Source organism: Dendropsophus ebraccatus, chromosome 14 (genome assembly GCF_027789765.1).
Source record: "Dendropsophus ebraccatus isolate aDenEbr1 chromosome 14, aDenEbr1.pat, whole genome shotgun sequence".
NCBI lineage: Eukaryota > Metazoa > Chordata > Amphibia > Anura > Hylidae > Dendropsophus > Dendropsophus ebraccatus.
The window spans coordinates 64,855,744-64,920,626 of record NC_091467.1 but is presented as its reverse complement, the minus strand read 5'-3'; the positions used below and the strand labels follow the sequence as shown (position 1 = coordinate 64,920,626).

General features: G+C 46.6%; 3 protein-coding genes across 4 annotated transcripts in view; all 3 read left to right on the top strand.

Moving 5' to 3' along the window:
* LOC138772980 (ketosamine-3-kinase-like) overlaps positions 1–2,642 on the top strand; it is an 8,806-nt gene extending 6,164 nt beyond the window's left edge. Inside the window, exons 5-7 of the mRNA XM_069953826.1 lie at positions 329–405; positions 518–640; positions 2,076–2,642. Coding sequence (XP_069809927.1) covers positions 329–405; positions 518–640; positions 2,076–2,327 — 452 coding nt within the window. The 3' untranslated portion in view covers positions 2,328–2,642. The remainder of the gene's footprint in view (positions 1–328; positions 406–517; positions 641–2,075) is intronic.
* Positions 2,643–10,595: 7,953 nt separating this feature from the next.
* RAB40B (RAB40B, member RAS oncogene family) lies at positions 10,596–44,285 on the top strand. 2 transcript variants are annotated; one of them, XM_069951465.1, is made up of 7 exons: positions 10,596–10,694; positions 13,975–14,231; positions 35,550–35,610; positions 39,066–39,126; positions 41,556–41,633; positions 42,181–42,403; positions 43,183–44,285. In XM_069951465.1, exons 2-7 carry the CDS (start codon positions 14,090–14,092, stop codon positions 43,452–43,454), a joined length of 837 nt encoding a protein of 278 aa, XP_069807566.1. In that variant the 5' UTR covers positions 10,596–10,694; positions 13,975–14,089; the 3' UTR covers positions 43,455–44,285. The 2 variants fall into 2 exon arrangements, with proteins under 2 accessions (XP_069807566.1, XP_069807564.1); XM_069951463.1 differs by having other exon boundaries at positions 10,608–10,709.
* Positions 44,286–49,851: 5,566 nt separating this feature from the next.
* WDR45B (WD repeat domain 45B) lies at positions 49,852–57,152 on the top strand. Its single transcript, XM_069954070.1, has 10 exons — positions 49,852–50,059; positions 51,348–51,422; positions 51,912–52,013; positions 52,274–52,361; positions 52,714–52,808; positions 53,079–53,269; positions 53,747–53,832; positions 53,912–54,013; positions 54,964–55,085; positions 55,781–57,152. The coding sequence occupies exons 1-10, from the start codon at positions 49,993–49,995 to the stop codon at positions 55,885–55,887; spliced, it is 1,035 nt and encodes a 344-aa protein (XP_069810171.1). The 5' UTR covers positions 49,852–49,992; the 3' UTR covers positions 55,888–57,152.
* The last annotated feature ends 7,731 nt before the right edge of the window (positions 57,153–64,883 follow it).

The following is a 64,883-nucleotide window of genomic DNA, read 5'->3' as shown; positions in this document are numbered from 1 at the left end:
TGGTGGGGTTACTGTGTACATACATTACTGATCCTGGGTTACATCCTGTACTATACTCCAGAGCTGCACTCACTATTCTGCTGGTGGGGTTACTGTGTACATACATTACTGATCCTGGGTTACATCCTGTATTATACTCCAGAGCTGCACTCACTATTCTGCTGGTGGGGTCACTGTGTACATACATTACTGATCCTGAGTTCCATCCTGTATTATACTCCAGAGCTGCACTCACTGTTCTGCTGGTGCGGTCACTGTGTACATACAGAGCAGAGAGCTGCGTAGTGTGGTTTCAGTGTGTACATACACATATCTATCCTCTCTTCAGGAGGATGTCCCGAGAGCCTGCGGCCAGTGGAGAGGTTTGGCTTTCACACTAGCACATGTTGCGGCTACATCCCACAGGTGAGCAGAATTCATTCCGGAAATTTCTTAAATTATTGTGACATTTTAAAGTGATATTATATAAAAAGAAAAATACTTTTTACGAGCTTGCTTGTTCTGGCTGTATGTTCAGGAGAACAGCTGGCAGGAGGACTGGGTCACCTTCTTTACATCTCAGCGTCTGCAGCCGCAGCTCCGGCTGATTGAGAGGGACTATGGTGACCGGACGCTTCTGGGACTGTGGTCTGAGCTGCAGGTAGGAAATATCTCCTGATAGTGAGGGGGTGGTTGGGGCTCCCCCCTATATTATGGTTAGGGTTCAATAGTTTCAAAGGACAACTTGTATTTCCTCCTTTGTCCAGTGGTGGCACTGTAGAGAAACTTAACACTTGTCCTCTTGTTCCCTTACAGTTTTCAGGTGATCGCTGGGGTTTCCAGTAGAGATGAGAAAATCTCAAGTACACACCAGTTTGTCCGAGCCTGAACGTGCAGCATTTGATTACCGGTGGCTGAAGAAGTTGGATGCCACCCTAGGCAGCCTTGGAAAACAAAGATACAGCCTATGGCCTATGGCATCCTTAGGGCTGCATCCAACTTCTTCAGCCGCCCGTAATCAAATGCTGCACGTTCAGGCTCGGACAAACCCAGGTATACCGGAGGTTCGCTATCTGTAGTTTCCAGCAGTTTGGTCAGTTTCCTATGACCGGCTCAGACATTGCGGAAAACTATGGGAAATTTTAAGTTTTTATTAGGCCACACCCCTTTCTGCGTGATATCCAAAATTATTCTGTGTTTGCAGCCCAGCCAGGCATGTGGACACTGATGTGGATGTCTGAATATGTGTGGGGACAATCGTGTGAATGTATGTATGTGGATATTGATATTGTAGATGAATACGTGTGGACACTGATGGGGATGTCAATATACAAAATGACACTGATGTGGATGCCTGTATATGTGTGGACATGGATGTGGGTGTCTATCTGTATATGTGTGGACATTAATGTGGATGTCTGTTTAGGAGAACAGGTGGCACTGCTGTAGATCTATATGTGTGGACATTGATGTGGATGTCTGTATATGTGTGGACATGGATGTGGGAGTCTGTATATGTGTCTGTATATGTGTCGGCACTGCAGTAGATGTACTGTATATATGTGGACATTGATGTGGATGTCTGTATATGTGTGGACATGAATGTGGGTGTCTATCTGTATATATGTGGACATTGATGTGGATGTCTGTCAGTACATGTGTGGCCACTGCTGTAGATGTATATATGTGTGGCCACTGCTGTAGATGTATATATGTGTGGCCACTGCTGTAGATGTATATATGTGTGGCCACTGCTGTAGATGTATATATGTGTGGCCACTGCTGTAGATGTATATATGTGTGGCCACTGCTGTAGATGTATATATGTGTGGCCACTGCTGTAGATGTATATATGTGTGGCCACTGCTGTAGATGTATATATGTGTGGCCACTGCTGTAGATGTATATATGTGTGGCCACTGCTGTAGATGTATATATGTGTGGCCACTGCTGTAGATGTATATGTGTGTGGCCACTGCTGTAGATGTATATGTGTGTGGCCACTGCTGTAGATGTATATATGTGTGGCCACTGCTGTAGATATATATGTGTGGACGTCTGGTTTGGCTAATATGTGTCTTTTTATCCCTTCTCAGATGAAGGTCCAGAACGCCTTCAGAGATACTGTGATTGTTCCGTCTCTCTTACACGGGGATCTATGGGAGGCCAATGTGGCTGAGGACGACCATGGACCTGTTCTCTTTGACCCTGGCTCCTTCTACGGACACTCTGAGTATGACTTGTCGATTGGTGACATGTTTGGGGATCACTGTGGCGACTTTTACCAGGCATATCACAGGAAAATCCCCAAGTCCCCCAGCTTTGACCTCCGGCGACCACTCTACTAGCTCTTCCACTCTCTTAATAACTGGAACCACTTTGGTACCATGTTCAGGAGAAGCACCTTGGAGCTTATGAGACACCTCCTCCAGATCTTGTGAGGATGAAGAACAGGGACGTATTTAGATCCTATGCCTAAGATTACAGGACGCACAAAGATAAAACCAAATACAGTGAAATTCCTATAATCTGGCATCATTGGTGTCTGATAGCTGCTGGATTATCAGATGGGTATAGGAAAGTAGAGGAGGAGTTTTCCAGGATGAGGGCTCCATGGTGGCTGTGGCGGGATGCCTTCATGTGGTGAACACCGAGGTCACAACATTCTGGATTTTACATAGCTGCCTATAAGAGCGGACTACACAGTTTTAATGAATGAGGGGGTATGTGGGGGAGGGGGTACGTGAGGGACATACATCGGTCATCTCCAAAATAAAATGGAAATATTAAGTAATCGTGTAATCTATATTGTGGCAGTATAAGGACATCCTCCATCTTCTATTACAGTACATGCTGGACTGAGACAAGCACAGTGCTGGGCAATGCTGGCTGACCACCGAGACTGTTGTTAGGCAATGCTCCCTAGCAACCGCCCTGTCAAACATGATCTTGGTTTCCACTGCGCTGATGGAGACAGTAGTCACACCACCACACTCACCATCTCTGGATGTGGCATTTATAAGACATTCCTCATCTTGGTGGAGGCACCCTTTAAGGAATGGAGTGGGGGTCTATTCAATGAGATTTTCAGACGAACAGATCTGTAGATACTTATTACAGACACTAGGTGGCAGCATAATCACAAGAAGACACAACATGAGTGATCGGAGCCCTGCAGCTCATTGCTTATACCTACTCCATTATACGGTAGATGAAGACGAACACAGTGTGCCTAACTCCCTAGTGGTAGTAAGGAGGAAGATGATGGGGGGAGTAGTGACTAATATGGAGAGCAATTTTCCCCCATTTCGGTTTTTATTATGTCCTATATAACATTAATATCTGAGCATTTGGGGTCTCACCTCTAAGAACTAGCAAAGTAAAGGGGCCACAACGTTCCTGTTTACACAGGTACTGCGCCTCCACCATACAAGTGGTTGTGCCAGGTACTGCAGCTCATCCCATTCATCTGTACCATACCTCTGGGGTATTAGAGGTGGGGCTACCCATCATTCTCCCATCAAAAGTATAAAACTTCTATACTCTAACCTTTATTAGTTTAGGCCCCAGATGTCCCCTACAGTACTCCACATTGCTTCATAGCCCCCTGCAGTACTCCACATGCCCCCATCAGAGCTTCAGATGGTTCCTACAACCATTCAAGTGAATGCTCCCTATAGTTCTTTAGATGCCCTATCAGTGTTTCATATGCCACAAACAGTACCTTGGGTGCTTCACCATTGCTTCAAATGCCCCTGCAGTACTTCATATGCCCCATCCGTACTTCATATGCCCTATCAATGCTTTAAATGCCCCTGCAGTACCTCATATGCCCCATCAGTGCTTCAGATGCCCCTGCAGTAATTCAGATGCCCCATCAGTGCTTCATATGCCCCTGCAGTACTTCATATGCCCCTTCAGTGCTTCAGATGCTCCTGCAGTACTTCATATACCCCATCTGTACTTCATATGCCCTATCAATGCTTTAAATGCCCCTGCATTACCTTATATGCCCCATCAGTGCTTCAGATGCCCCTGCAGTAATTCATATGCCCCATCAGTGCTTCAGATGCCCCTGCAGTACTTCAGATGCCCCTGCAGTGCTTCAGATGCCACCTATGGTGTGATTCTCTTCTGTGGAGGCCCCTTATACATTTGCCCCCTTAGGACACATGACACTCGGCGGGTGACTCTGTTCAGGATGCCCCCACACTAGATTTTGTGATCTCGTGGTGACAAACCCTCAGCTGTGAAAAGTAGGAGGTCAGGGCAGGTATGCACAGAGAATGTCCCAATTCACTGACAGCAAACATGAGTCCTGACAATGAGTGAGATCCCAGGGGGTGATGGATCTGGATGTTCCTGTCACATTCCTTGTGATATTCGGAGGAGAGGATTCCAAGCTATTCTCTATATAGAGGTGACAACTGCCACTCCAATTATTGCTGAGAGTCATGAGAGGAGACGCCAGGAATGTCACAGCTGACGGTCACCTTGTGTGAGACCCCCGAGACCTGGGAGGGGGCAAATATACAGCCAGTGCTGACAGGGATGATGTATCAAAGCCTGTCATGTGTGATACTGTCTGATAAACTACTGTATCTAAGCCTATCGTGTGTGATACTGTCTGATAAACTATTGTCATGTGTGATGCTGTCTGATAAATTACTGTATCTAAGCCTATCATGTGTGATACTGTCTGATAAACTACTGTATCTAAGCCTATCGTGTGTGATACTGTCTGATAAACTATTGTCCTGTGTGATACTGTCTGATAAACTACTGTATCTAAACCTATCATGTGTGATATTGTCTGATAAACTATTGTCATGTGTGATACTGTCTGATAAACTAATGTATCTAAGCCTATCCTGTGTGATACTGTCTGATAAACTATTGTCCTGTGTGATACTGTCTGATAAACTACTGTATCTAAGCCTATTCTGTGTGATACTGTCTGATAAACTATTGTCCTTTGTGATACTGTCTGATAAACTACTGTATCTAAGCCTATCATGTGTGATACTGTCTGATAAATTACTGTATCTAAGCCTATCACATGTAATACTGTCAGCTTTATCCGTGTATCAAAGCCTGTTATGTGATACTGTCTTTGGTATCTCAGCTTATCACGTGATACTGTCTGCTTTAACCCTGTATCTAAGTGTGTGAGTCTGTCTGATAAACTGCTGTATCTAAGTCAATCATGTGTGATACTGTCTGCTGAGCTGTATATCTACGATTTGTAATACTTTATGCTGTGCCTCTGTATCTAAGCCTATTGGATCATGTCCGATAAGCTGCTGTATCTAATTTTATCATGTGGGATCCTGTCTGCTGAACCTGTGTATCCAAGCCTATTATGATACCGACTACTGTAACTTGTATCTAATCTTATATTATGTGATACTTTCTGCTATGCTGTTGTATCTAAGCCTATAATATGTGATACTGTCTGCTCAACCTGTGTAGCTAAGCCTATCATCTTTGATACTGTCTTCTGAGGTATCTATGTCTGTCATGTCCAATAATATGATACACTGAGCTGGTGTATCTAAGCCTATCATGTGTACCACTGCCTGCTGAGATTATGTATCTAAACTTATCATGTGTGATTCTGTCTGTTGAGATGATGTGTCTAATCTATTGTGCTTGATACTGTCTACTGCCCCTGTGTATCTAAGCCTATTACATGTGATACTCCCAGGTTTGCCCAGTACTACACTCCCCATCATGTACTGTTAGAATTAATTACACTAAAGGTTACTATGCTGAGACACAATACTTTAGGGGCGGGGCTGTGACAACCTCCCCGGCTGTAGTTGTCAATGAATGTTCCTCGAGTCTGTGATATTGGATGTTGGCTTTCTGGGCATTCTGGGAGTTGTAGTTTTGTGATAGCTGGAGAGCCCCAGGTTTCAGACCACCTCTCTATAATGTGTGGAGTAATGTATAGGTGTAGTTGGAGTTACCCTTTAAGCATCCATATCTCGCTCTCCACAGTGTAGATTGGTATGCAGCATGAGGTCAGACGGTATTTCGGGGTCACTGGAGGTCGCTTATAACATTCCATCCCTCCATAAATACTTGATGGTTGACTGACACGATCATGTGACGGATTTAAAGGAGCAATGTCTTAAAATTAGCATGGCTGCTGACGCCCCGGCTTAGTGGCCCACATCTACAGCAGCCAGAAATGTGCCGTCACCTGTCCACCCAGCCAAAAATCTGCAAAAAAAGAATATTTGTTTCAGCGGAGATCAGAAATATCCAGAGGATCTGTGAGGGGTCTGCGGGGGTCTGTGACCGCACAACATGTGCCGCCTCTGACTAATCGCTGCCTATTACCAGACGCTATTTATTCCAGCCTAAAAATAATGTGCCGATATATGTGGGAAGATAAGAATAGATGGATGGGATAGAGGACAAGACAAAAGAATTCCAATAATCTGGCACCTGCCAGAGATCCTGTATATCAGGGGTATATACAGGAGGAGTATATAGCGGAGGGATCAGGGGGTACAGGAGGAGTATATAGCGCAGGGATCAGGGGGTACAGGAGGAGTATATAGCGGAGGGATCAGGGGGTACAGGAGGAGTATATAGCGGAGGGATCAGGGGTACAGGAGGAGTATATAGCGGAGGAATAAGGGGGTACAGGAGGTGTATACGGCTGAGGGATCAGGGGGGACAGGAACAGTATATAGCGGAGGGATCAGGGGTACAGGGGATGTGTATAGCGGAGGGATCAGGGGGGACAGGAGGAGTATATAGCGGAGGGATCAGGGGGTACAGGAGGAGTATATAGCGCCAGGATAAGGGGGTACAGGAGGAGTATATAGCCGAGCGATTAGGGGGTACAGGAGGAGTATATAGCCTAGGGATTAGGGGGTAAAGGAGGAGTATAAAACGCAGGGATCAGGGATACAGGAGGAGTATATAGCCAAGGGTTCAGGGGGTACAGGAGGAGTATATAGAGAAGGGATCAGGGGTACAGGAGACATATATAGTGGAGGAATCAGGGGTACAGGAGAAATATATAGCAGAGGGTTCAGGGGGTACAGAAGGAGTATATAGCAGAGGGATCAGGGGGTACAGGAGGAGTATATAGCGGAGGTATCAGGGGGTACAGAAGGAGTATATAGCAGAGGGATCAGGGGGTACAGGAGGAGTATATAGCGGAGGGATCAGGGGTTATAGGAGACATATATAGAGGAGCGATGAGAAATACAGGAAACAGATAGTAGAAGGATCAGGGGGTACAGGATCAGGGGGTACAGCATATCTATATATCAGAGTGATCAGGGGGTATGGGATGTGTGCAGCGGGCATTTTGTGGCTGCGCTGGCTGTTGTAGTACCAAACAAGGCACATGTCACGGTGGCCAGTATGTGGTATGTTTGCCCACCCCTGGATACACTGACACACAACTTTTTGTAATAGAACTGGTGCAGGAGCAGTATTAAACACCCAGGCACTTAAACAGTTAAAGGCTTTACTGAAGAAAACTTTTAGTGCAGTACAGGTAGAAGTAGATTAGACCTTGACTTGTAGTAGTTGCAGTTTTAGGGAGTCTGCGGGCTACAGACTGGGGACCTATTCAGACACAAGATACTTAGCTGGGGCCATTAGAAGACTATGGGAATGAACATTCGCCTGAGCTATCCTGTAGGCACTGAGTGACACACGATCAGGGATTACAGGCCCACCTAGTGGGAGAGGGGTACCCCTTAGGTACCTAGACTCAGCCTTTGAACTTAGCTTAATTACTGGCTTGTACAATACCTCAATATGTTTATAGCCTTCACAGGGAGAAGATACAGCATCCCAGCATGAATAGGTTTTAGTCACGGTTTTCACCGCAGTCGCTCCATGAGGTGCTCTCGCCAGAAATGGCTTGGGTGTTGGCAAACATAAAGAGTAAAAAATAGTCCTGGGACAGGGTCCTGGCTTCAGGCCAGGGCCTGGAAGAAACTCCTTATTAGGCTCTCTGCAATAATCAATTATCACTACTTGACAGAATCGAAACCATTGACAAATAGCTTCTCCCACTTTATATAAGGCTCTTTGTGGGGGAATCTAATTGGACAAGGGGATAGCGACCGCATAACCTCAGTGATAGGTCAATAACCTCTGAGGTAGCTAGCTCAGGGATTGGTCAAGGCAAAGAACCAGCAAAGAGTGTCAAGAGTCATACAAACAATGGAGACATCAGTGTAGTTTACCTTCAGCTGTGCAAACATAACGTGCAAATCACAGTGACACCTGGTGGTGGAAGCAGCATTCTACGGGCTCCAGCCCCAGAGCCTATAACACATGGTACCGACCTATACGTGCTGCAATAGCAGTGGACATCCACTCTGGCTGTTGGAGACATGTATAGCAGAGGGATCAGGGGCATGGTTGGAGTATATATCGGAGGGATACGGGAGACACAAATAGCGGAAGGGTCAGCATTAGAAGGGACATATATAGTGGAGGGATCAGGGGTACATTATCGGTATATAGCGGAGGGATCAGGAAGTACAGGACGAGTATATAGGGAAGGGATCGGGGTTACAGGAGACATATATAGTGGAGGGATCAGGGGGTACAGGAGGGGTATATAGCGTGAGGATCAGGGGGTACAGGATATCTATATAGCAGAGGGATCAGGGGTTAGAGGAGACATATAGCGGAGGGATCAGGGGTACAGGCGACATAGATAGCGGAGGAATAAGGGGTACAGGACACATATATAGTGGAGGGATCAGGGGTACAGGACATATATATAGCGGAGGGATCAGTAGTACAGGACACATAGATAGCGGAGGGATCGGGGGTACAGGAGACATATATAGCGGAGGGATCGGGGGTACAGGACATATATATAGCGGAGGGATCAGGGGTACAGGACACATATATATAGCGGAGGGATCGGGGTACAGGACACATATATAGCGGAGGGATCGGGGTACAGGACACATATATATAGCGGAGGGATCAGTAGTACAGGACACATAGATAGCGGAGGGATCGGGGGTACAGGACACATATATAGCGGAAGGAATCGGGGGTACAGGAAATATATATAGCGGAGGGATCAGGGGTACAGGACACATATATATAGCGGAGGGATCGGGGTACAGGACACATATATAGCGGAGGGATTAGGGGTACAGGACACATATAGCTGAGGGATCAGGGGTACAGGACACATATATAGCGGAGGGATCAGGGGTACAGAACACATATATAGCGGAGGGATTAGCGGTAGAGGAGACATATATAGTGAAGGGATCAGGGGTACAGGACACATATATATAGCGGAGGGATCAGGGGTACAGGACACATATAGCGGAGGGATTAGCGGTAGAGGAGACATATATAGTGAAGGGATCAGGGGTACAGGACACATATATAGCGGAGGGATTAGCGGTAGAGGAGACATATATAGTGAAGGGATCAGGGGTACAGGACACATACTGTATATAGCGGAGGGATCAGGGGTACAGGACACATATATAGCGGAGGGATCAGGGGTACAGGACACATATATAGAGGAGGGATTAGCGGTAGAGGAGACATATATAGTGAAGGGATCAGGGGTACAGGACACATACTGTATATAGCGGAGGGATTAGGGGTACAGGACACACATATATAGCGGAGGGATTAGGGGTACAGGACACACATATATAGCGGAGGGATCAGATGGCACAGGACACATATAGCGGAGGGATTAGGGGTACAGGACACATATATAGCGGAGGGATCAGGGGTACAGGACACATATATAGCGGAGGGATTAGGGGGTACAGGACACATATATAGCGGAGGGATTAGCGGTAGAGGAGACATATATAGCGGAGGGATCAGGGGTACAGGACACATATATAGCGGAGGGATCGGGGGTACAGGACACATATATAGCGGAGGGATTAGGGGTACAGGACATATATATAGCGGAGGGATCAGATGGTACAGGACACATATATAGCGGAGGGATCGGGGGTACAGGACACATATATAGCGGAGGGATCAGGGGTACAGGACACATATATAGCAGAGGGATTAGCGGTAGAGGAGACATACAGTATATAGTGAAGGGATCAGAGGTACAGGACACATGTATAGCGGAGGGATCGGGGGTACAGGACACATATATAGCGGAGGGATTAGCGGTAGAGGAGACATATATAGTGGAGGGATTGGGGGTACATTATAGGTATATAGTAGAGGGATCAGGGGGGTGTACAGTGGAAGGATAGGGGGTACAGGACACATATATATAGCAATATATATAGAGGAATTATAGAGGAATTAGGGGGTATATAGCGTGTGTGTGTACAGGATACAGTATCTCCTAGTTATAGGATGTAGAACTGATGTATATGATAATAATAAGCTTATGTATCACTGACAGCAAACACATTCCATCTACTGCGCATGAGCAGAGTGCAACACGCGTTTGTAAACAACGGAAACCACTCCCAGCCCCCGCCCATTCCTTTCCCTGGACACGCCCACCTTTCCCCTTACCTGGAGGCGAAACGGAGTGTGGGAGAAGACTCCGCCCCCGCAGTTATTGATGGCTTCATTACCCAGTAAGAGATGACTGATCCCATAGCAACTGTCATCCGGGCCAATCAGAGGCGAGAAGGCGGGACGGGAGCTGTCAGGCAGAGAAGTCTTCTCCACGTCTGGCAGAACGTCTTGTGCTGGAGACGGGAGAGGTAGGAGCCGCGTCGGTACGTGACGGTGTGCACTGTGCCTACAGGATGGCGCGGTCTGTTCTGCCCCTGTGTGCGGTTGGGTGTGCGCCCTGTAGCTGTATACAGTATAGGGGGTGCAGGTGCTGGATATGGCGCCGGCGCTACTGACATGGAGTGTGCTGGAGTAGTGGAGGTGTGTGTGTGTATGTATGATGGTGTAGTGCTGTGTGTATGATGGTGTAGTGCTGTGTGTGTGTATGTATGATGGTGTAGTGCTGTGTGTATGATGGTGTAGTGCTGTGTGTATGATGGTGTAGTGCTGTGTGTATGATGGTGTAGTGCTGTGTGTGTGTGTATGATGGTGTAGTGCTGTGTGTATGATGGTGTAGTGCTGTGTGTATGATGGTGTAGTGCTGTGTGTATGATGGTGTAGTGCTGTGTGTGTGTATGACGGTGTAGTGCTGTGTGTGTATGACGGTGTAGTGCTGTGTATGATGTAGTGCTGTGTGTATGATGGTGTAGTGCTGTGTATGATGTAGTGCTGTGTGTGTGTGTGTATGATGGTGTAGTGCTGTGTGTATGTATGATGTAGTGCTGTGTGTGTATGATGGTGTAGTGGTGTAGTGCTGTGTGTATGATGGTGTAGTGCTGTGTGTGTGTGTGTGTGTGTGTGTATGATGGTGTAGTGCTGTGTGTGTGTGTATGATGGTGTAGTGCTGTGTGTGTATGTATGATGGTGTAGTGCTGTGTGTGTATGATGGTGTAGTGGTGTAGTGCTGTGTGTATGATGGTGTAGTGCTGTGTGTGTGTGTGTGTGTGTGTGTATGATGGTGTAGTGCTGTGTGTGTGTGTATGATGGTGTAGTGCTGTTTATGATGTAGTGCTGTGTGTGTGTGTATGATGGTGTAGTGCTGTGTGTGTGTATGATGGTGTAGTGCTGTGTGTGTGTGTGTGTATGTGATGGTGTAGTGCTGTGTGTGTATGTATGATGGTGTAGTGCTGTGTGTGTATGATGGTGTAGTGCTGTGTGTGTGTATATGATGGTGTAGTGCTGTGTGTGTGTGTATGTGATGGTGTAGTGCTGTGTGTGTATGTATGTATGATGGTGTAGTGCTGTGTGTGTGTGTGTGTATGATGGTGTAGTGCTGTGTGTGTATGATGGTGTAGTGCTGTGTGTGTGTGTATGATGGTGTAGTGCTGTGTGTGTGTGTATGATGGTGTAGTGCTGTGTGTGTATATGATGGTGTAGTGCTGTGTGTGTATGATGGTGTAGTGCTGTGTGTGTATATGATGGTGTAGTGCTGTGTGTGTATGATGGTGTAGTGCTGTGTGTATGTATGATGGTGTAGTGCTGTGTGTGTATATGATGGTGTAGTGCTGTGTGTATGTATGATGGTGTAGTGCTGTGTGTGTGTATGATGGTGTAGTGCTGTGTGTGTGTATGATGGTGTAGTGCTGTGTGTGTGTATGATGGTGTAGTGCTGTGTGTGTGTATGATGGTGTAGTGCTGTGTGTGTATATGATGGTGTAGTGCTGTGTGTATGATGGTGTAGTGCTGTGTGTATGATGGTGTAGTGCTGTGTGTGTGTGTATGATGGTGTAGTGCTGTGTGTGTGTATATGATGGTGTAGTGCTGTGTGTGTATGATGGTGTAGTGCTGTGTGTGTGTGTATATGATGGTGTAGTGCTGTGTGTGTGTGTATATGATGGTGTAGTGCTGTGTGTGTGTATATGATGGTGTAGTGCTGTGTGTGTGTGTGTATATGATGGTGTAGTGCTGTGTGTGTGTATGATGGTGTAGTGCTGTGTGTGTGTAGTGCTGTGTATGTATGATGGTGTAGTGCTGTGTGTGTGTGTATGATGGTGTAGTGCTGTGTGTGTGTGTATGATGGCGTAGTGCTGTGTGTGTCTGTATATGACGGTGTAGTGCTGTGTGTGTGTGTATGATGGTGTAGTGCTGTGTGTGTGTATATGATGGTGTAGTGCTGTGTGTGTGTGTATATGATGGTGTAGTGCTGTGTGTGTGTGTATATGATGGTGTAGTGCTGTGTGTGTGTATATGATGGTGTAGTGCTGTGTGTGTGTGTGTGTGTGTATATGATGGTGTAGTGCTGTGTGTGTGTGTATATGATGGTGTAGTGCTGTGTGTGTGTATGATGGTGTAGTGCTGTGTGTGTGTAGTGCTGTGTATGTATGATGGTGTAGTGCTGTGTGTGTGTGTATGATGGTGTAGTGCTGTGTGTGTGTGTATGATGGCGTAGTGCTGTGTGTGTCTGTATATGACGGTGTAGTGCTGTGTGTGTGTGTATGATGATGTAGTGCTGTTTGTATATGATGGTGTAGTGCTGTGTGTTTTTATATATATTTTTTTGTATGATGGTGTAGTGCTGTGTGTGTATGATGATGTAGTGCTGTGTGTGTGTGTGTATGATGATGTAGTGCTGTGTGTGTATGATGGTGTAGTGCTGTGTGTGTGTGTGTGTGTGTATGATGATGTAGTGCTGTGTGTGTGTGTATGATGGTGTAGTGCTGTGTGTGTATGATGATGTAGTGCTGTGTGTGTGTATGATGATGTAGTGCTGTGTGTGTGTATGATGATGTAGTGCTGTGTGTGTGTGTATGATGGTGTAGTGCTGTGTGTGTATGATGATGTAGTGCTGTGTGTGTGTATATGATGGTGTAGTGCTGTGTGTATGATGGTGTAGTGCTGTGTGTATGATGATGTAGTGCTGTGTGTGTGTGTATGATGATGTAGTGCTGTGTGTGTGTGTATGATGGTGTAGTGCTGTGTGTGTATGATGGTGTAGTGCTGTGTGTGTATGATGGTGTAGTGCTGTGTGTATGATGGTGTAGTGCTGTGTGTATATGATGGTGTAGTGCTGTGTGTGTGTATGATGGTGTAGTGCTGTGTGTGTGTATGATGGTGTAGTGCTGTGTGGGTGTATATGATGGTGTAGTGCTGTGTGTGTTTTTATATATCTCTTTGTATGATGGTGTAGTGTTACTGTGTGTGATGGAAAAGTGGAGGTGTGTGTGTGTCTGATGGTGTATTTGTATGGTGGTGTAGTGATTCTGTGTGGCATAGTGCTTATGTGTGTGATGGTGTGGTGAAGCTGTATGATAGTGTAGAGCTGCTGTGTGTGAGTTTTGTAGTGGTGCTGTGTGATGGAGCAGTGGATGTGTGTGTGTGATGGTGTAGCGGAGCTGTGTGATGGTGTAGAGTTACTGTGTGATGAAGTAGCGGTGCTGTGTTTGCTATACTGCTCTCGTGCCTCATGTCTTCTTCTGTTCCTGTTCTTAGTCTTTCCTCTGTGTACCGGGGATGTGTCTCCCACCTGCTGCCTCTGTGGGACCCCAGATCTGCTTGATGATGGGCTGAGGGGCCCCGACACCTGTGGAGCCCCTCAGGAAGGAGAATGACCCACAGAGCAAGCCCGGCCAAAGCCTATGACTTCCTGCTGAAGTTTCTGCTTGTGGGGGACAGTGATGTGGGGAAAGGGGAGATCCTGGCCAGTCTACAGGATGGCGCCACCGAGTCACCATATGGCTACAATATGGGTGAGTGCTATACATGACATCCCATGCTCTATCATCTATAGGAGCAGTATTATAGTAGTTATATTCTTGTATATAGGAGCAGTATTATAGTAGTTATATTCTTGTATATAGGAGCAGTATTATAGTAGTTATATTTTTGTATATAGGAGCAGTATTATAGTAGTTATATTCTTGTATATAGGAGGCAGTATTATAGTAGTTATATTCCTGTATATAGGAGCAGTGTTATAGTAGTTATATTCCTGTATATAGGAGCAGTGTTATAGTAGTTATATTCTTGTATATAGGGGCAGTATTATAGTAGTAATATTCTTGTATATAAGAGCAGTATTATAGTAGTTATATTCCTGTATATAGGAGCAGTGTTATAGTAGTTATATTCTTGTATATAGGGAGCAGTATTATAGTAGTTATATTCTTGTATATAGGAGCAGTATTATAGTAGTTATATTCCTGTATATAGGAGCAGTATTATAGTAGTTATATTCTTGTATATAGGAGGCAGTATTATAGTAGTTATATTCCTGTATATAGGAGCAGTGTTATAGTAGTTATATTCCTGTATATAGGAGCAGTGTTATAGTAGTTATATTCTTGTATATAGGGGCAGTATTATAGTAGTAATATTCTTGTATATAAGAGCAGTATTATAGTAGTTATATTCCTGTATATAGGAGCAGTATTATAGTAGTAATCTTGTATATAGGAGCAGTATTATAGTAGTTATATTCTTGTATATAGGGGCAGTATTATAGTAGTTATATTCCTGTATATAGGGGGCAGTGTTATAGTAGTTATATTCTTGTATATAGGGAGCAGTATTATAGTAGTTATATTCTTGTATATAGGAGGCAGTATTATAGTAGTTATATCCCTGTATATAGGGGGCAGTATTATAGTAGTTATATTCTTATACATAGGAGGCAGTATTATAGTAGTTATATTAGTAGTAGTTATATATAGTATTATAGTATATAGCTTCTTATATTTATAGGGGCGTATATTATTAGGTGTATTTTAATACCTTTCGGGGCAGTAATATAATACACTGTATGAATAAATGGAGGTTAGGGTATTAATATAATGTGAAGGTTTTCGGTCACGTTCTCTTGTGACTCAGTTCTCTCTGCGGTGATGTTACTTAGCACAGGGGTGGATGGAATCTGGTGACCTCATTAGGTTTCCCTGTCCCATCTCTCTTGCACTTTTATTATAGTTGGGGTTATTATGATGGACAGGTCGGGGCCCCTCCTAGGGTTGTGCTGTCGGGGGATCATTGCCGTCTCTCCAGGCTGCGGGGAGTTAATGTGATGCAGTGAGTTAATCCCCATTACCTGTAATGCCGCTATAATACAGGTTTTGCTATAGATACAGATGACTATTACTCTCTTCACATTCCTCGGCTCACACCACACTCTCACCAGTGATTGCAAAACTACAACCCCCATCATGTGTGACCCTGGTGCCTCATGTCTGACTCTCAGGATCTCTTGGCTGTGGTACCGTTCCCACAAGGGATGCTGGTGACACCCTGAACCGTCAGCGTGAGGTGTGGTGACAGGTAACCTAATTCCTGTCTGAGCCGGAGGACTACTCCCCCTCTGGATATCACACATTGCACTGATGCCTTCCGCATTACCAGACTCTATAATGCCAGATTAAAGGACTCGTCTATAACCATTTTCTGGGTTCATTCTGGACCTTGCGTCTGATCCTATAAAACAATGGGTGCGTGGGGGGGGATCTCCTCCATCCTTCTCCTCATCCTCCTCATCATGCTCGTGGCCTCCTAAAACAGTAGGATTATGGATCTCCGTACTTGAGCACCGGTGTGTCCGGTGACCTAGTTCTGCATCGGCCGAGCTCAGGACGCCGTGTTCTCTGGTGTCTGGCTGTCTGATCCGGGCCCCTGAGCCGCTCACCCGCAGCCCCTGTTGTGTGGAGGAGGAAGCCCTGTCCTTTTTCCTGTTGTGATGGATCTGGATTGGGAGGGAGGGCTGCTTTAAGGGTTATCGTTATGGGGGTCTCTGTGCCCGTCTTTGTTATGGGGGTCTCTGTGCCCGTCTTTGTTATGGGGGTCTCTGTGCCTGTTATAGGGGTCTCTGTGCCTGTTATGGGGGTCTCTGTGCCTGTTATGGGGGTCTCTGTGCCTTTTATAGGGGTCTCTGTGCCTGTTATGGGGGTCTCTGTGCCCGTCTTTGTTATGGGGGTCTCTGTGCCTGTTATAGGGGTCTCTGTGCCTGTTATGGGGGTCTCTGTGCCCGCCCCTTCTATTGGGAGGGGGGGGATCTTCACCTGTCCCTGTTATGGGAGCTTTGTTCTGGTGGAGTTGTCTCTCCTCTAATAATGTATCAGGATGATGGGGGTTATAGTGCACAGCTCCTCTCAGTGTCCTATAGGTGACGCTCTCCTCTAAGGACATGGTCTCTGTGTTCCCGTCCAGCCAGAGCTCAGACCCCATGGTCTCCGATCGGAGCAGGATCAGCGTCGCTCATGACTCCTTCCCCTATACAACCTGCCATACCGGTTCCAGGAGCTGACATCTCCAGACATCATGACGTCACCTCCCCAGTCTCCTCTCTGCTGACTTTTACTTGCCGTGACATGCAGCCGCCATGTCCGTGGGAATTAACAGGATTGTGAATATTTTATGAGATTTCCCGCTGCCCTGTAAATCACAACGGCCTGTCAGAATTAAAGGGGATCTCCAGGATTAGATAATCCGGGGTAAGGAGATGAGCACGTCAGGGCCGGGTTAGGAGTGGGCCCCCAGATGCTGATCCTGGGCAGCGCTTCTTTGGCTTTATTAGCTGGTTTACTGCACAATAGATTAGTCTTGTCTGATCCCTATAGACATCAGGGCCCAGATTTGTTGCCCATAGCAACCAGTCACAGCTCGGCTCTCATTTTACCTCAGAAGTTTGAGAAGTGAAAGCTGAGCGGTGATTGGTTGCTATGTACAATAATACATGGCCGATAAATGCACGGCCTACAGGATTGATTAGCCATGTCTGTTCACGAAAGACTCCATCCCTATAGGCTAATTATTGTATACTGCAATGTATATATATTTACATGCACAATGATAGGCGCTGCCCTCCAACAGTATGTGCTTACATTTATACTCCCTGCAGGATGGATTAGCCATGTCTGCCCTCTGTAATGGTCCTTTTACACGGAACGATTTATTGTTTGTTTTTGCACGATAACGATCGAATTCGAACAATAATCGTACGTGTAAATGCAGCGAACGATCAAGCGACGAGCGAGAAATCGTTCATTTTGATTATTCAACATGTTGTTTTGATCTTTCAACATGTTCTCAAATTATCGTTGGTCGTTCGCAAAAAATTCGCAGATTGTTCCGTGTAAACATTCTTTCAATGATTTCACCTATGTGTCAGATAGGCATAAGCGATCGCAAATTGATCGCATAACGATTTTTTTGTACGATGTATCGTTCCGTGTAAACGTTGATCGTTGTAAAGAAAACATCGTTCATTCTAAATCGTTAATCGTGCGATTGGGCGAATTATCGCTCCGTGTAAAAGTACCATTACTCCTACATTGATTGATTGATTACTTGGGCATGTTAGTAGGGTTCATACTGCAGGATTGGCTACCTATGTCTGCTCTGTATTATTCAACTACTTTCTGGCCTCATATTGGTTCCCCACGTGGGATTGATTACCCAGGTGTGGTCTCTATCAGCATTCTATGTACACTCTATGAGGCCATGAGGGATTGATTAACCAGGTCTGCTATGTCAGCATTCTATAAGGTCTGCTCTCTGTCAGCATTCTATCTACACTCCATGCGGGATTGATTACTCAGGTCTTCTCTCTATCAGCATTCTATTTACCTTCAATGTGGGATTGATTACACAGGTCTATCAGTCTGCAGTATACATACAGGTCCATTGGCTGCATCAATTTGTAGAAGACATACAAGTCCCCCTATATATACCCCGCTTATAGAGAACAGACCGGATCAATGGATCGTGCAGGGAGCATATTAAAGCAAGTGTCCTTCCTGCAGCTGTAATCTAGGAGGATGGTGTACGGACATCAAACCTTATCATATAACCCTATGGGCTCACGTTCTCCTCATTCACGTCTAATCATCCAGTTATGAAGAATCCCTTTAAATTTAGAATCCGTTTCTTTAGGCTCATATGTATATATTCTAACTAGCTGGATTAACATATTCATATCAGGTTGTAGTAAAGAATACCGCTCATCCCCCATATCCTGGTTATATGTCGGCCTGTCACATGACTCCCATGATCCTCCAGGTGTGCAGCAGACAAGCCCAGGACCAGACAGGATCGCACATCCTTTCTCCTGAGTCATCTAGGTTTCAGGTTTTTCTAGTCCTGTTAATGACTCGGCCTTCGGGTCTTTCCCTCTAATATCTTGATCTTTACGCTCATGAATTCTCTTTATGCTGCGTTTACACGCAACTATTATCGTGCGAATTCGCACAATAACGGTCGAATTCGAACGATAATCGTACGTGTAAACGCAGCGAGCGATCAACGATTGATCTTTCAACAGGTTCTCAAATCGTCGTTGATCTTTCGCAAAAAATTCGCAGATCGTTCCATGTGAACAGTCGTTTGCCGATTTAACTAATGTGTGAGATAGGCTTTAAGCGATCGCAAAACGAATTTCCGTACGATATATCGTACCGTCTAAACGCTGATCGTTATGAAAAAAAAAAAAGTTACTCCGACAACGTTAATCGTACTATCGGGCGAATTATCGTTCCGTGTAAACGTAGCATTAGTTTATGAGATCATTGTACGTCTCCGCTGATGTCACAGTGTCACCAATAAAGCTGCAAACCATGAGAAAAGCTCCTGGGCGACTCGCTGTCAACTACAAGTGTCAGCATAGCCACTCAGGTGCAGTGTTTTACCTGCACTGATACACTGTTACAAATGAGCAGCACAGAATAGAGATTCGTGTCATTGTTGTGACATTGCGGCCATATGCGGGGACAGTCGCCAGCCGCCTCTACAGAAGCTTTATGTGGTTGACAACAGGAATGTGGAAATAGGAAATGGAAGGAGGATGAGAGACTCCACGAATAAACAGGAGACGGGAAGCGGGCGATTAAGGAGAAGGAAACGGGAAGCTCTGAGTGATACAGGGCTTATAAATATTACCTCCGGCCCTTTAAGTCATATCTTGTGTTCTTTGAAGTGTGCCCCCTATATAAGTAGATGGCAATCTGCCCAGACTCCCTCTTATACAGTAGAAGTAGTGCCTAATGCCATCTTGGGTTATACAGGGTTAATTCACTAGTTACCAGTTACTCAATGGGAAGGTAGGTCACGGATTTTTAAAGGTTATCTGGGATTATAAAAACATGGCTTCTTCCCTCCAAAACAGTTCCACCTGTTCCTTTCCTTGTATCTGGTATTTCAGATAAGTTGTATTAAAGAAAGTGGGACCGAGCAGCAGTACTACACACAATCTGTAGACAGCTGTGGCGCTGTTTTAGAAAAAAGCCAACTTTTTGACATGCTTTGCATTGATGTAAATGGTGGTTCTTATTGCCTGCTGTGTATGTGGCCCTAGAGCCCTCTGTGGTGTGTCCAACCCTAGTAATAGATACTGAGTAGGCACACAGTGGCTTTTCTATATTGCCCCATTACCTCCTAGCTCCCAACGTTTTGGATTGGTTTTCATAGGTGTCTAAGGTAGTTCTTATTGTCTGCAGTCTACATGGTCCTAGATTCTCCAATCTGTGTCCCAACCTAATAAATATTGGTTTGGCCCATAATGAAAACCTCCATTGTTGCAGAAGATACCAGCTTCCAAAGTTTCAGATTGGTTTTCATAGATGTCTATGGCTCTCAATTTTTGGAATTGTTTTCTGTTGAGATTTATAAAGCTTTTGCCACTAGAAGTATTTTTTCCCCAGGAGCAGTACTTCTACCATCCGTGATCTGTTTTTAACCCTACCCTGTGACTGCCCAGCTTGTCCAGTCTTATCCCTTAGTGACATGACCTTGTACCCAATTTTCCATATAAACTCTCACTCCATGCAATGTGGTGTCCATTGACCTCTATGAAAGCCCAATGGTTTGGTGCTTCTTCATAATGATGACAAATAGAGATGCTTTCACCCCTGGATGACATAGAATGGCGCTTAGTGGGTACAAGACGTAAGTTGGCCATAGACCTTGAAGTTTGTTGAGTCAACCAGATAGGTTTTTACATGAGTGCCCCCAAAAACTATATAATTGTTGACATATCCAGCCCATAAAATGTTTATTTTTTCAGAACTACCTTATGGCTTATTGTCGGCATAGGAAGCCATAAATATGTTCTACAATAGCAAGGTTGTGTAACACAACCGTAGCTCACATACCACCTAGAGAACCACAAGTCTCATAGATTCTGGATGGTCATTGTTAGACGTGTTGTTACAGAGTATACTCGGCTTTAGCATAATCCCAGTCATTGTTGGTTCTAGGCGTGACCTGGTGTCGTTTGGGTTGGAATTCCTTTGGTCTGTGGCCGGAGTTTTCTCTCTCTTCATCTTATGTAATGTAAACTCGGCATGGCGGATTGATCATGTGTACGCAGGGCGGGTTGACTCTGCACTTTTATCCCTGTGGTTGTAGTAATCGCTGTATGTGGTTGGCAGATAATTGCGGCCTCGACTCTCTCTGTTCCGTAAAGCAAAACCAGAACTTCTGTCTGCATTTCAAGGCCGCCTTCAAAACCAATTGTTGAGGATTGGACTTTTATAACCTGCTTGCCAGTGACTGTGTGGTATATCTGTGATACGCTGAAGCACCCATGCATAACCTATGGATTATGTTAATAGATACAGGCTTGGGGCATGGGAGATGTTGACTTGTCTATGCTTGGGGCATGAAAAATGTTAATGTTCTCATGCTCTGTGCATCAAAGTTGTGGACTTGTTTGTGCTTTGGACGTGGATCAGGATGTGGATAAGGTAACAATCGGCCATGGCAGATGTGTATACCTTCCGCTTGAGCAATGGAAGTAGTTGATGTGCTTCCATTACTAGTTATCCAAGCTGTTGACCCACCCAGGCCATTAAAACCATTGATGGGCCCTGCACAGGCCATGGAATCTGTTGATGTTCTCCCCCTTTGCCCATGGGAGATATTGATGTGCTTCCCCCCCCCCCCCCCACAGCTCATGGAAGCTTTTGAGGTACCCACCCCCCAGGCAATAGAAATAGGCTATTGACGTGTGCCAGGCTAAGGAAGCTGTATACGCCTCCATGCTCCATAGAAGCTGTTAATGTGCCCCCCAGTCCATCAAAGCTGTTGATGTGCCCCCTCCCTCCCCAGCTATGGAAGCTGTATACGTCTCCACGCTCAGTCCATGGAAGCAGTTGACGTGTCCTGTCCCCCACCCCCCATCCCGGCCATGGAAGGTGATGACGTGCCATCTCCCCCCCCCCCCCCCCCCCCCTCCCCCCAGGCCATGGTGGCTGTATACGCCTCTGAGCTTAGTCCATGGAAGCTGTTAACGTGCCCCCCTGGCCATGGAAGCTGTTCACATGCTCCAGGCTTGGGAAGCTGTATACGCCTCCATGCTCAGTCCATGGAGTAAGTTGACGTGCCCCCCCCCCCCCCTGGCCATGGAAGGTGATGACGTGCCATCTCCCCCCAGGCCATGGTGGCTGTATACGCCTCTGCGCTTAGTCCATGGAAGCTGTTGACATGCCCCCCCCCCCCCCGGCCATGGAAGCTGTATACTCCTCCATGCTCAGTCCATGGAAGCTGTTGACATGGCCCCCCCCCCCTGGCCATGGAAGCTGTATACTCCTCCATGCTCAGTCCATGGAAGCTGTTGACGTGCCCCCCCCTAGGCCATGGAAGCTGTTCACATGCTCCAGGCTTGGGAAGCTGTATACGCCTCCATGCTCAGTCCATGAAAGCTGTTGACACATGCTCTGAATGCAGCTGTTCATGCCAACAACATTTAAGATCAATACATGATATATAAAGCAATACATCTACAGTATATGTACCTACATGTTATACGTAGTTAACGTGCTAATGTGTTAACCCTTGGTGGTGAGATCGGTGTTTCTGCTGCTTGGAATGATATGTAATGTGTGTCAGATCCTGGCACCGTCCGCCACCTCCCATGTACGGAGCCCTTGGCACGAGCAGATGCTTTTGGACAGGTTAGATAATCCAGATCTTGAATAGCAGCAGTGTGTTTACGCTTCACTATCAGTCCGGGGCGCTCGGATCACATTCCTCTTTGTCTGCACTGGTGTGATATATCTTAAGAGCAACATAGTGGCCGAGCCTTGATGTCTGAAGTGTAGAGTGCAAAATGCTGGGGATTGTAGTGCTTTCAGGTTGTTGACAGGTTTCGTGGATTGTGAGGACAAGTCACGAGGACCATCACAACGAATTCAGTGTAGTTACACAGCTGATCAGGAAATTTGCCTTATATACCTTTTAGTTAAAGTAACAATATCCAGTTTTGTGTTGATGTTTATCGTATCAGTGGAGTAAAATGTCTCCCTATGGGGTAAAGGCTGGTTGACTGTGCGCCCACTGGAAGTAACACACACCCATCTGTAGACGTGCTGGTAAGGGTGCCCCCAACTCCCATGCAGCTACTAGAGCTGCTCCAATCTTTCAGCACTCTGAAACCGGCTTCATTCCATCGGTAGACTCATCATAACAGTCACAGTCCCATTGTTGAGATCCTGAAATTGGTGCACCCTGATCTGTAGGCATGCTGAAACCAGTGTGTAATTTTGCTGGGAATGGTGCTCCCAGTTGTGGACATGCTGGAACCAATGCGCTTTCATCTATAGGCGTGATGGAACTGGTGCACTTCCACCTCTAGACATGATGGAACAGTGACACTTCCTTCTGTAGGCACACTGGATCCGGGGCACCCCATCTGTAGGCATAGTGGCATAGTTGTACCCCCATCTATAGGCATGCTGGACCTAGTGCACCCCTATCTCTAGGCATGCTGGAACTGGTGCTCTTCCATCTTTAGACACACTAGAACAGTGACATTTCCCTCTGTAGGCACACTAGATCTGGGGCACCCCAGTCTGTAGGTAGTGTGGTCCTGGTGCACCCCTATATATAGACATGCTGGAATCTCTGTGCTACCATTTATGTTGAAATTGCCCTCTAGGCACACTGTAGCTGGTACATGCCGGTCATGTTACTAACGCCCCCCACCATTACCTGTCACCCTGTGAATATACTGCCTGCGCTTTGTCAACATATCAGAGCCTTTCCCCTTTAAGCCACAGCAGCTGCCAGGAAAGTAATTTCAGAAATTGCACGTTCCGTACCGCTCGCCCACCTACCACTGTTCCCTCCACATTGGCACAAAGAGAGATTTCTGAGGAGCGAGAGCTCACACGGAATAATTAGATGGTCTTCACCACCACCGAGCTGTCACTCCGCTTTCAGCTTCCACCGCCAAGGAATATTCCGCTGTCTTATTAATGTAATCATGTGGGGGAGGGCTTAAAGGGGCGGCACTGATCGTCTTACTAAAGGATGTTCATTTAATGCGAGGGTGAGCTTTGTCGCCAGTTTTTGGGGTTTGCCGTGATTTTTTTGAGCACCCCCTTCCCTTAGTGCTTTTTAGTATTGGCTTCTGTGCCTGCAGCGCTCACCATTGTGTAACAGTCATTGTTCTCCGCTATACGTCTATGGCTTCTTACCGTAGAATAGGGGCGGGGGTCTTGCCATGGCAATAAAGGGCCCTCATTGTATACAAAAATGCATAAACAGTGGGGGGTGGTATAGAGTGTAAGACAAAACAAATGCTGTTCCCGCAGGCCCACGTGTCTCTCTGATGTTTTGCGTTCCCGGACTGATAATATCCTTGTATTTGGAGAGAGGATGAAACCTACTTGTCCTCCTTTATTACGGATATATTGTACGGGCTGATTCCGACAATCTGTAATGCATAGGACCAGCTTTATTCCAGATTATTGGAAATCTATACTCTATATGTCAACATTCACTGACAGCAAGAAGAGGTCTGGAGACTATAAAGGGATTGAAGATCTCTTAGGTATTTGGATTAAAATAAAGATTGCATCTGACTTTATCTTTTCCACGTGGTCCCTTTAAGTAAAGTAAGCGGCACGCCATCCCAGGATGCACTTGTGCGGTGTTATTTACATGGAAATAGTTCCCTAAGATAGAACTTGGTGCGGCGCCAAGAGGGATAAAGTAAATTCCAGGCGAAGCGGAGGAAGCGCACCCAGTGTAGCCCTGTGCCCAGGCAGCGAGCGTCCAGCGCTGCCCCTATTCCCATGTGTCACCTGTGCCCCTCAGTAACTGGTCTGATCACTGTGTAGAACATAGGGCATTGTGGGTGTCATGAGGGGTTGTTTGTGGTGTTATGGTCCTGTGTAGGCACCCTGGAACTGGTGCTTTCCATGTGTAGGCACACTGGGACTGTTGTGCCCCATGTGAGGACATGCTGGGACTGGTGCGCTCTGTGTAGGCATGGTGGGACTGGTGCACCTTGTGTATGGGCATGCTGGGACTGGTACACCCCATGTGTACCTTGGAACCAGTGCTTTCCATATGTAGGCACCAGGGGCGTAGCTAGGGGTTCAGCCTAGGGGGGGCGAGCAAGTCTGAGTGGGCCCCCAACCGATTATGTTACCCAAAGGGAACCTCACTTAACAACAATGCTTTCTAAATAATAAAGGGTATATTCTGCTCCATTACTCGTAGTGAATTAAGATTAAGAGCAGTGTTAGAGGCTTCTACATTTACATATATAGACACATAAAATGAAAGAGGTTCTTCAGGATAAGAAAAACATGATTGCTCTCTTCTAGAAAAAAAAGCCTCACCCCCTGTTTTCCACATGTCCAGGTCGGCCTTCCCCTGTTCTGTGTGCAGCAGCAGCAGTCATAGGCGGCCGTCCGGCTCCTATGCTGTTCAGCAAGTGACTGACCTGGTGCGAGCGCGGGAGACGGAACCCAGAGGGACAGCGCGTCGCCGGAGGTGATTGACAGGTGGGCGGGCCAGGGCAGCGCACGTACCAGCAGTGGTGCGCTGAGGCCATACGCAATCTCAGTGCACCCGATCAGCTTAAGACGGCGGCGGCCGCGGCGGAGTGACATGGGGGGGGGGGCTGCACTCACCCATCCGATGGCGGACAGCGGCGTGAAATTATAATCTCACTGGCTGGGCCAAAAATCTCTGGAGATCACAGTGGGCCCCTGCCAGAGTGGGCCCGGGGCGGCCGCCCCCTCTGCCCCCATCAAATTTCGCTGCTGGTAGGCACACTAGGACTGGTGTGTCCTCTGAGTAGGCATGCTGGAAATGCTAGAACAGATGCCCTCCATGTGTAGGCATTCTGGAATTAGTGCGCTCCGTGTGTAGGCATTTTGGAATTGGTGTGCTCCGTGTGTAGGCACACTGGGAATGGTGCCTTCCTTTTTACCTATTCTAACCATTCTAGGAGTGATTTTACCCCCCCCCCATATAGACTATAAAGCTTCCACCGCTATGAGACCCCCTTATTACTGCCGACATGACTGTTATTGCAGCTTCAATCGTGAATCTGTCTTTGTCCCCCGTACAGAAGTCCCATAGGGAGAAGAGGATTTTAGCAAGGGGATTAACCCTTTACCCTTCTTGTCACAATTATCCAGCGCTTATTACATTGTTGCCCCATTTTCCTGGATTTTATTCAATCTCCTTCTTATCCCTGGAAAAATGTGAACTGGAGGAACAATGCAGAGCTGAGGAGGTGGCAGTAGAACGTACCGAGCCTGCAAGGAGTAGTGCTGGCTCCAGGATACCGTAAAATCCTGGTTCGGCAGAACATTCATCTAACAGTGCTGATGAAGTCACACCTATTGGTGCAGCTTTGGATGTGACTGCAGTAGAAGGTCGGGGAAGGACAGCAGAGTGTAAAGCCGTACATAATAGGCCATTATAGTAAATTTCTGGGCTACCGAGGCACGAGGCGTGAGGCGCTCCCTCTTGATCTCGATCCTATTTTCCTGGGTTTTATTCCGTACTTGTTTTGTTCGCATGTCGCAGCCGTAATAGTCTGCAGCTGCTTCCAATATTCCACGGTTTCTGGGACAATTATCCACTTTGCACTTGGACGGAGGCTCGATCTCCGGAGGACGCACTGAGATCACGTTGTGCAGATGGTGAAAAACCAAGTTTATTCAAGACTTGTAAGAAAGATCTGCTCTTTCTATGTAAAACAAGTTATAATGCAGATTATTGAATCAATGCCCCCTGGTGGTCAGATTATCAGGAAGAACCCTGCGTGCACTGCTAGGATGAGCTAATTTACCTCAGAGAAACTTCTAGATACATTAGGACTACCTAGGCTTGATTGTGTTATCATATGGATAGGCCCTATGGATCAGTGGTATGTCATCTCTCCTTGATGCCCGCCACCTTGTCGTCTTCCCATCCTGGTGCCATCTCTTTATATATATATATATATATATATATATATATATATATATATATATATATATATATATTATTCACACCTATGTCCAGGGTATGTGCCAAGGACATGCCCATCTTGATCCCCCCCCCCCCCCCAGACCCTCCTCTCCTCCATCTCTTGCTTCTCTCCTTCCTCTCCACTTACTCCCCCCACCATTCATCCCCCGCAGTTCTTATATAACATCATTGTGAACTCCCCTCACCCCGTTCTCTTCGCCCCCGATCTGTGTGTGACTCGCGTGCCGGGGAAATGCTTCTTAACTCAGTATATGTGGCCCTATGTGGCTCCGTATTCACAGCTATCAGGCCCGGACGCTGCTGTCAGTGTTTCGGTGGGTGGTCGGGCTATTATTTATTCACAAGATAACAGTAACGCTGGCACGCCACCCCCTCCCCCATGTATTATTACATCCTGACAATTTTATATCAATAAGCAAATTATTTAACCCATGTTGTTACGGAAAAGAGGCCCTTACTTCCACATGTTTTGGGGAGGGTCGATGGGCCCTGTCTACCTTGCCCTCTTACACGCGCCATTTTGGCCCTTACCTGCACCGGTTGCAAACATTATGGCATCCGTTCACTGATAACAAATAGAGATCCTGACGATTACGCTTAATTAACAAGGCATAGGGCTGTTGAAATATACTTTTATAAGTCAGTGCTCCCCTCGGAATATAGAGCAATCATTATCCACCCCCACCCAAGAAATGGAGGGTTTCCAGCACAATGTGCGCATTTCGTGGCAGATGGCCGCTACGGTAATTTCTTGTGACAGGAGCGTAGGCAGATCCTGCGATGATGATGATTATCTGGGAAAGCTGGGGGTCCTCATCGCCACCCACGTGTTTTAGTTAACCACTTCTGCTAAAAACAACACCCCAGCGAGGATGGTATTCCTAACCTGCCTAATGTCTGGATTGTCATCAGCACCACGCCATTACTGTGAATAATCCTTCCGGTCATGGTTAGGTGTCCGACCCTTGGACGTGAAAGAGTCCACTTGAAGGACCCTTGAGAGTTGGAAGTGTGTATGTATATAACATGTATAATATAATATTTAGGACTGACTATTCTTGTGTGGGTGTGAATGGTGTCACAAGGAACCCTTTAAGTCATGATACAGTGAGAGAAGAAAGTGATGGGGAGATATTTATCAAACTGGTGTAAAGTGAAACTGGCTCAGTTGCCCCTAGCAACCAATCAGATTCCACCTTTCATTTTTCAAAGAGTCTGTGAGGAATGAAAGGTGGAATCTGATTGGTTGCTAGGGGCAACTGAGCCAGTTTCACTTTACCCCATGTTTGATAAATCTCCCCCATTGTGCGTATTGTCCAGTTGCATTTTAGTTTTCATTTTTCCTGTCCTGGCTAGGATATGATTGGTTACCCATAGCAACCATTTCCCAAGAGATTGCCGTCAGGTTCCAGATTATTTGTGTGAAACAAAATGAAGACACAGGGGACACTTTATGGTACAATGTGCCGAAAGGTGGAAGTGATGTGATTTGTTATTCACATTAACCAATCAGATTTCAGCTTTCATTTTTCTAGTTCAGGCATCTGATTAGTTGCCCATAGCAACCATTCCCCAAGCACAGGCCTGAATATAACAGAAGAGTTTGAGTCTCTGTAGCAACCAATCACATTCCAGCTAGAAAATTAAAGAAGAGATCTGATTGGTTGGCCATAGCAACCTGTACATTAACTAAGTACAGGCCAAAAGGTAACCGCATTGATTGGTTCCCTGTAATACCAATCAGATTTTAGCTGGAAAACGAAAGAGGAGATCTGATTGGTTGTAGCCTGTTTGTTATCCAAACAATAACAGAACTGATTGGTTCTCCATAGCAACCAATTAGATTCCAGCTAAAAAGACTTGCTCCGATTGGTTGCTAGGGGCAACTCTGCTGTATTTTGACTCCAAAATGGCGGCACAGGGGACCCTCTCTAAGGGAATGTTTCATCCTCTATGTGCAGGAATGTTTCGAGCATTCTGTGTTTTTCTTGTGCCGGGCTGGAATGACAACCATCTTGGAAGTGTTTTCATTACTGGGGAGGAATGTGCGGAGGGAACGTTCACCTGTGACCACATACGGGCTACGGGCTGGCGGTGGGGGGCTCGCTACTGTACACTTTTTCTCAGACTTTAGGTATTGCACCCCTGAAGAAGGACACCCCGATATATGTAAAGTCGTGGACTATTCTGTCTACTCAGTGGGAGTGCTGTCTGCTATCACCCCCTACCTACCTTCTCTGTGTTCAGGAAAGCTGACAAACAATATGGCCGCCACTACGATTATCCCTTTAAGAAGAGCTATAGCCTTGTTGCCCCGTAAGCAAATGTGACATGGTGTTAGAGGATGACCGTGATTAGGCGGTTCCGGTAAGCCTTGGCGATGGCTGAAGCTGAGACGCGCCATGTGTGAGCGCAGTTCTTCTCCTAAATAATAGATCAGTGAGAGAGGCAGACGGTGAATATTTCATGAGAGCCCCTGCCAAGCCTTCTAGCTGCGGGAGAGCGACGCCTGTCATCGCCCCGTGTGACCGCATCCATTCACCTGGCCTGCTTTTCTAAATTGGTGTCCAGTACAGGTTGTCACCCAGCATTTTGCTGATCCTGACACTATATCAGCGAGCAGAGCTAGTCAGCGACCCATTGCCCTCCTGTGTCGGTCTCCACTGTGGTCTTAGCATTCCGTTCATGGATCAGATAGCAGAGGATTGTGTGTCCTGTACACAGGAGTGCGGTATAGCCAGAGGGATTGTCTGCAGGGGCTCCCCCCGCCATGTTCTTCTGGTCCAGGCCAAGCTATTTATTCCTGACCTCTATCCCCAGCTTAGCCGGCGGTGTCCCGGTTGGTCTAGTCACAGTTCTTACAGCTCAGACATGAAATGTCCCCTTTATTTTGAATAGGAAGCAGATCTGCTCCGGCATATTCCAGGAAGGAACATATTTAAGGCTATTATTAAAGGGTGCGGATATGTTTGCCACAAGCAAAGCCTAAAGCAGGGTCCCCAACCCGTAGCCCTCCAGCTGTTGTACAACTACAATTCCCATCATCCACAGACAGCTGGATCTGGTAGAGGGGACAGAGATTTCTGGAGGACAAAGGAGTCTGAGGGGGTACAGATGGACGCGGAGAAAGACAGAGGTGTTGAGTGTCAAGGTAGATAGAGGAGTCTGCAGAAGGGCAGAGGAGTCAGGGGGTCTGGAGAGAAACAGAGGGTTCTGGGATACAAAGAGGTTGTGGAGGAGGACAAAGGAGTTGGGATGCGAGGTATACAGAAGAGTCCGTTTCCAATTAGACTGATTTGTGTTCCCGATTTCCCACGTTTTTCGTATATTTGGACAAGATACGAGCATAAAAATGCTGTTTGACCCCGGCCTAAACTTATAGGATACCAGAGATATGACTTTTAAATTAAGTAAGCCCCACCCTCCCCTTTGAGGAGTCGTCCATTGCACAGACTTCACAAGCTCCTCCCCTCTGACTCGTGTGACCTGTGTTGGCTTCACTGACTGGCGGAGAGGTCACAGAAATGACGAGCCTATGCGGCAAACCGTAATTTTCCCACCAAATTTCCATTGGTCAGAAACTGTAGTTGCGCCATTTCTGGAGACACTGGTCACATGACTGTGAGGATTTCTTTGCGCTTTTAAAGAGCCGGCGTCCTTTGAATAGAAAACACTGCGCCATTTGTTTGGTGAGATCCCATCGCTGAATTATTCCGGTCATGTCCGGCTTCTTACACGTCGCTTGTTGAATAACCAACACAGCCCCTGGGAAACAACAACGCGACACAGACCTGAGGGGAATGTTAAGTCTCCAGCCATAGAGAACCGCACAATGGAGTACAGGGATGGCCGCTTCACCTTAAAGGGGACATGTCCCCCAAAACAGGGACACTTAATACTACTGTTACCACATTCTAATCATAGGGTTCTTATTTGTGTCCGTTTCTGGGTGATATGCAGCATGGCGGCCATTGTGGTGTGTCACTCTGCTTTCCTGGCCATGTACAGGCGGAAGCATTGGTAGCCGTGTGATTCCAGGGCAGATATTGTGTTGTGTATGACCCTTTAACACGGCCGCCATGACAGTATCTCTTCACACAGCTTTCCCAGAATCGGATCTAACAAAGCAGTCATTGACTCAAGGACATGCCTTCCAGCAAACCCAGGGTTAAATGTGGCAGATCTCTTGGGCCGGGTCTCTGTGGTCGATGCGGATCGCGGTCCCTGAAGGACGGAGAATAGTTCTCACGCAGAGGAGTGGCCTTTAGTTTCCCATGGTCTGTGAGAGATGCCTAATCTCCTGCCGGACAATGACTGTGACCACAAGTAATACCCAGCGCGCCCATCACCCCAAGCATTACTCTAGTCACATCTAAAGCTGCATTCACATCTAAAAGGATCACGGTCACCTCCTGCTGGTTCAGTGTATGCACAGAACAAGCGGTGCTGAATTGCATTATGGGAGGTGTAGGTGGTTGGAAATGATACCCATGTGCTCTTTACTTCCTATCATCCTCCAAAGCTGCTCATCTCATTCCAAACAGCTCTCTGCTGGTTCAGTGTCTTCGCAGAACAAGCTCTGCTGTGCTGCATTGTAGAAGATGGACCACTGACGAAGCCAAAGAAAACAAGCGTAATAAGGAAAGCTGTTTTGGTGCTTGAGTTCTGTATCAGGCGGCTGAGTGTTTACATGAGCTGGGTGATAAATGGCGCGGCCTAGTTAGAGCGTAATACGATACAGCGAGGACGGAGGAGGAATGTTCGGGATTCACTGTGTGTTGTTCAGTGGCCAATGTCTGCAGAGCCTCGACCAAGGCTGATCACCATAAATTATTGTTCGTCATGACCCCATATGTAATAAGGTTATAGGACTAAAAGGGACAGACATGCTGCTATTTCTTTCTGTTGTCGTGGCGGAAACATGATGGAGACGCCACTGGTGGAAATTGGTACTGCAAGTGGCAAAATAATTTATTTCACGGATAAAAGGGGTTAACCCTGACTTGTGGCAGACATTTTTTTTTCTATTTGTGATGTATAGGCTGTATGCCCACAGAGAACCCTCATATGCTGATGCAGCACCCCCCTCCGTTTTCTTGTTTTCTCCACTTCTTGCCCTTGCAGGAAGTTTCCATACAGTCATGCGGTGGTTACTTGGTCTCGGGAGAGGACTCTGATGGTCCCAGAGCTCGGCAGTGATGTTTCTGGGGAGTCTTTAGATTGGGGCCCCCCGGGGCCGGTAAAAATAGCTGCTGTTTTCACATTCTCCTTGCTAATGAATGCAATGAATCACATCGCTGTCACACAACATCTGCATGTTTATTATCCCATCACAATGCTTAACCTGTTGCGCCCTGGACCGGTCACGCTGCAGATAGCGCTCTGTCATGTATAATACAGCACTCTATATACTGTATGCACAGTGGAGCACTCTATATATACCATGTATAATAAAGCACTCTATATACTGTGTGTACAGTAGATCACTCTCTATATCATGTATAGTAGAGCACTCTTTATACTGTATTGCAGTAGGGCAGTCTATATACTGTGTATACAGTAGAGCACTATATACTAGGTACAGTGGAGCAACTCTATATTGTGTGTAGAGTAGAACAATATATTACAGGTACCATGTATAATGGAGCACTCTCTCTATATATACAATGTATAATGGAGCACTCTCTCTATATATACCATGTATAATGGAGAACTCTCTATATTTACCATGTATAATGGAGCACTTTCTATATCTACCATGTATAATGGAGCACTTTCTATATATACCATGTATAATGGAGCACTTTCTATATATACCATGTATAATGGAGCACTTTCTATATCTACCATGTATAATGGAGCTCTTTCTATATATACCATGTATAATGGAGCACTTTCTATATATACCATATATAATGGAGCACTCTCTCTATATATACCATGTATAATGGAGCACTCTCTATAGATACCATGTATAATGGAGCACTTTCTATATATACCATGTATAATGGAGCACTCTCTATAGATACCATGTATAATGGAGCACTCTCTATAAATACCATGTATAATGGAGCACTCTCTATAGATACCATGTATAATGGAGCACTCTATATATACCATGTATAATGGAGCACTCTTTATAGATACCATGTATAATGGAGCACTGTTTATAGATACCATGTATAATGGAGCACTCTCTATATATACCATTTATAATGGAGCACTCTCAATAGATACCATGTATAATGGAACACTCTCTATAGATACCATGTATAATGGAACACTCTCTATAGATACCATGTATAATGGAGCACTCTCTATAGATACCATGTATAATGGAGCACTCTCTATAGATACCATGTATAATGGAGCACTCTCTCTATATATACCATGTATAATGGAGCACTCTCTATACTGATAAATGAGAGGGGCTTTTTCTGCCAAACATTTTCTATGTTACTATAGTGGTGCACTCCCTATCTTGTGAAACAATAGCACTCTATATATCATGTGTAAAGTAGAGCAGTATATACCATGTATAATTGGGCACTCTCTATATCACATGTACAGTAGTGCTCAGTCTGATGCTTCTGCAGGTTGGTGCTCTCTCAAGCTGTTGTGTATAGTAGGACTCTCTAGTACTTTCGCCTGGGGTAGCACTCTTTGTAATTTGTGTACAGTAGCAATCTCTCTCCAGCTCTTGTGCATGGTGGCACTCTCTCTGATGTTTGTGCCTGGGGCAGCCATCCCTATAACTTGTGCTCAGTAGCACTTTATACCGTATGTACAGTGGAGCACGCTCTATAACTTGTGTACAGTAGCACTCTAATGTGCCTGGTGACGCTCTCACTTTCCAGCTCTTGTGTCTGGTGACTTTCCTGTGCCCAGCCACGCTCTGTCTCGCTCCTGTGCCCAGCGATGTGCTCTCTCTTTCTCTCTTCGCTTCTGTGCCCAGCAAGGCACGCTCTCTCGCTCCTGTGCCCAGCGACACACTCTCTCCCTCTCTCGCGCCTGTGCCCAGCGACGCACGCGCGCTCTCTCTCTCTCTCTCTCGCTCCTTTGCCCAGCGATGTGCTCTCTCTTTCTCTCTCGCACTCCTGTACCCAGCGACGCACGCTCTCTCTCGCACCTGTGCCCAGCGACGCACGCTCTCTCTCTCTCGCTCCTGTGCCCAGCGACGCACGCCCTCTCTTTCGCTCCTGTGCCCAGCAATGCGCTCTCTCTCTCGCTCGCTCTTGTGCCCAGCGATGCGCTCTCTCTCTCTCTCGCTCCTGTGCCCAGCGACGCACTCTCTCGCTCTTGTGCCCAGCGGTGCTCACTCACTCTCTCTCTCGTGCCCAGCGACGCACACTCTCTCTCGCTCCTGTGCCCAGCGACGCACGCTCTCTCGCTCCTGTGCCCAGCGATGTGCTCTCTCTTTCTCTCTTTCACTCCTGTGCCCAGCGACACGCGCTCTCTCTCTATCCTGTACCAAGCAACGCACGCTCTCTCTCTCTCCTGTGCCCAGCGACTCACGCTCTCTCTCTCGCTCTTGTGCCCAGCAATGCACGCTCTCTCTTGCTCCTGTGCCCAGCGACGCACTCTCTCTCTTTCGCTCCTGTGCCCAGCGATGCACACTCTCTCGCTCCTGTGCCCAGCGATGTGCTCTCTCTTTCACTCCTGTGCCCAGCGACACACTCACTCTCTCTCTCGCTCCTGTACCCAGCGACGCACGCTCTCTCTCTCCTGTGCCCAGCGACGCACACGCTCTCTCTTGCTCCTGTGCCCAGCGACGTGCGCGCTCTCTCTCCCTCTCTCTTTCTCTCGCTCCTGTACCCAGCGACACACTCTCTCTCTCGCTCCTGTACCCAGCGACACACACTCTCTCTCGCTCCTGTACCCAGCGACACACGCTCTCTCTCTTGCTTCTGTGCCCAGCGACGCACGCTCTCTCTCTCGCTCCTGTGCCCAGCGACGTGCTCTCTCTTTCTCTCTCTCGCTCCTGTACCCAGCAAAGTGCGTTCTCTCTCTCTCCCTCTCTCTCTCTGTCTCTCTTTCTCTCGCTCCTGTGCCCAGCGAAGCGCTTTTGCTCTGGTTCTTGGGCCTGGCAACGCTCTCTCTCTCCAGCTCTTGTTCCTCGTGACTTATCTTGTGAAAAATCGTGCTATTCGGTTTAAGGTGACAATCTTTCGGTGTATATTCAGGCAATGATAAAATGACTAACAAGAATTTGTTCATATGTTGTCTGACCTATTTTGAGCTGACCATAAAATCATTGTTAGTCATTTGCTAATCTCTCGGTGTATGTACACATCACTCATTATTAGGATCATTCATATACTGGAATAACTAACGACTAGCGCCCCCTCTGTCCGTGCGCTCTGCTCCCATCCTGTCTCCCTTCACCTCTCTCCATCACCATCAGAAGATGAAGCAGAGCGGAGAGCGCGCAGATTACTTCACTACCTTTCTGCCGGGTATAAAATTAGCAGTAAGCGGGGGACAGGTGGTGTACACTGTGTTCCCGAGCGCTGACACACACACCTCCGCTACTCCCACCAGCCTCCGCAACTAACACAGCTCAGTGACACGCAGCAGTAACAGTGTGCAGCCCCCCTCCTCCAGCTTACCCTGCCGAGTGCTCATACTACAACTCCCAGCATGCCCTGACCTAACATTCTGTCCGAAGATCCAGCACTTGTTATATCCCATTAAAGGAATTCTACTGCCCCAGGGTTATCATAGTGAATGTTTCCTACACATTGCTCTGCATTGTTGCTGCGTACCTTGTGCTGATCTCTATTAACTGGTGTCTTTTTTTTTTCCTGCAGGCATCGACTACAAGACGACCACCATATTGCTGGACGGACGCCGCATAAAACTACAGCTCTGGTGAGTGTCGGCATTTTTTGGACAGACGTAGAATAAACTATAGATGCAGTTATGGGTCATATAAGGGAAGTTGCATAGCTGGGAACTCCTTAAAGGGTCTGTGTGATGTAGAAAATCATATATTATAGAACTCTGGACCCTCATCTATTACCCAGAGCAAAAAATGTCTGTCCCTGGAGGGCTCATCATGTCCATTCATTGTATGGATAACCCATTTATTTCTATAGACACTGTGTAATACTTTATTTGTCCAGTGGTGGCACTGCAGGGAAACTCTTATTTATCGATCAGTTGGATTAACGTGGAGAAGTGTTCTGTGCCCCTGGATCTTAAAGGGGTTGTTCACCAAATTATTTCTTCTTTTAAGCCATCTGGTGCCAGAAAGTATCAGAGATTTGTAATTTATTTCTATTAGAAAAATCTCAAGTCTTCCAGTACTTATCAGCTGCTGAAAGTCCTGCAGGAAGTGGTGGATTCTTTCCAGTCTGAAGAACAGGATTTGCTATGGCGATTTGCTCTGGACAGTTCCTGACACGGACAGAGGAGGCAACAGAGAGCACTGTGTCAGTCTGGGAAGAATTACACCACTTCATGCAGGACATGCAGCATCTGATAAGTACTGGAAGACTTGAGATTTTTTTTTTAATAGAAGTAAATTACAAATCTCTGTGGCCAAGTCCCCTAGAACCCCTTTAATTTCATTATTTGTGCTGATAAAAGTCAGGACAGGATAGATTTGTGATGATGCTCTGTATATCCCATAGAAGGCCCTCTAGGTTGGATATAACTGTAGCAGACCCTCAGCTGTTTCCAGGTCCATTTGGCTTCTCTGTGTTACCCAGACTAGTTCCATTCACTGACAGTAAGCAGAGGTCTTGAAGATGGAGAAAGTGAATTCTATTAGAAGGTTATGGAGCTTTTATGAGCCGATCATTAAGCCCATTTACAGCGCCATAAAGGAGATTTCCCTGGTAATTCTGTCATCTTTCAGTTTCTCATGGAATAGGGAGGGATCGCCCGTGATGTGCCAGCTGAGCCTCGGGCAAAGGAGATGCCGCACCGCCCAGCACTGTCTGTAGGGGAATTGTCATTTATGTAATATAGGTTATAGTGGAGCCAGGAATGGGAACAGTCAAAGGGGCGGCTCCTAGAGTCTTAACCCCGCCTACTTAGGCTGATTGACTGATATGTTCCTGTGTGTTTGTATAAGCAGAGATCTGTCAATGAAAACCAGGGGGGCGGGGAGAAGCTTTACAACTATCACAGTACAGTATAAATGATATTACCCTTATTCTCTGGGTTGATATTCTTTTGACGGCATGTGGTATGACGGCCATAGGCATGAATGGGGCCCATGCCAGTCTGGAGAGAGACAGCGGGGTCTGGACCGAAGAATCTGAGAGGGACAAAGGTGTCTGGAGTAGGGCAGAGGGCTCTAGGGGGCATAGAGGGGTCTGGAAGAGGACAAAGGGCTCTAGGGCGGACATATAGGTGTCTGGGTTAGAGTAGAGGGCTCGGGGGGGTATACAGGTGTCTGAGGGAGGGCAGTGGGCTTTAGGGGGGCATAGAGGGGTCTGAAAGGTTGTGAAGGGGACAAGTTGCAGGCTGTCGGGACATGCTGGGAGTTGTAGTCTTACAACAGCTGGAGAAGCACAGGTTGTGGGGATCAGTATGTAAGTTTGTGTCCACTTCTAATTTGGGCAGTGAAGTCACCATCTACATCCGTGTCCTCACATATATCCAGACTGATGGAGAGATTGATGTAGATGGTGATTTCCATTGGATGCTCTTCCCATCAGCCTTGAATCCTATGTGTCGCTCCCCTGCACTCATAGCTTGTTCATCCTGATCTCCCTGGTTCATGAAGAAACCACCAGGCAGAGCAGAGACTTGTATTTCCGAGGGATTTTATAGGGATTGTGAGAATCCAGTGTCTCACATATAATAGAGGAGAGAACCTTGTACTGACTTCCTCCCGGCTGCGTTCAGTGCGGAGCGCTCAGTGCTCTCTATAATTATACGGTTAGGATTGTAATCAGCGAGAGCTACGAATGTGGAGCGGCTGAGAGAACGCTGGTGTAAAACCGCAGCAATGGGAGGAGGGAAAATCATTGTCACCAATATAGTACTGACCCCTTACGGTGCGGATGGGCCTCACTATGGCATGAGGTACTAATTCTCTAATCCATATTATTATTATTATTATCATTATTATTATTATTATTATTAATAATAATAATAATACTTTTATTTGTATAGAGCACACCAATTCCGCAGCACTTCTCATAGTTTTGCCAATTATTGCTCCCTGTTCCCAATAGAGCTCACAATCCAAATTCACCTATCTGTATGTTTTGGTTGAAGAACTACAAATCCCAGCATGCCCTTGACAGCCTTTAGCCCCTTATAGGTCCATACTGGGTGCAATAGCGGTGCAACAGTGGTTCCTTGTGGGCCCATAATACAAGCATGCCACTAGCCTTCTACTGTATGAGTCTATACTGCACTACAAATCCCAGCATGCCCTGACAGCCTATGGCCATCTATGAGTCCATACTGTCTGTAACACTGGTCTTCTGTTGGTCTATACTGGTTGCAAATTGTCACCCCTATCATGATGGGAGTTGTAGTTTTGCCACAGCTGGCAAAAAAGTAGGAGTAAAGTAAAATAAGTAAAAGTGAAAGATTAAAAAGAAAAAGGTAAATATTGTCAATAAAATAGTGGAATTGAAAAATGTAAAAAAAAAAACCCCACACAAACTAAATCTAGAAAATTTTAGAAAAAAATGAATAAGAATTTTTTTTATAAAAAGTTATAGAATTGGAAAGAAAAGAAAATCCATTACAAACATATTATTATTATTATTATTATTATTATTATTATAATATGTTCATAACAATGATAGTAAAAATCTAGAAGATTTAGAAATAAAATGAAAAAAATATAAAAATCAAATAAAAAATAATAGAATTGGGAAAATAAGAAAACCCATTACAAAGAGAATAAAAAAAGTAAAAACAAAAACTCCCAACAGGGATAGTAAAGTGGAGCGTCTGGGCGGCTTCTAATTCTCAGATCACGGACTTGGCAGGGGCGTTTGGCACGGGTCCCAAGTGATGAAATTACTGGCAGAGAAAACCGCGCATTCTAATCCCTGAAAACTCCCTGGAGCGTCCACTCTCCTTCCCATCATTCACAGCTCCGGGGCTGTCAGTGCAGCATGCTGGGATGCTGAGAGTTGTAGTTCTGCCGGATGTATGATGTGTAGGGATCAGCCATAATCCCTTCTGTGGTCAGAAGCGCGATCCGCCCGGAGGTGGCGCTCTGCCAGCAGCCGGTCAGGAGAAGCCATTAGGGATGATGACTATAACATATGTGCGGAATACAATGCCGGGAGGGCAGTGGAGACTGACACATGTCATGGCTGATATCACAGACTCTTCTTCTCTTACAGGGACACTTCAGGACAAGGCAGATTTTGCACTATTTTTCGATCGTATTCCAGAGGAGCTCAGGTGAGTCACATGACAAGGCTCAGGGGGGGCCGTGGCAAATTTTCTTTAAGGGAATGTTCACACATACACATTTCCCTACAGCAAAATCCCCACCATCCAAATCCCAGTTTCTCACCATTTTCTAGCTCTTGCGTGTCAAACTCCATTGCTCCAGCTTTGGCTTTGGCTGTCCAGGCATGATGGGAATTGTAGTTTTACAACAGCTGGAGAAATGGAGTTTGACAACTTTTGTTCTAGATCTCTGCTTGCTGTCCTGGTGTATCTCACAGCTGAGGGTTTGTCACAATGTGTCACGCCTTCCAGGCTTTGGGATTGTTCCCACTGGATGTTTTCATTCATTGACAGCAAACAGGATTACAATCCAAGGTCTATGAGAACATAGCAGAGCTGTGCGTTACCTTACACGGCCTCAATATCGCTTACAAATTGGCAAACGCGTCTCTCATGGGGTCCGGTATCCACGAGACTCGCCGTTTGGGGAGGGGCTTAGGCCGCCTGCGCCGGGCTGATAAGCTGCGGACAGTGATTTATGGATCCTGGACGGACAATTTCCTTTCTCCATTCCAGCTAAATGCAGGAATCTGGCAAAGAGAAGCGAAGGAGCCGCACTGACTCACTGCTACACCGCGCTACAGCTTTTCTTAAAGGGCCAGCACAGCAATTCACTATCACTGGTCAAGTCCTGTCTACAGTGTAGAATCCTGTAGGGGGCGCTACTGGAGGCCTGTGCTGTATAGTCCCATATAGAAGTAGAGCATTCCATAGTTTGCCTGAAAGGGTTGTCACAGCTCCACCCCCAGTGCAGCCATCACTTAACGATCCTCTACAATGGGGGTCTTAGCTGTTGAAAGACTCCAACTCCCAGCTGTCCTGGCATGCTGGGAGTTGTAGTTTTACAACAACTAGGGATCCAAAGGTTGCGGACTCTTAGACTAGTCTGGTCACTTAAAGGGGTTGCCAAGGGTCCCCCTATTCTATTCCTGAGGAGTGGTCGAGCATGCTCACTATGATGGAGAGGCATGTGTGACCACCCCTTTCTCCACACTCCTCTCGGCAGGGGAATCGGGACTCTGTAGGTCACATGACTCCTTTATGTTTCAGTGCAGCAGGGTCAGGGATCTCACCATAAAGTCTGCCGGCTCTCAGCTGTCCTGCTGTGCCGCTGTGTGTCTTCCCTCAGCCTGTTCTGCCTACATGTGGGCATTGCTATGGAACACTCCTTTTCATGGACACCCGCCTACCCTCCACCAGGGGGCAAACATGAAGGCAGCACCTCTGCACTGGCAGGACGTGACCGCTTGTTCTGGAACATTTGCTCCCCTGAGTTCTATCCATTGAAATGTTGCAGTTCCTCTTTCACACTCCTTCCTGGTTTGCTTTACTGTGTGTCAGGGACAGAACATGGTGGTGTGTGATGTCATCCCTGTAGTGACCGTCATCTGTCCACCCCGCACGCTGCCAAGAAATGTGCAAGATGAAATTCTTGATGCTGGTTCATAGTGGCTGGCAAGCTCTGGAATACTGTGTATGGCCAGCTGTGCTCTCTGCATTACTGTACACGGCCAGCTGTGCTCTCTGCATTACTGTACACGGCCAGCCATGCTCTCTGCATTACTGTACACGGCCAGCCACGCTTTCACCATTACTATAGACGGCTAGCTGCTCTCTCCCCATTACTGTACATGGCCAGCCACGCTCTGCCCATTACTGTACACGGCCAGCCATGCTCTCTGCATTACTGTACACGGCCAGCCATGCTCTCTGCATTACTGTACACGGCCAGCCACGCTCTGCCCATTACTGTACACGGCCAGCCACGCTCTGCCCATTACTGTACACGGCCAGCCACGCTTTCACCATTACTATAGACGGCTAGCTGCTCTCTCCCCATTACTGTACACGGCCAGCCACGCTCTGCCCATTACTGTACACGGCCAGCCACGCTCTGCCCATTACTGTACACGGCCAGCCCCGCTCTCACCATTACTGTACACGGCCAGCCCCGCTCTCACCATTACTATAGACGGCCAGCCACGCTCTGCCTATTGTTGTACACGGCCAGCAGCGCTCTGCCCATTGCTGTACACGGCCAGCCGAGCTCTCCACACTGTCACGTGCTCCAGTTGTGGATTGAGAAATTCTTGGCTATAATTACAACCATCTTTAGCGTAGCAGAGCTGGACGCGCTCCCAGGCTGGGTCACTGACCTCTGAGTACTCAGTATCTTATTACAATCTCTTTGGCTCATATAATAATCTGAGCCCATATATGGTACTTAAAGGGCAACTCCACCCTTTGCTAATGTTGACATGAATGACACTTATAAGGTCACATGGTTGTCCCATCATGCCTCAGGAGGGAGCACATATGACATATTCCTCTTGCAGTAGGTGGAGCTATCACTCAGGTGTTGTCTCTTCTCGCCGCAGGGCGTTATCCTGGTCTATGATATCACAAACCGCTGGTCCTTTGACGGCATCGACCGATGGATAAAGGAAATCGATGAGGTGAGACCTTACACTGACCACTAGGGGGAGCTGTTATCAATAGAGAGTACAATGCAAGTCTAAGTTGCCACCCAGCTTTACCAAAACCCTGAACGGGGTGTACACACTGAACTAACATTGTAGCCTGGGAAAACCGGGTGACCACCAATATGGCTTTTTCTGTTCAGGCATCTGGGGAAGTGGAAAGTTGGGTGACAACCAGTATGGCTGACAGAGTAGCTTCCACCGGAGTGGTGGTTACCTTTTAGCTTTTCTAGAATCCTGCCAAAATAATAGAGTGAGGGGGTGTACGTAGCAACATATTGGATGTTCAGGAGCCTGGGCAAGTTGGGTTCCAAGTTCTCAACAATTTTTTTTTTCTATGCAATCAGTGTTAGTCCTGCCTTTCAGGACCAAGGAAAGCTGGGTGTGACCCAGATAATTAATGAAGGCTCTCATTTTATAAACTGATGTTCTGTGCCACCCAGCTTTCCCAGGATAGGATAAGCAATGGATGCTCTCATTGTACAGACTGTATATAATGCTGTATTTGTGTTCTGTTTCCAAGCATGCCCCGGGGGTGCCCAAAATCCTGGTGGGGAACCGTCTGCACTTGGCGTTTAAGCGGCAAGTTTCCACGGAGCAGGCGCAGTGCTACGCCGAGCGCCTGGGGATGACCTTCTTCGAGGTCAGTCCCCTCTGCAACTTCAACATCACCGAGTCCTTCACCGAGCTGGCGAGGATCGTGCTGATGCGTCACGGCATGGACCGTCTCTGGAGGCCCAACAAGGGTACGTGAGCCAGGAGCCAGGCTGCTCACCCAGCTTTCCCAGGTCCACATAGACACAAATGATAACCAGTGTTCCTAGGATGTCCCCTATTGTACCTAGATTGTCACCAAGCTTTTCCAATATCTGCTTGCATCTGGCAGTAATGGACATGTTATATAATGATTCATTTATTGTCCAGGAACTTGGGAAAGCTGGGTTACAGCCAAAAGAACGGCCTGTAGTTTCCACACCACGAACAGCACATCTACCTATACGTATCCACATATTAGCTGTTCTGGTACATTGGAGCCAGCATGGCCCCCATTACAGTTCCTAGAGGGGTTGTTACCCAGCTTTCCCAGAACTCTGATCACCTAATCTGCTTATACAATCCATGTATCGGCTGCTTTGATGTCACAGAATCCTTGTCATCAACCAGTATGGCTGCTGTCACCCAGCTGTCCCAGAATCCTGGACAGCAAGTCTGTGGGTACTGGCAATGTATTACAGTGAACATACGCTTGTTACATTCTGGAGGCGTGAAGTGCGTTGGCACCTCCAGCATCAGTCATTCATGTGACTTAGAAAGTAATTCCTGCACCATGAAGGTTTCTTGGTCCTTCACCTGCGATGTTGTTGATGATTTACCGCAGAGAAGACGTCATTGTGACCAGTGGGATAGCAAGTTGTGTTCCTCCACTGCCACCTGCAGGTCACTGTGTGCAATAGCAGCTCTATTTAAACGTCGTAGATCCAAACCTTGACGCCATCTTAACTTGCCCCCCCTTCTCTTCCAACAGTACTGAGTCTGCAGGACCTCTGCTGCCGCGCCATCGTGTCCTGCACGCCCGTTCACCTGGTCGACAAGCTCCCCCTCCCGGTTGCCTTACGAAGCCATCTGAAGTCATTCTCCATGGCGAACGGACTGAACGCCAGGATGATGCATGGTCGGTCGTACTCTCTTACAGCCAACAACTTAAACAAGAGGCACAGCCTAAAAAAAGCCAAGATCATCCGTCCACCGCAGAGCCCTCCCAAGAACTGCACGAGGAACAGCTGCAAGATATCCTAAGCTAGAGCCATGGAGGGATCTGCGGGGGCGGGGCATCTGTGCACCTCCCAAGAGGAAGCAACAGCAGGACGTTCATGACGCCTTTTCTTTGTCAGGAAGTTTTGGTCTCCCCCGATGATGCTGCTTTCTATTTTATTTTTGAGACTTGTTCCCCCAGACACGACGTTGCTGCGTTTTTTCTGCATGGCGGTTTTATTACTATTACCCTTTTGTTTGTGCGCTGCCCCTTTCTCCCCCTTCCCCACCCACCACTGAGCTTATGCGGTTTTTACTGTGTGATTTCGTGCTCCCTTTAATGGAAAGTATTGGACCCCCCCCCCCCAATAGAGCGCCCCCTATTTTTGGAAACCCCCCTGTACCGTAAGGTATTGATTTCCAGTATATAGACCGCAGCGCCATCTGCCTTCTGTCATCCCCGCTACAACAAAGGCTGCTCCACAGGTGTCACTTCCGATGCACTCGCAACGTGTCAGGTTTGTGTGAGGAAAAGGAACGTCTGAGAATTTTTTTTTTTTTTTTAATGTTATTTAATACATTTTTGGGATTTCTCTGTGATGATGATGATGATGATGATGATATATGACTATATATATATAAATATGCTTCTATTTCTGTAAAACTGAATATTTTGTACCAGATGTAAGAAGAGTCGCCGAGTTTAAAAAGAAATCAAAAAGAAACAAAAAAATTGCCCAAATGCCAAAGAAGTGTTTGGATTGTGAATATGTTTTATTTGCATTTGTGACTTTCATGTGATTTGAAGAAAATGTTTTATAAAGAGGAAGAAAAGCTATTTAAGAGAAAAAAAATAAATGTCTTAAGAGTTGTAAAGGTCTGTGTGTGCGTGCGCGTGCTGAAGACGTAACATACAGGGGATGTAAAACTGGTGGCCTAGCCATAGATCACATCTGATCGCTTATCTTTAGACTGAAGGAGCTCAGTCTTGGTCCCATTTGATCACAGCTCCATACACTTGGTAGTGGTTGTACTTGGTACTGCGGATTCGGCCAACTAATGTGACAAATACCAGGAACAGCCACTTCCAAAAGTATGGCGCTGTTCATTGTAAACCATAAAGAAAGTGACCTTTCGTCAATCAGCAAATGTGTGGGGTTGTTTAAAAGTAAGGCTCCTGTCACTACTAAAGTCTAGTAAAACCTGTCCGCTCTCCTGACATTTCTAATTTACTAGACTGTTCTCATCACCTGGGTCTCTGGGACTGTAAGATTCATGGCTAAACCTTAGATCACATCTGATTGGTGTGAGTAATCAGCTGACTGAAGGAGCTCTGCATCTCTCCAGTGCCGTACACTTGGTAGTGGCTAAGGTTGGTACTGCAGCTCACACCTACTAAAGTAAATGGGACTAAGCTGCAATACCAGGAGCAGCGACTTTTCAGTGTATGGTGCTGATAAACTGTAAAGCTTGATAAAGAAGGAGCTCCTTCAGTCAGCTGACGGGAGAACTACATGGACTGGCCCAAAGATTTAGGTTAGTGCACAGTGGTGCAGAGCTGGCAGAGAATAGGCATGGTGCACAATTATCTCAGCTCTTTCAAGCAATTGGTTGGGGTCTGAACACCTAGACTCCGGCTGATCCAACTTTTTGATGGGTCTCCTATATCCGCATAATAGAGGCCAAGTTCTAGGTCAGGGGTAGGGAACCTTGGCCCTCCAGCTGTTGCAAAACTACAACTCCCATCATGCCTGGACAGCCAAAGCTTTAGCTTTGGCTGTCCAGGCATGATGGGAGTTGTAGTTTTGCAACAGCAGGAGAGCCATGGTTTCCTACCCCTGTTCTAGGTCATTATATGTTCTGGATTGAAGATTTATGACCCCAGGACCGGACCTCCATGTAAGTAGCCCTCTAATACTGACGCCACCCGCACTACATAATCCCACTCCTGTGATCTGGCTCTGGCTTTCCTATATATTTGTATGATACAGTGCAGACTCTCAGAACATGCTGGGAGTTGTAGTTCTGACATCATCCATCGATGAACCACTCCCAGCAGCTGCACCCCAGTTGAGTATGTGAGAGTGAAGGTTTTACAGCATTTGTTTCCCACTCATGTAGGATTGTGATGGAAAGTGCCGGCACCAGAGGAGTAACCATGGAAACAGGCAAGCCGGACACAATGCTAGATGTGTGATAGAGCAATAACCAAGGTGATGCTGAACGGAGACGTGACCCAGGAAAACAGGACACCGACGTGATTAATGCGCCAAACTATGACTGCGGCATAAAGAAAGAAGATACAAGATGCTGCAGAGCTGCACTCAATATTCTGCTGGTGGGGTCACTGTGTACATACATTATATTACTGATCCTGAGTTACATCCTGTATTATACCCCAGAGCTGCACTCACTATTCTGCTGGTGCGGTCACTGTGTACATACATTACATTACTGATCCTGAGTTACATCCTGTATTATACTCCAGAGCTGTAATCACTATTCTGCTGGTGGAGTTACTGTGTACATACATTACTGATCCTGTACTGATCCTGAGATACATCATGTATTATACTCCAGAGCTGCACTCACTATTCTGCTGGTGGAGTTACTGTGTATATACATTACATTACTGATCCTGAGTTACATCCTGTATTATACTCCAGAGCTGCACTCATTATTCTGCTGGTGGAGTCACTGTGTACATACATTACATTACTGATCCTGAGTTACATCTTGTATTATACTCCAGAGCTGCACTCACTATTCTGCTGGTGGGGTCACTGTGTACATAAATTACATTACTGATCCTGAGTTACATCCTGTATTATACCCCAGAGCTGCACTCACTATTCTGCTGGTGGAGTCTCTGTGTACATACATTACATTACTGATCCTGAGTTACATCCTGTATTATACCCCAGAGCTGCACTCACTATTCTGCTGGTGGGGTCACTGTGTACACACATTACATTACTGATCCTGAGTACTTGCCTTTGTAGGTTTCCTATCAGCAGTTTACACTCGCCCTTGTGTGTCTATAGTGTAAACCATTCCACCTGCTGTAGGTTATTTCTATGTATATGACGCCCAAGGTCACAAGAAGTAAATCATCCATAACATCAGGTGACATGAGAGAAGAGATTCACCATACAGGAGGAGCCTTCTGGGTCATGCTGGGAGTTGTAGTACTGTTGACCAGTGCAATGTTATTAGGGTTTTTTTGTACGTTTTTTTTTATTGGTATATAAAGCTTAGGAGACAGGAGAAAGGTAGCCCTAGCAATACTTTCAGCTTTTAAAGGGGTTATCCAGCGCTACAAAAACATGGCCACTTTCCCCCTACTGTTGTCTCCAGTTCAGGTGCGGTTTGCAATTAAGCTCCATTTACTTCAATGGAACTGAATTTCAAAACCCCACCCAATCTGGAGACAATAGTAGGGGGAAAGTGGCCATGTTTTTGTAGCACTGGATAACCCCTTTAAATGGACTTCCATTACAGATTGTGAGGCCCAGGCTTCCCCCTGGTCAGTCTGGTTAGGCCCAGGCTTCCTCTTGGTCTGTCTGGTGAGGCCCGGCCTTCCCCTTTGACTATCTGATGAGGCCCGGCCTTCCCCTTTGACTATCTGGTGAGGCCCAGGCTTCCTCTTGGACTATCTGGTGAGACCTGGGCTCCCCCTTGGACTATGCGGTGAGACCTGGGTATCCCCTTGGACTATCTGGTGAGGCCCAGGCTTCTCTTTGGTCAGTCTGGTGAGGCCCAGGCTTCCCCTTGGACTATCTGGTGAGGACTGGACTTCCCCTTAGTCAGTCTTACCCGGGTCTTACTTTGGTCTGTTGGGTGAGGCTTCAGGTCTGAGAAGCGCTGCTGTAGACCACTGTACACTTTGCCCCTCAGGAATCAGAAGATTAGAAAACATGACATGAATAGAGTTTGTGGATAGTGTTAAACATCAGAATCCAAAATGGCGCCCACCGTGTTATACATACACAGAAAGGGGCTAAAAGATGCACAATAATAATAATGCTTTTATTTGTATAGCGCACACAGATTCCGCAGCACTTCACATAGTTTTTGCCAATTATTGCTCCCTGTCCCCAATAGGGCTTACAATCTAAATCCACCTATCTGTATGTTTTGGGAGGAAACCCACACAAACACGGAGAGAACATACAAACTCTTTGCAGATGTTGCCCTTGGTGGGATTTGAACCCAGGACTCCAGCGCTGTAAGGCTACTGTGCCAACCACTGAGCCACTGTGCTGCACAACCCAATAAACCAAATCCGGGTGCTAAACCCAATTATAATTGGTACTGTGCGTGATCATGTCCTCACAACAGGAATATGTAAAGTGCTAGTGCATCATCTACAGAAGCCAAAAAGCTATGTGAAGTGCGGAAAAAAACGGGCTGAAAGCAAATGACATGTGAAAATACATGAGTACAGCCACGCTATCAAATGAGGACCAGAGTGTATCACCAAGGACCAAGAGAGAACTACAGAGCCTCCAGGCCCGGAGACAGGAGCCCACGCGTTCCGTCCACAAACTGGATCCTGTAGTTGTATAACACCGTGTTATACATAAGAGGTCAGCGGTGGATGTGATATAGGATATAGATGACCCCCGCTGTGCGTTATTAATGACATGGTGCTGATATATTGGCCACCCTGTGATTAATGAGGCTTAATATGGGCGACTTCTCTACAACGCAGCTAGAGGGGGCGCAATGGAGCAGATCTTGTTATATGTTTGGCCACTGACAACCAGGCAGCTTCTTGCTGCAGCAAGACTACAACTCCCATCATGCCCAGACAGCCAGAAGTGCCGCAGGGTGAGGTAGTGGTGGGGGTGTCAGAATATGATGGGAGTTGTAGTACTGTAGCAGAGGTGGAGACACAGGTTGCTGGTATGTGAGGACATGATGGGAGTTGTAGTACTGCAGCAGAGGTGGAGACACATATTGGGGGTCTGTCAGGGCATGATGTTAGTTGTAGTACTGCAGCAGAGGTGGAGACACAGGTTGGGGGTCTGTCAGGGCATGATGGGAGTTGTAGTACTGCAGCAGAGGTGGAGACACAGGTTGGGGATCTTTGAGGACATGATGGGAGTTGTAGTACTGCAGCAGAGGTAGAGACACAGGTTGGGGATCTGTGAGGACATGATGGGAGTTGTAGTACTGCAGCAGAGGTGGAGACACAGGTTGGGGATCTTTGAGGACATGATGGGAGTTGTAGTACTGCAGCAGAGGTAGAGACACAGGTTGGGGATCTGTGAGGACATGATGGGAGTTGTAGTACTGCAGCAGAGGTAGAGACAGATTGGGGGTCTGTCAGGGCATGATGGGAGTTGTAGTACTGCAGCAGAGGTAGAGACACAGGTTGGTGGTCTGTCAGGGAATGATGGGAGTTGTAGTACTGCTGCAGATGTAGAGACACAGGTTGTTGGTCTGTCAGGGCATGATGTTAGTTGTAGTACTGCTGCAGATGTGGAGACACAGGTTGGTGGTCTGTCAGGGCATGATGTTAGTTGTAGTACTGCTGCAGTGGTAGAGACACAGGTTGAGGGTTGCACTACCATTCCTATCTAGTAACACCAACAATACATTTCAGGATGAATACTGGCGGTTGTAGTTGCACATAGATGGATAAAGGTCACGTATATGTCACACACTATATATATATATATATATATATATATACAGTGGTACCTTGGTTTAAGAGTAACTTGGTTTAAGAGCTTTTTGGTTTAAGAGCTCACAGTTTTTCTAAATTGTGACTTGGTTTAAGAGAATTGCTTTGGTGTAAGAGCTCCCTGTACTGGGTGGCAGGGGGAGTGGAGGAGGGGCATGGTCTGCATAGCGGGGTCTACAGCCCTGTACTCTGACCCAGGAAGTCTCCCTCACCTTCCAAATCATAGCAGATCCACTTCAGGCTGGGGCTTACATCAGGGGACAGGACTGTGGAGGTAATCTCTCCATAGCTGTAACCCCTCGCTCCCCGGACAGAGAGTGCTGCTATACTGTTCCCATATCTGCCCTGCTCATTCCTTCATGCTTCCTGCAGTCTCTGTCAGCCCTTGTGTTTCCCATCCTCTCCATTACTGTACAGTAACTTATAATATCACAGATTCTGCTGTTTCTGAATGTTTGTTTCATCTGTTTTACATGTTATTCAGAATAATAAATCATTATATTTGGGGTGTGGAACCAATTGTCTGCATTTCTATGATTTCTTATGGGAAAATTTGCTTTGGTTTAAGAGTGGATTTGGATTACAAGCACAGTCCTGGAACGAATTATGCTCGTAATCCAAGGCACCACTGTATTCTCTTTATTGTGCACATTGTATTATCGTTAATTTGCTGGTTTTCTCACGTTATCCTCTAATAGTCGATCGATTACTCGGCGCTCCGCCCCCTCCATCACGTGACTGGGCGCGTCGGCCGCTCGGCGCTCAGCTATCAGCCCTGCGGAAGCCGGAAGTGGCCGCTGTGTGTCAGAGAGAACGTCAGCGGCTCCCGGCGATGATGTAACTGGCAGAGCCCGGGGCCCCGACACCGAGACCGGAACCAGGACCGGAGCCATGAACCTGCTGCCCTCCAACCCGCACGGCAACGGCCTGCTGTACGCCGGCTTCAACCAGGACCATGGTGAGGAGACGGGGGTGTGGTGAGGGGAGGATGGAGGGCTCATGTACACTGAGGGTGGGGGATGTCTCCGGGTACAGCCCTGCATACTATAGGGGGCGGGATGTTTCTTTGGTGTACAGCACTGTGTACACTAGGCGTTAGTGTGTGGGGGTGTATGTGTACAGTGGGGCGGGCTGTCTGGGTACAGCATGGGGGGTACAGCCTTGTGCACAAAGCGCTGTGTATCCTGGGGGATGTCTCTGGGTACAGTGCTGTGTATACTGTCAGTGGAGGTGGGGTTCTTGGGTACAGCACTGTGTATAGTGGGGGGGGCGGCTTCTCTTTAGGGTACAGCGTTGTGTATAGTGGGGGGGGCGGCTTCTCTTTAGGGTACAGCGTTGTGTATAGTGGGGGGGGCGGCTTCTCTTTAGGGTACAGCGTTGTGTATAATGCGGGGGGTGGCTTCTCTTTAGGGTACAGCACTGTGTATAATGCGGGGGCGGCTTCTCTGTAGGGTACAGCACTGTGTATAGCGGGGGGGCAGCTTCTCTATAGGGTACAGCACTGTGTATAGCGGGGGGGTCTTTTTAGGGTACAGCACTGTGTATAATGCGGGGGGTGGCTTCTCTGTAGGGTACAGCACTGTATAATGCGGGGGGCGGCTTCTCTTTAGGGTACAGCACTGTGTATAGCGGGGGGGTCTCTTTAGGGAACAGCACTGTGTATAATGCAGGGGCGGCTTCTCTTTAGGGTACAGCACTGTGTATAATGCAGGGGGCGGCTTCTCTTTAGGGTACAGCACTGTGTATAATGCGGGGGGCGGCTTCTCTTTAGGGTACAGCACTGTGTATAATGCGGGGGGGCGGCTTCTCTTTAGGGTACAGCACTGTGTATAATGCGGGGGGTGGCTTCTCTTTAGGGAACAGCACTGTGTATAATGCAGGGGGCGGCTTCTCTTTAGGGTACAGCACTGTGTATAATGCGGGGGGGCGGCTTCTCTTTAGGGTACAGCACTGTGTATAATGCGGGGGGTGGCTTCTCTTTAGGGTACAGCACTGTGTATAATGCAGGGGGGTGGCTTCTCTTTAGGGTACAGCACTGTGTATAATGCGGGGGGTGGCTTCTCTTTAGGGTACAGCACTGTGTATAATGCAGGGGGCGGCTTCTCTGTAGGGTACAGCACTTTGTACAGTGTGGGGGGTCTCTTTGGGGCACAGCGCTGTGTATAGTTGGGGGGCATGGTATCTCTTTGGGGTACAGCGCTGTGTACACGGGGGTCAGTCGCTCGCTCACATCTTGTATCTTGCAGGATGCTTCGCCTGTGGGATGGAGAACGGCTTCCGGGTCTATAACACTGATCCGCTGAAGGAGAAGGAAAAGCAAGGTAATGGCCGCCATGTCTGGAGGTGTGCGCCCCCCGGTGGCTGCTGGGGCTTCTCTCTCTGCACCTGTGGTGTGAGACTCCGCCCCTGACACATCACATATAGCACAGGTCTGTACTATGAGTAGCCTGAGGCACAAGGGGGCGGAGCCTGACACCTGCAGGGAGTCACCCACCTGTACTGGGGCTGGATTACACCTGTGATAGAAGAGTCATAAGGGAGTCTGGTAGCTGCTGCAGTGGAGGAGAGCGCCATCTGGTGTCCACATTATAACACTGCGCACTATAAACAAGGTATATGAAAACTTTATCTACCCATTGTATACTATGCAGAGCCCATCACAGGCAGCTGGGGGCGCTACAGGCTGCATTCTCAGTACACAACAGATCACTTACGCATAAATCTTACAAGATAGAGGATGGCATTGAGTGATGTCTGCTCTGAGGCTGTGTAACCTTATGCTCAGTCATTAACCCTTTGTTTTTTTGCAGAATTCATGGAAGGCGGCATTGGCTACGTAGAGATGCTATTCCGCTGTAACTATCTCGCTCTGGTCGGGGGAGGGAAGAAGCCTAAATACCCCCCCAATAAAGGTGAGACCCTCGGAGACCTCTTGCACACCCACTAATGAAGGAGGAGACTATTCAGCCTCCATTATCATTGACAGCTCTATGGAGGAATTACGGTGGGATTGTGCAGCCCTTTAAGTCTGTGACCCCTTTGTGGCTTATGAGGGTGCCTGAAAAATCACATAGATGAGGTCTACAATTTATGGTGGGGGTCTTGACCTGGGTGGGGGACACAGGTATGTAGAACAGTTCCCGCTCTCATCTGATTGTTCTCTCTCTTGCAGTCATGATCTGGGACGACCTGAAGAAGAAAACTGTGATTGAAATTGAGTTCTCTACAGAGGTGAAGGCTGTGAAGCTGCGCAGGGACAGGTAGTACTGGTGGGGCTGTGGGGTATCATGGGGAGGGGGGGCTGCGGGGTATCATGGGGAGGGGGGGGCTGTGGGGTATCATGGGGAGGGGGGGCTGTGGGGTATCATGGGGAGGGGGGCTGCGGGGTATCATGGGGAGGGGGGGCTGTGGGGTATCATGGGGAGGGGGGGTGGCGGGGTATCATGGGGAGGGGGGGCTGTGGGGTATCATGGGGAGGGGGGGCTGTGGAGTATCATGGGGAGGGGGGGCTGCGGGGTATCATGGGGAGGGGGGGCTGCGGGGTATCATGGGGAGGGGGGGCTGCGGGTCTGTGTCCCCTGTTTCTCAGCACTGACCTCCGCTCTGTTGTAGAATCGTCGTGGTGCTGGACTCCATGATCAAAGTCTTCACTTTCACCCACAACCCCCATCAGCTCCATGTCTTTGAAACCTGCTACAATCCTAAAGGTGAGGACGGGGGAGGGGGTGGGGTCTCCATCCCTGCCGGGGGAGACTATAGAAAAATGTATAGCCCCCAGTATGGGCCTATAAATCTTTTGTCAGTGGAGTCACTCTGTAATGGGAATCCTTTCTGGGGGGCTTTGCAGGACTGTATCACACAAAGAAGTCCCTCATCTTGGGGCCTGAGTGGCCAGTTCCCCCCTCATGAGGCTAGCAGGACAACTACTCTCATCATCCGCCTATTGACTTGTAGTAACTGCTCTTCTTCCCCTCCAGGTCTGTGCGTCTTGTGTCCAAACAGCAATAATTCATTCCTGGCCTTTCCCGGAGCCCACACCGGCCACGTGCAGATTGTAGACCTGGCCAGCACTGAGAAGCCCCCCGTAGACATCCCGGCACACGAGGGCGTCCTGAGCTGCATCGCTTTAAATCTACAAGGGACCAGAATCGCAACCGCATCGGAGAAGGTGACATGTCACTGCTGTAGCGTCAGTCCAGCCATGTGCTGGATCCGTTACTAATGTCTGTTCTGTATAGATGGGACAGGATAGTGTTCCTCCTCCTGCTGGCGGACTACAACTCCTATCATGTCCGATAGCTGAAAGTATGCTTGGAAATCTAGTTCAAAGAGGAGAGACACAAGTTACAGGGCAGAGCTTTAATGTGTGTGGAGTCGGAGGGCATGATGGGAATTGTAGTTCTGCAGCAGCTGGAGAGCCGCAAGTTTCAGAGGAGACCATTAATAGTGTATGGAGGCTCAAGGCATGATGGGAATTGTAGTTCTACAGCAGCTGGAGAACACTGAGATGGTTCCTTACACCACACAACCCCATCCATACTAGGCAGACATGACTAATCGATCCTAGAAAGTCCCATTCCATACTGAGGCTGAATATTTATGCTCTCTCCACTACATGGTAACATCTCCAACTCTGCGCTTCCAGGGAACTCTCATCCGGATATTCGACACGACATCTGGACACTTAATTCAGGAGCTGCGCCGAGGGTCACAGGCTGCAAACATTTACTGGTGAGGAGAACAACGAGGAAGGGCTTCTGGGTAATGGGACATGTATGTATCACTGTGATCAGCTCTTTCTGTCTTGTAGCATAAACTTCAATGAGGACGCCTCTCTGATCTGCGTCTCCAGCGATCACGGGACTGTGCACATCTTTGCAGCAGAGGATCCCAAGCGAAACAAACAGTCCAGGTAAGCTAAAGCCGTCCAGGCATGATGGGAATTGTAGTTTTGTTCTGAAGTTTCTCCATTCCGAGTTTAGATGGTCACTTCAGTGATTCATTCTACATCTTCTTAGGGGTCAAAGTTGGAGTTTCAAGGGGTACTCCAGCAGAATTTATTTTTCTTTTAAATCAACTGGTGTCAGAAAATTATTTAGATTAGTAATTTACTTTTATTAAAAAAATATCAAGTCTTCCAGTACTTATGAACTGCTGCATGTCCTGTAGGAAGTGGTGTGTTCTTTCCATTGTGACACATTGCTCTCTGCTGCCACATCTACTCTCTAGGCTAGAAAAATAAACCACTTCCTGCAGGACATACAGCAGCTGATAAATACTGGAAGACTTGAGATTTTATTTATAGAAGTAAGTTACAAATCTCCGACACCATTTGATTTTTTTTTAAAGATATTTTTTTTTTGTTTGTTTTTGTTGGAGTACCCCTTTCATATCTCCAGCATGAAAATAATTTCAGGCACCACTAGGGGGAGCTCATTCCATATAGATTGACCCAACAGTAAAGTTGGCCATACGCCTTTAATAACTTGCGCATACACGGGTATGTTCTGCACAACAGATCAGTCCTGTGTTCCCTTGGGGTACTCAACCGAATTTCTTTTATTTTTCTTTCAAATCAACTAGTTTCTGAAATGTATATAGATCTGTAATTTACTTTCTATTTAAAAATGTTAAGTGTTCCAGTACTTATCAGACACCAGTAGATTTGGAAGAAAAAAAAATGTCGCCAGAGTACCCCTTTAAAGCTTTATGCAAGGCCCTTCCCCTGGTCACCCTAGTCTGGCATAGGACAGTGTGGATGACCCTTTATATAGGAGATGAACCGATAACACGTTTACCTTTCTATCTGACATTTTCCATTTCTGTTGTCATGATGGCCGCTTCTCTCTCGTCTCGTTTCAGTTTGGCCTCCGCCAGCTTCCTCCCCAAGTACTTCAGCTCTAAGTGGAGCTTCTCCAAGTTTCAGGTTCCCTCTGGGTCGCCTTGTGTTTGTGCCTTTGGAACAGAACCAAACTCTGTCATAGGTGAGTGGGGTCTGGGGGCAACATGGGTCATACGGTAGAGGATTGATAGTCGCCATGTGTGGAGCCCATAGGGGGCATTGATAATGGGGGAGTGAAGCTGTCAGTCAGTCACATGACATAAGCTGAACCCTATTTCTCATTAGGGTGAATACAGCGTCATCTGAGGTACATATGAGGAAACTTCTCACATCCATTTCCTCCATCTCCGCTTGTATAGGATAAGGAGAACAAGGTTGTGGCTGTGTACCAGACTGCTGGGACCCCAACTGCTCCTCATAACAGGTGCCCCCACATTGACTGGAGCACTCACTGTGCCTGTACTCCATTCACTTTCTATGAGGCCATTGAGAGTTTGAGTTTAGCGCTTAGAATGAATAGAGCTCAGGCACAGGGAGTGCTCATTGTGGGGGGCGAGTTGTGTCCCTGGTGCTTATCCCCCCCACATAGGGGATAACAAGTGGAGATGGGAAAACCCCTTAGTCTGGGCAGGTCTACATCTACCAGTTGATGTAATATGGCAGGGATAAGAGAAGGATCCACTTATAACAGCCGGTCTGATGACATGCATAAGGCTCTAAGGCCCCCCCAGTGCTTGTGTGTATGCTGTGGAGGACGGGGTCGGTAAATGCTCGTGTGGATGCAGCTTTGGCTGTGACTGTAGGATGACCCAGAATCCTTTGTTTCCTCTCTTGCAGCTATCTGTGCTGACGGCAGCTACTACAAATTCCAGTTCAACCAGAAGGGCGAGTGCACGCGAGACGTCTACGCGCAGTTTTTAGAAATGACAGATGACAAGCTCTGAGCCTCTCTGTGGAAGGAACGGACTCCATGTCAGGATCTCAGCAGTAACGTGGGGGATGGGGGGGGGACGTGGAATTTCCGTTTCACCCCATGGACGGACTGAAGAAAACTCCATTACATTGTTTTTTTTAACAATCTGTTTGGGTCTCATGCAGTTTTATCTCTAAATCAGTCGCTTTATCCCTCCCCCTCCCGGTAGCGGCGAGGATTGCGTACTCCTTTAATTCCTGCCACAGACTGCATTGATTTAATGGAGATTAACACTCGTAGATGAAGAAGACTCCTTGCGTTCTAGAACGTTCTGGATAAAATGTACATCACAGTATTAATGGTGGGACTGATATACATCGGTTTATCCCGTACTATTATATATATATAATACACATCGTAGAGAAAGAAAACTCCTATCATTGCAACCCCCTCCCATGCAGTGCATATTGTGACCTTGTCCTGTTCATGTCGCTGATGGGTTGTTACAATGTATCGGGGAAAGTAAGAGCCCACAGACTGCTGCTGTGATTTAAAGGGGCTCTCCACCTTCTGACCTGAAATAGGTTGCTAGGGACATACTGCCTGTCAATGTAAGTAAAGATTGGTTGCTATGGATACTGCCCAATAGAGGTCACTCCATCCCGTCCCCCATACAGTATTCATCAGATCTTTCTAATCAATCTGATGGGCAATCGACTATACAGCCTGAAAAGACTATTCGTGATTGGCTCCTACTTGTCCTCAGTCGTTACTAATCACTACAGTTGTATCAGTAAATCCGCTTGATCCTCAGCACATGCAGTTTTGGCCCAATCAGAAGTCAGATCAGGAAGAGTGCACATAAGGATCCGTATGAAGATTTCTCGCGCAGACACTGCCATTTTTATCCAGAGGCCATGGCTGGTATTGCAGCTGCAGTGCCCAATATGATCTCTGTACAAAAGTGGTGCTATTTCTGCAAGGCAGCTCAGACCACAACACACTAACTCAACCACTAATAATGGTCTAGCCCCTGTAAGAAGTGGTTTATACCAAGTGCATTATACTGGAGGGGTGAGAATCCAGTGAGGGGAGGGATTGTGCCGCCGTCTCCATAGGGCGTCGATCCTGTACCTGACCATAGTACTAAACTTTTTATTTTAGATTTGGAGTGTTTTATTTCTGCATGTGGCTTAGTGCAATTAATCATGTTTTTTCTTTTTCTTGTTTTGCACAAATGTTTGTAAGATATGTTAATGCTTTTTAATAAAAGAAAAAAGTCAAATCACACGATCACTCAGGACTTTACAGTGTCATAAGTTGCTTTACAGCAGTAGGTGGGGTCTATCTGCTGTGACTGCATATTAAGAGGGGAGGAGGAGCAAACACTACAGCAATGCCCACCCTCACCCCCACCCCATCCATTTGATTGTATTACACTAGTACAGAGGTAGGGAACCTTGGCTCTCCAGTTGTTGCAAAACTACAACTCCCATCATGCCTGGACAGCCAAAGCTTTAGCTGATGAGATTTTGCAAGTTTTTCCACCTCAGGAGAATGGAGAGATGTGTAATTTTTATGCATTTTACTACATGAATTAAGGATTTGATACAATACAAAAAAAGACAGAAGTTAATATTTGGTCCAGAAACCTTTGTTTGCAGTTAGGGCCTGTTCACACTACGAAATCGGTGCAGAAATTCAGCTTGGACACCCCGCTTGCAAACTCTGTGCCAAATCCCGTCTGCTACCTCTTTCAATGGGAGGCCTTGCGCACCTCCACTCAAAGAATTGACATGTTATTTCTTTGAGCAGAGAGGCAGTGAGAGTTGAGGCGTGCGAGGCCTCTCATTAAAAGAGGTAGCAGACTGGATTAGGCGCAGTCCGCAAGCGGAATTTCGGTGCTGACTCCGTAGTTTGAACTAGTTCTGACCAAGTTTGCAGACTTCAGCAGGTATTGTGTCCCATCCTCCATACAGATCTTCCAGGTTTCAGGGCTGTCGCTGAGCAACATTGAGTTTTAGCTCCTTCTAAACCCTATAGCGTTCGGGTCTGGAGACTGTCTGGGCCATTCCAGGAGCTTGAAGACACTAGTGCAGTTACAAAATGCATCGCTCATGTCACTTGTTGTTGCTCCATATTGGTGTTTTAATAAATGCTAAGGTGATAACTCCCGAACCTGCGCCAAGGCAAGTGAGAGTGGGAACCTGGTTGATTGGAAGTGACTGCAGGATCTTGAAATGCTTCTTACGGAGCCGTTTCTTAGTAGTGATGAGAACCTTCCGATGTTCGGTTTGGATCCCGAACAAAAAAATTAAAAATTGTGATCGGTTCATGTTTGCAGAACATTCACGAACGTACAGTACAAGCGAACATTTTGGTCTACGTATGTGTATACAGATTGTCAGTTGCAAATTATGCTGTTGCGTACATCGCAAGATAAACTTTTGAAAATGATCGTTATAACCATTCCGATCATCGAACAAATAGTTCTTGATCACCGTACACCAACAATAAGCGTCATGTTTGTACAAACTTAGAAAAATGTTCATCGCTACTCCTTAGTTGCCCTGGCTTTGTTTCAGGTGATGGTCATGATGGAAGATCCAGCCACAACCCATCTTCAATGCTCCCACTGAGGGAAGGAGGTTGTTGGCCCCATCCATCTTATCTTCAGTACAGTGCAGTCTACCTGTCCTACGCAGAAAAGCTCCCTAAGTATATTTCCACCTCCGTGCTTCACGGTTGGGACTGTGTTCTTGGGGTTGTACTCATCCTACTTCTCCCTCCAAACACAAGTTGAGTCAATACCAAAAAGTTCTATTTTGGTCTTATCTGACCACTTCAGCTTCTCCCATGCCTCCTCTGGATGATCCCAATGGTCATTGGAGAACTTCAACCGAGCCTGGACATGTGCTGGTGTAAGCAGGGGGACCTTGTGTGCCCGGCAGGATTTTAATGCATGACTGCATAGTATTAGGGTCCTATTCCACCGGACGATTATCGTTCAGATTATCGTTAAATCGTTCTAATCTAAACGATAATCGTTCGGGTGAAATGCAGTTAACGATTAACGACCGAACGAGAAATCGTTGATCGCTTTATAAGACCTGGACCTATTATCGTTAAGAAAAAACGATCGCAAATATGATAAGTGACGATTATCATTCCATGGAAATGAGAACGTTTTCAGGTCTTTCGCAATAGCGGTCGTTTGAGATCGTTAATGATTATGCAAACGATAATCGTGCGGTGGAATAGGGCCCTTACTAATGGCCCCAGCTCCCTTCAGATCATTGAACAGGTCCTCCCATGTAGTTATAAGTTGATTCCTGATTTCAGAATCCTCCTTACCCCACGAAGAGAGAGTGCGTAGAGCCCGACCAAGGAAGATTAAGTCATCAGACAGTGTTTCTTCCATTTTCTAATAATTGCAGCAATAGATTTGCCTTCTCACCAAGTTGTTACCTTGTTGTCCTGTAGCCCATCACAGCCGTGTGCAGGTCTACAATTTTATCCCCGATGTCCTTTAGTCAGCTTGTTGGTCATGACCATGGTGGACTGTGACAGTGTGTGGACAGGTGTTTTTACACAGTAAATACAAGTAATGCAATCAAAGACAGCTGGACACCAATTAAATTAATTACTGCAATGAAATGATTAATTACTACAATTAAATGGGCACTGTCCTTACTAATAATGATCAGCAGGGGAGATAATATACTACATTTTTGCTTGATATGCAATGCTATAAAATCAGCCACTAGGTGTCTCACTAGAAACTACAGTCGAGGCCCCAACACTAAAGCCATTTGGTCTTAGTAAGTACAAGTAAATTTACAGTATCAGGGTATGTTCATACTGAGCAAATTCAGGAGAACAAAAATGGGAGAAGTTTCCCAGGACTGGATCCAGCTTTTCCAGCCACCCAGAGTTCAAATGCAGCTGACTGCCAAGCTAATGAAAAAGTCTGAAATGCAGAGGTTTAGGTAATTACAGTGGGGGACTAACTAGGCCACTGGAGAAAACTGACAGCATACATAATGGAAAAATTAACTATATATTTGCAGTGGATTATGTCATGACAGATTTCATTTGCATTCCGTAACCAACAGATCTGAGACAGAATTCTTGCTGGTTGGTCAGTGATCAAATCCTTATTTCATGCAATAAAATTTAATATATTCTGTCTTACAGGTGAAGTGTACCTGCAATGAAAAATCTAGGCCTGGATGCACTTGTAACAACCTGTCATGTAACATCATCATAGGTTTTCTGGTACACAATCCCTGTGCATCTCTATGACTACAAATAAATTTGCAGTCACCAGTAAAAGACAGCTGTGAGTGACTACATCTGGTTTGTTTGTAGTCTGTCACCATGGAGACACATTTGAATTGACACTGGTTACATATATGTATAAATTTGGATGAAATCGCCCATCAAATAACACCGATGTCATATCTACAGGATAAGTGTACCCCACAATCTCAGGCTTCTATGCTTTCCACCAGTATACACCCCTGATCCATTCATCATCTATAGGCGCTAACAGAGAGTACAGCACTCACTAGTCTTCAGCAACCTCCATTGACAATAAAGTGGGTATGCTAGCAGTCAGACCCACACCATTATACTTCTCCCACCCCCTTTAAGGCTGCATGTATCTACATGAAGTCTACATCAGTATTCCTCAACATATGGAGATCATGTTTTCACACAGTACTAGACAACTCTGAAATAGGAAAATCTTTACTTTTGATTAGTTTTCATGTTACATTAGTTTTGAGGCAGGTAAACTTGCAGAGTAAGGCCATGTTCACATGGTGTATAACACCAGCCGTTCTGTAACCTTGCCAGGTCACGCAACGGCCAGTGTCAGAGAATACAGGCTGGTTGATCTTCACTGCTGCTAAATTCGGATGCAGGCGCATCAGTGTGCGCCCACATTCAAATTCCCTACTGCACACAATGGAGCGTCCAGCCAGAGCCGCACACTCCATTGTGTGAACTGAAAAGTTCTTTGCAGCCGCTATTCAATGAATAGCGGCCGCAGGAAACTGACGTCGTCAATTTTTTGCAACACCGCTAGGGATCCCAACTGGAGTGTATACACTCCGGCCGGGATTCCATAGACGACAGCACTACGCAGGTGTCATATTAAAGAAGACATCCAGCGAAAATTTTTATTAATGCATTGTGTTGCCCGCCAAAAGTTATACAAATCACCAATATACACTTATTATGGGAAATGCTTATAAAGTGTTTTTTTTCCCTACACTTACTACTACATCAAGGCTTTATTTCCAGGATAACAGTGATGTCACGACCCGACTCCCAGAGCTGCGCGGGCTGTGGCTGCTGGAGAGGATGATGGCAGGGGGACACTGATGGACACAGGGCACTGGAGGGACACTGAGCATCCCTCTGCCATCATCCTCTCCAGCAGCCAGAGCCAGCACAGCTCTGGGAGTCAGGTCATGACATCACCATGTTATCCAGGAAGTGACATCACCATGTTATCCAGGAAGTGACATCACTGTGTTATCCAGGAAGTGAAGCTTTGATGTAGTAGTAAGTGCAGGGAAAAAAAGCACTTTATAAGCATTTCCCATAATAAGTGTATATTGGGGATTTGTATAACTTTTGAAGGGCAATAAAATACTTTAGTAAAAATATTGCTGGACTTCTCCTTTAATCACAGCCATTGGCAGCAATGGCCGTGATTAATATGACACTTACGTTGTGTGAACATAGCCTAAGGTGTTATACACACATGCGCAGTATACTGCAGACCGGACCTTGGAACGCTGTTTAAATATTTGCGCTACTACACTGGCACAGCATGTCAGTACAGTAGCACAAATATTTAAACCGTTTTGAAGCTGCTGGCATCATTATACTGAGGCTGTGTGAATGACCCCCAAGATATTTTAAAGCGTCTATAAGTGGAGATGAGCAAATTTATAGTAATAGCGAAGCGCTTTGTTGTCTTTGCAATCCACTCATTAGCCGACTGCCGCTCCTCTCTGGGTGCTGGGAAAAGCTGGATCCGTCCTAGGGAAACTTCTCCCACTTTCCCAGCATCCAGGGAGGAGCTGCACGGAGTGGCAGGGTTAAAGCGCTTCGCTATTACTGTAAATTCGCTCATCTCTATAAAACTCAGGTTTCCAAAGAGCTTATGATCCTCCACTATGTCTGAAAACAATTGCCTAAATTACCAAAAAAACTCACAAACACCAAAACAATACAATACAGAACTAAAAGTATTTATATTCTTGGGCAGCAAGGAGTATGAGATTTTGCATGAAGCATAACATTGGCTTACACCAATCACCTGGCTTGTGTTACTGATAAACCATGGGCAGAGGCGTGCAGGAGTCCAGCCATGTCCGGATGAGGACTTTATACTACAGGTGGCAGCAGCAGCAGCAGCTATCTGGCATTGGGCTGTGCGGTGATGATCCCAGGCTCTTATCTTGAGGTCACAGTATTTGAGCCCAGAATTGCAGAAGGACTGAGCCAAATAAGGCCGTGTACAAAATGTTTCCTCCAGAGCAGGAATCCCAAAGCAGTCATGATGCAGATTGATCCCGTATTTTGTTGACTTTTAAGCAGACAATAGGTCCTCTAACAGCTTCAAATGTTAAATGGGTACAAATATAAAAACCTAATAAAATTATTGAAAGAAAAAAATCACTGTCTTGTAAATAACCTGTGGATGTCAGAAGTTTAGATAAGTCAGCGATTCAATTTTTTCTCTAATCCCGGATAACCCTTTTAAACTGTATGGATCAGCACATGCTGCCGGATCAGTGGGGATTTACTCTCTTCATTCGGCAAACATGCAATGGAGATTAATGCGCTCTCCATCCCCCTTTGCTGGATCAGAATGGGGGTCGTGTCCATTATGGTCTCAATGTGTGTCCGTATACATGGTATACCAGATGAAGACAGGGAATCAATGCTGATCAGCCAGTGGCCGTGCTGACTGCTGCACTAACTTTTGACATCTACAGTCTATTTATATGACTACAATGATTAAAACTTAAAAAAAAAAAAAAAAAAAAAACACAAACACTAATAAAATAAAATAAAATAAAAAAAAGGTAGAGCCACATGCAGCATAAGGCTACGTTTTTAGGCACTATTACACGGAACGATAATCGGTTGAATCAGCCCTATCTGGCCGATTATCGTTTCGTGTAATAAACACAACAATCAGCCGATTATCGTTTTCATTGGCTGATCGTTGATATAGGTTCTAACCTATGATTGTCGCCACTGAAAAAGGCACAGCTACGTGTAATAGCGGTGTGTGGCCGGCTGTTTGCAAAAAAAAAAAAAAAAAAAACATTACCTATCCATGGTCCAGGGCTCCTCTTCTCCCTGGGTCCCGCGCGCTACAGCTTCAGAGCTGCCTGTCTTAGCTGATAGGCCACTCCGCCAATCAATCGCCGCGGCGGTCCTGGCCTATGATTGGCTGAGCGGCCTGTCAGTTAAGACAGGCTGCTCTAAAGCTGCAGGGCGCGGGACCCGGGGAGAAGCTGACCGCAAGAGGAGCCCTGGACCCAGGATAGGTAACTTATGCCAGTTTAGCAAGGGCTGCAAGGACATCTGTAACGATGTCCATGCAGCCCTTGTTAAACGATTCTCAGGCCATGTAATAGGCCCAGTAAGCGAGCGCTGATCTGCTAGATCGGCGCTCGTTTATTGTTATTATCAGGCCCCCCATAGTACCCTTACACAAGGCAGGTCTGCTGTGGATTCCTGAAAAATCTGCACACAATGCAGGTCACATCCACCGCACTGGAAAGTTCACGAAAATCTGCAACAAAAAGGGACTGGGGTACACAGTGACCCCACAAGTAAACAGGGTAAGGCTGCGGCCCCCAAGCTGCTGTGACTGCAGGGTTTATGTCGGAGCTGCCTTTTGGTTGCAGCACCACCCCATTTACTTATATGAGTGAAGGAGTCGCGCGACATGACGGCTCCTGGTCTTGCGACTGGGACTCACCATGAAGCCCCAGCCTTAAAATCCAAAAACAGTAACCCTCACACCATTCTGACAGCTTATTCTTAACGTAAAGGTTGTGGGAAAACTGACAACACATATGCTACATGTGACCTTACCCTGGGAATAAGGAAACAAAACAAAAAAAAACAAACCTATATATATAAAAAAATATATATATAAAAGTAAACACAACAGACAATGAATAGAAAAAAAACTGGAAAGAAATTGTAAAAACTGGAAAGAAAATTCTAATAGAATCAAAATGGAAATGAAAAACTAAAAAAGTGAACTAGAAAAATGTTTCATGTAAAATATCATACTCCAAGGTTTATTAAATGTCAAGATTATAAATATTTTAATGGTGCCATTAACAAAAAAAATATATATATTATAAATAAAAGCCACCGTTCTCCATCGTCACATCTCCATTCACTTTCATGGCAGGCCGGCCGTGGTTTGGAGGAAAATTTCCTGATTATATTGTATCCAGAAAACAAAACAAAAAAAAAAAAACAAAACCCTGCGGTGGGGGAGAGTACGGTGCACCACAGATACCAGAAAGCAGCTGCGCCGGCTCCTGTACGACGGATTTACACACCAGAACATTATGGATTAGAGGGGTGGGGGGATAACCTGAACCAGACGCTGTGGGAGAAACCAGGGTTACAGTTTCCAGTGTTCTGAGCCTTTTTTTTTTATTTTGTGAAAATTTAACCCGACACATTTTCTTTACTATTTTTTTCTCATTTATTATTTTTTTTTCCTTCTTGAGGTTTGGAAAAATTCTCTTTTTTCCTTTTCTAAATGGGACTTTAACAGCAGCCTTTTGCCATTGAAACATACACAATATTAAGCAAGATATTTTTTGTGTTTTTTTTTTTTTTTACCTTAGAAGTAAAGTTTTTTTTTTGAGGGGAGGGGGGAGGAGGGGTAGGAAGGGATGGGAGGAGGGGTAGGAAGGGATGGGATAAGGGGGGGTAAATTAGACCGGGACACAGAACGAGAAGGAA

Coding starts and splice junctions, on each gene's coding strand:
- WDR45B (XM_069954070.1), top strand. CDS start 49,993: ATGAACCTGCTGCCCTCCAACCCGCACGGCAACGGCCTGCTGTACGCC. Junction 53,270..53,746: donor TCGCAACCGCATCGGAGAAG/GTGACATGTCAC, acceptor CTGCGCTTCCAG/GGAACTCTCATCCGGATATT. Junction 54,014..54,963: donor AAGCGAAACAAACAGTCCAG/GTAAGCTAAAGC, acceptor GTCTCGTTTCAG/TTTGGCCTCCGCCAGCTTCC.
- RAB40B (XM_069951465.1), top strand. CDS start 14,090: ATGACCCACAGAGCAAGCCCGGCCAAAGCCTATGACTTCCTGCTGAAG. Junction 14,232..35,549: donor ACCATATGGCTACAATATGG/GTGAGTGCTATA, acceptor TTTTTCCTGCAG/GCATCGACTACAAGACGACC. Junction 35,611..39,065: donor CGCATAAAACTACAGCTCTG/GTGAGTGTCGGC, acceptor CTTCTCTTACAG/GGACACTTCAGGACAAGGCA.